Below are 68,756 nucleotides of genomic sequence, written 5' to 3'. Positions count from 1 at the left end.
AATGTCTGCGATGGCTGGGGCTGCGCCAGACCAAAGCCAGGAGCCAGGATTTCCATCCAGGTCTCCCCTGGGGCAGGGACCTAAGCGTTTGAGCCACTGTGTGCCGCCTCCCAGGCTTGCATTAGCAGGACACTGGCATCGGAAACAGAGCCGGGACTTAAACCCGAGCGCTCTGACATGATGTAGACGGCTCGAGCAGTGGCTCCACATCTGTCTCTGATTACCCCTGCTTTGTAAGTGTTTGAGCTAATGTAGTTAGTTACAGTGACAAAGCTGATCACTGTCAGTTAACTTCCAGAGTTTAATAAGTATCAAGTAGAGCAGTAACGGCATTTTTATCCAGGACTTGACTAACGATTTTTATTTTTATTTTTGACATGCAGAGTGGAGAGAGAGAGAGAGAGAGAGAGCGCTTCCTTTTGCTGTTGGTTCACCCTTCAATGCCGCGGCCTGTGGCTGATCCGATGGCAGGAGCCAGGTGCTTCTCCTGGTCTCCCATGGGGTGCAGGGCCCAAGCACTTGGGCCATCCTCCACTGCACTCCCAGGCCATAGAGACAGCTGGCCTGGAAGAGGGGCAACTGGGACAGAATCTGGTGCCCTGACCGGGACTAGAACCCGGTGTGCCGGCGCCGCTAGGTGGAGGATTAGCCTAGTGAGCCACGGTGCTGGCGACTAACGATTTTTAAAGACTTATTTGAAAGGCAGAGTTGGAGGGAAAGAGGGAGGGAGGGAGGGTGGAACTGAGATCAGCTTTCAACAACTGTTGTTCTCCCCAAATGCCCATAATAGTCGGGGCACAGGCAGATCAAAGGAGCCTGGAATTATTTTTTATTTATTTGACAGGTAGAGTTACAGTGAGAGAGAGACAGAAAGGTCTTCCTTCCTTTGGTTCATCCCTCAAATGGCCGCTATGGCCGGAGCTGTGCTGATCCGCAGCCAGGAGCTAGGTACTTATCCTGGTCTCCTATGCTGGTGCAGGGCCCAAGCACTTGGGCCATCCTCCGCTGCCTTACGGGCCAAAGCAGATAGCTGGCCTGGAAGAGGAGCAACTGGGACTAGAACCCGGGGCCCATATGGGATTCTGGCGCTGCAGGCAGAGAATTAGCCAAGTGAGCCACGGCGCTGGCCCAGGAGCCTGGAATTCTACTCAGATCTTTGATGGGGATGGCAGGGACCAGAGTACTTGGAGCATTGTTGGCTGTTTTCCCGGGTGCATTAGCTGGACTGGAAGTGGAGCGGCTGGAACTTGAACTGGCACTCAGTATGGGGAGTGGGCATTGCTGCTCTGCCTAGCGTTTGTTGTAGGTCACTTCTGCCAGTGACAGACGGTCTCCTGCTTATGTGGGAAAGTCTTACTTTACCCCCATTTTGAGGACAAGTCACTGTTCTTGGTCTTCTGTGGGACTGTAATGTGCTTCAGTGTAGGTCTCATTTACCCTTGGTGTGTGCCCACTTGGTTGGATGCATGCTTTGTCTTTCATCAAATTTCAGAAATGCCATTCATAATTTCTTCACAAAGTCTTTCTACAGGTTGCTCTTTTTAAAAATATTTTCACTTCAAATTTTATACTTTAAAAATTTTAAGTCAGGGTAGTACTAAATTTACAAAACAAAAAATCACGTAGTACAGAGCTCCCACATACCCCACACATAACTAACATCCTCTGCTGTTAATCTTATTTGTGTAATAATATACTTGTCACAATGAACCACACCCACTTCCCCTAATTTTTAAACCTCCTTTTCCCGCTCCTTCTGCCTCCAATTGTACGTAAGCTGGAAGGCTTGATGGTTTCCTACGGGTCACTTAACCTGTTTTCTTCTCTGCTTAGACAGGATAACTCCAGCTGCTCTGTCTTCAGGTTCACCTGTTTTCCGCCTTCATCCTGTTCAAATCTGTGGAAACGTCACAGTGTGCTTTTCAGTGTACTTGTCAGCCCCCATATTTCCTTTTGGTTCCTTGTTGAAGTTCTGCCTCTTAATTGATGCTACCGACTTCCTGAGACATCCTCCTCCTGGGTCCTGTTAATTCTTGGGGCATGTTGAGGTAGTTGATGTAAAGTCTTACCTAGTAAGTCCAATGTCTTCTTTCACTCATGGACTACTATTAATTATTTTCCTTTGAAGGAGTCCTACTCTCTGTTTTTGTACACCTGGTGATTTTTCTGCTGAATTCTAGACATCTCTCCCCCCTTCAGAGAAAAGTACCTCCCTCTTTGATGGCCCCTCTTTCCACTGGGGTCAGAGATCCTTCATGTAGGATATTTTTTGGCCACAGTGTCTTGGCTTTCCATGCCTGAAACGCTCTCACAGGCCTTTCAGCCAGACCAGGAAGCCTTAAGGGTTGATTCTGAGGTCAGAGGCATACATCTTTTCTTAAAAAAAATCATGCTAGGCCGGCGCCGCGGCTCACTAGGCTAATCCTCTGCCTAGCGGCGCCGGCACACCGGGTTCTAGTCCCGGTTGGGGCGCTGGATTCTGTCCCGGTTGCCCCTCTTCCAGGCCAGCTCTCTGCTGTGGCCAGGGAGTGCAGTGGAGGATGGCCCAGGTGCTTGGGCCCTGCACCCCATAGGAGACCAGGAAAAGCACCTGGCTCCTGGCTCCTGCCATCGGATCAGCGCGGTGCGCCGGCCGCGGCAGCCATTGGAGGGTGAACCAACGGCAAAGGAAGACCTTTCTCTCTGTCTCTCTCTCTCACTGTCCACTCTGCCTGTTAAAAAAAAATCATGCTAAGAGATTTATTAAAACTCTCTCAGAAATTAAAGAGATAAAAAAGCAGTAAATATATAAAATTTTGAACAAGAGTGACAAATACGACCAATTTGAACATACTGAACATGGCAACAAATACACAGGCAGTATTTACCAAATCTTAACATACACAAGGTCATAATTGCTTCCATGTATTTAAATCAGATAGATTACAGTGCATATATATCTTTAAATTTTGTTTCTTATGCCTCTCTTGGTTATTTTCGTGCTTTGATAGTTTTCTGCCATGATTACTCTCTCTCTCTATCCTCTCCTCCCCTCCCCTCCCCTCCCCTCCCCTCCCCTCCCCTCCCCTCCTCTCCCCTCCTCTCCCCTCCTCTCCCCTCCCCTGTGTGTGTGTACACACACATTTTCTTTTCCCAGTTATCAGCTGATGGATGCTTTACATGAGAAATGGAAGTCAGGGCTGGATTCGGGGAGATGCTCTTCTAGGTACGGTTGAAGAGACTTTATTTTGGGGCTGCTTTAACATAGTTACACTGCCCTCCTTCCTTCCAGATCCTTGAGAGGCTCTTCCACTTTCGAGAACCTGGTGGAATTTGTGAACCTAAAACCCAGAGACCCAGGTGAGAGGCCCCAGGAGCCTCCCATGTGGGAGTTCTCACTGATCCTGCAGCAGTTCCCTGTGGGCTGACGGCTCCGCCTGCTTCTGTTCCAGGCGTGCAGGTCTCTGCCGTGACCGTACAGACTTGGGCATGGCAATTTGCCACATGATCACAGTTCCTGTGGGTCCATCTTTTTTTCAACTTTTTCTGTTAAATGTCTAGTTCCATATCACGGCTTGAGAGGCAGTGATGGAGGGGGAGAGACCCTGCGTCTGCTGGTTCACGCCTCAAATGTTGGGGCTGGGACAGGCTGAAGACAGGCACTTAGAACTCCATCAGCATCTTAGGCGTGGGTGGCAGGGGCCCATGCACTTGCACCACCCTGTGCTTTCTTGCGGGAGGCGTCAGCAGGAAGCTAGATTGGGGAGTGCAGCCAGGACTTGAACCGGTGCTCCGATGTGCTGTGCGTTCACGGCTTGACCTGCTGCACCACAGTAACTCCCCCCAGCGCACTGCTTGTTATGAGGATATGGGTGATTTCTAAGATGCTATGTCAGATTCCACGGTCAAAATCCTTGAAACACGGGGCCGGCACTGTGGTGTAGTGGGCTAAGCCTCTCCCTGCAGTGCCGGCATCCATATAGGCACTGGTTGGAGTCCCAGCTGCTCCACTTCTGATCCAGCTCTCTGCTATGGCCTGTGAAAGCAGAAGATGGCCCAAGTCCTTGGGCCCCTGCACTCAGGTGGGAGACCCGGAAGAAGCTCCTGGCTTCGGATTGGCCCAGCTCCAGCCGTTGTGGCTGTTTGGGGAGTGAACCAGCTGATGGAAGACCTTTCTCTCTGCCTCTCCTCTTCTCTGTAACTCTACCTCTCAAATAAATGTTAAAAAAATTTTTTTGAAACACTAGATAAACAAATGAAAATAAAAACCATACAAGAGGTTTTCAGAAGAATCACAGAAGGGTGTTGGGGGTGGGTGGAGGAGGAGAAAGCTGGAGGTGGGGGGGAGAGAAAGACACAGATATCGAGGTATCTTATCCACTAGTTCATTTGTTCACTCTCCTACTGCCTGCAACAGCTGAGACTGCACTAAGAGTCAACCCAGTTGTCCCACACGGGTAGCAGAGACCCACTCACTTAAACCGCCAGCCCGCCCCCAGGGTGTGTAGTGACAGGGAGGAGGAGTTGGGGGCCAGAGCTGTGCATCTAACCACTCTGTTACGGGACATGAGCCTCTTACCCAGGGTCTTAAATTTTTATTGTCCAATGACGTTTGAATTACCCCATATCTTATCAAACAAGCATAAATACTGAGATATCTTAGTGAATGAAGGTACCTCTTTTATACCCATAAATAGTGATACTGAATAATCTCTTTGGGACTATCATGATAGCTTTGTTCCTGTAATGGATTTTGGGGAACCACCGCTTAGAACAGTGGGAGAAAACAAGCTGTTTCATCAGGTTATAACACACTGATTGGGTTTCATCAGCTTCCAGAATTCAGATCAGCAGGAAGCTGGGATCGGGAGCCAGGAGTCCCACCCAGGGTCTCTGACAGGGCCACGAGCAGCCCAACCACATCGTGACCGCTAGGCCTTGCAGTAACTTGGTGTCATCAAGAATTGGCGACATCAAGGCAGGACTGGGTCGGGGAGAAAGTCCAAGCTAAAAACCCCACTGTTCATTTCCTTTAGGAACCGCTGTTCCTAGGCCAGAAAATCACCCGTGGGGAAGAAAGGTGAGTTTAACATCCTGCAACTTATTTTGATTCTCCAGTTTCTAAAACTATAGCCCCAGGATAGAAAACTGGTGACGTGGTGCTCCCATCTGAGCATCACGCCCACCCTGTCACTGTCTCACGTTTTGTCCCCTTCGTCCCTGCACCCTGGGGTCAGCAGGCTTTAGCTGGAGTTCCCCCAAGTGGCAGCGATGTCTTCAGATGTTTGTAGAGAATGAGTGTTACGGGAACACACTGCATGGATTTAAAAATCTTTGCATCAAAAGAAACCTTTAATTCAATGTTTCCATGGAGTTTTTGAAGCACCTCATATTACAGCCTGGGTTTCTCTGGGAGATAGCAAATCGAGAGTCTCCTTGATTATTTCAATCGTTTGGTTCCTACTGTGGACCCACGCAAGAGCCAGGTTGGACCTGCTGGAATCTGGGAGGGTCCCTGTGAGTCTGGACTCTTTCCTAACTCAACCCAGAGGAAAGCCATGGGCATAGTTTCCTATAATTTTTTTTTGCTGTAACCTCTTAGCCACCACCAGGGTCTGGTAAGAAGCTGACAAAGTATATTCATATCTACTCAACTCGGGAAACTCCTGTGCCATGAGCTTTCTTTTTATCCCCCAGGCTACATGGCTGTGGCTGGAGTTCATTGAGAAGCAAGGTGTCCAACGCCTGGTCTATTTGGAGATGCCCACAGGCTTGGAACATGGACACACAGGGCGCCTCCTCATTCATGTACTGCAGCCCGACGTCTTTCTGGTGGCAGAGAGCAGTTGGCAGCAGTGGAAGACGGGCTCCGGGGTTAAGGAACCGTCTTCCCAGCTAAGAACTAATCTACACCTGGACCCAGGTTCCCAGTAAGAAACCTGTGTTAACAGCCCCTCTGCAGCTACCGTTCCTGCCTGGTCAACTCTTCCTCCCTTGACTCTCCTAAGCACACGATATGCTCACAACACCTCCCGTTTACCCCATCTCCTCATCTGCTCAGTTCCTGTCATGTGGTCCTTCATAGCGGCTCCTGCTGAGCCTCTGTATTTCAGTTGTAGTGTGGCCTTTTTCATCTCTAATTTTACTTGGTTTTTGTTTGGCTAGAAATTTATTGTTTGTCTTCTCAAAAACAGCTTTTTGTGTGGTTGAGCTTTTCTATTTTAAGTTGCAATTTCTCTGATCTTTTACTTCTCACCTCCTGCTGATTCTGGGTTTGGTCTGTTCTTGTTTCTCTTTTTTAATGTAAACAAATAATGCTATAAACTTTTTTTTTTTGGACAGGCAGAGTGGACAGTGAGAGAGAGACAGAGAGAAAGGTCTTCCTTTGGCGTTGGTTCACCCTCCAATGGCCACCCCGGCCGGCACATCGCGCTGATCCGAAGCCAGGAGCCAGGTGCTTCTGGTCTCCCGTGGGGTACAGGGCCCAAGCACTTGGGCCATCCTCCACTGCACTCCCGGGCCACAGCAGAGAGCTGGCCTGGAAGAGGGGCAACCGGGACAGAATCCGGCGCCCCAACCAGGACTAGAACCTGGTGTGCTGGTGCCACAGGCAGAGGATTAGCCTAGTGAGCCGCGGCACCAGCTCAAACTTTTTTTTTTTTTTTTTTGACAGGCAGAGTGGATAGTGAGAGAGAGAGAGAGACAGAGAGAAAGGTTTTCCTTTTGCCGTTGGTTCACCCTCCAATGGCCGCCGCGGCTGGCGCACCGCGCTGATCCGATGGCAGGAGCCAGGAGCCAGGTGCTTTTCCTGGTCTCCCCATGGGGTGCAGGGCCCAAGCACCTGGGCCATCCTCCACTGCACTCCCTGGCCACAGCAGAGGGCTGGCCTGGAAGAGGGGCAACCGGGACAGAATCCGGCGCCCCGACCGGGACTAGAACCCGGTGTGCCGGCGCCGCAAGGCGGAGGATTAGCCTAGTGAGCCACGGCGCCGGCCAAACTTCTCTTTTAATACTGCTTTTGCTGTACCCCACAGGTTTTGATGTTGTATTTTTTATTTCATGAAAGTTTGGCTTCCGTTTTAACTTCTCCAAAGACCCATTGATCATGCAGTAGTATGTTTAAGTTTCAAGTATTTAGGAGTACTGTATTGTTTTAGTTGATTTCTAATTTTTTCTCCTTGTGGTCTGAGAAGACACAGGGTATGATTTCAGTCTTTCTAAATTTGCTGAGACTTGATTTGTGGCCTGACATGTGGTCTGTCCTTGGAAATGTTGCATGTGCTGATGAGAAGGTTCATTCTGTAGCTGTTGTCCTATAAATAAATGTTAGGTCCATTTGCTCAATTTAGGATGCTTCAACTCTGAACTATATTTGGATGATCTGTCCATTGATGAATGGGGTGTTAATGTCACCCACTATTATTGTATTGGAATCTATATCTCCCTTTAGGTCTACATCTATATGGGAGGTCTTATGTTAGCTACATACATATTTATTTTATATTTTTTTGACAGGCAGAGTTAGTGTGAGGGAGACAGAGAGAAAGGTCTTCCTTTTTCTGTTGGCTCACCCCCCAAGTGGCCACTATGGCTGGCATGCTGTTCCGATCTGAAGCCAGGAGCCAGGTGTTCCCTCCTGGTCTCCCATGCGGGTGCAGGGCCCAAGCACTTGGTCCATCCTCCACTGCCTTCCCGGGCCACAGCACAAAGCTGGACTGGAAGTGGAGCAACCAGGACAGAATCCGGTGCCTCAACCGGGACTAGAACCTGGGGTGCCAGCACCACAGGTGGAGGATTAGCCTAGTGAGCCGCAGCGCTGGCCGGGTACATATACATTTATGATCATTGTCATCTTGCTGAATTGAACCTATTACAAAACGATGTCCTTTATCTCTTTAAGTCTAAAACTGTAAAAAGTATTTTATCTGCTATCAGGATAGCTACACCTGCTTGGTTTTGCTTTCCGTTTACCTGGTATATCTTTCTACAACCTTTCGCATTCAATTTGTATACCTTTGGGAAGTGAGTTTCTCATTGGCAGCATGTAGTAGGGCTTTTTTTTTTTTTAAATCCATTCAGTTAACCTAAGTCTTTCGGCTGGTGAATTTAATTCATTTACATCCAAGATTAGCATTGTTGATCAATTAACAAAATGACAGTCTTAATTCTTAATTATTCTTCCTGCTCTGCCAGTGAATTTGGTGGTGACATGTGTTTTGATGTTTACTTTTTAAAAATAGATTTACTTGAAACTCAGTTACAGAGAAGGAAAGGCAGAGAGAGGTCTTCTATCCACTGGTTCACTCCCCAGTTGGCCACAACGGCTGGAGCTGCACTGATCCAAATCAAGAAGCCAAGAGCTTTCCTGGGTCTCCCACACAAGCGCAGGGGCCCAAGCACTTGGGCTGTCTACTACTGCTTTCTCAGGCCATAGCAGAGAGCTGGACCAGAAGTGGAGCAGCCGGGACTCAAACTTGCACCTGTATGGTGGCTTTACCCACTATACCACAGTGCCGGCCGCTTTATGTTTACTTCTAAGGCAGGATGCCCTTCAGAATTTAAATCTGGTGGGTGGTGAATTCTCTACTTTTCTTATCTGATATGTAGTTCTCCTTTGCTTTTAAAGGAAATCCTCACTGGATTTATTCTTGGTAGAAAGTTCATTCCTTTTAAGACCTTGAATATATCATTCCACTCTTGGCCTGCAGGGTTTCCACTGAGACGTCTGATGTTAATCTACTTGGTTTTCCTTCATCTGTAACTTGGCGCTTTTCTCCTGTCTTTAGGAGTCTCTCCTTGTCTTTAACTTGCAGCAGCTGGATGACAACATGCCTTGGAGGAGACCTCTTGTGGTGGAGTCTGCCTGGGGTTCTTTGAGCTTCTTGCGTCTGGATGTCCATGTCTTTTTCCTTTTCTCCAGGAATACCTACAATACAAATACTTGGTTGCTTAACTGTTACATATTTTGTGTAGACGTTCTTCATTCTTTTACATTGTTTTTGTCTGATTGGACAACTTGATATTTAACATTTTATATGAAAACATCTAAATCCTATGTTAGATTTTGAATGTAGCTTATCTACAGTCAGCCTACTGTGCAGTAGGACTCAAACTCCTCGCTCCTATCCAGCTGTAACTCAATACCTGCTAACCTTTCCCGTCTCCCTCCCCTGGTGACCACGTGAGGTCACTGTTGGTAAAGCTCCACGTAGGAGTGAGCTCATGGATTCCTCTGTGCTGGGCTTGTTCCCCTCAGTGGCCTCCAGTGTCATGCATGTTGCTGTGAATGACAAGGCTGCATTCTTTGTTAATGTCTGGGTAGCAGTATATATTTTTTTTTTGGACAGGCAGAGTGGACAGTGAGAGAGACAGAGAAAGGTCTTCCTTTGCCATTGGTTCACCCTCCAATGGCTGCTGCGGCTGGCATGCTGCACTGATCTGAAGCCAGGAGCCAGGTGCTTCTCCTGGTCTCCCATGGGGTGCAGGGCCCAAGCACTTGGGCCATCCTCCACTGCACTCCCTGGCCACAGCAGAGAGCTGGCCTGGAAGAGGGGCAACTGGGACAGAATCCGGCACCCCAACCGGGACTAGAACCCAGTGTGCTGGTGCCACAAGGTGGAGGATTAGCCTAGTGAGCTGTGGCGCCGGCCAGCAGTATATACTTTTAAAAAAGATTTGAGAGGTGGAGCAAAGATGGTGGAATAGTGAGGGTGCGCACCGATAGTCCGGGAAAATTTAGTTTAATAAAAGTGGAGTTACGGTAGCCTTAGAAAAAGGATCAGGAAAAAATTGCAGAGGAAACTCTTCCGGATCTGGTGGCTGTGACTCAGAGGACCTACTGGGAGAACAAGGTCGCCCACCACGTGGAAGCCGAGCCACGGGAGCCGCAGGGTCTGCATGCCAGTGCAGGAAGGGGAGTGGATGTCACACAGACACCAGCAGGGAGAGCAGGGACGCCCAGGGCTCCGAGTCCACACATTGGCGCTGGAAGGGGAGGTGAGCTCAGTAACAGGAGACATTGGCGGGGAAACGGGGGTCAGAATCTAGAGGGGAGCAGGAAAGTTCACCAGACTGACTACAGGAGAGAAGGAAAAAAGGTGGGGGGGTACTGGTACAGAGGAGTTTCTCTCTCTCCGCCAGCCTTGAAAAGGTGAGCAAGAGACAAAGAGCAGGCTCCCACTCTGGATTTACATAACAACAGGGGAGAGCTAAGGAACTGAGTCACTACAATTCAGTAGCCTAGGCAACCCAGTGAGAGTCCAGAGGAGAAAGAGAGCCTGCACGACTCTTTGGGTAGAAGCCAGAGATTGGAAGCTAAATACCATCAATTCTGCTCAGCCGTGCGGTATTACTTACCTCCTGAATACTAAATAGATAGATAGATAGACAGATAGATAGATAGATAGATATTTACCACGCATAACCTGAGGGTGTCACCTTTGCACACCCGTAACCTGGAAGAACCAAACAGAGCTCCCAGGCCACACCCATCTCAAGCCTCCAAGGCGCCTCCAAGGCTCCTCCAACAGCAGGCAGTTCACTTAACACAGACATAGTATATTAAAAAAAAAATGCACAGTGACGAAAGAAGAATTAACTATGCCAAGCAACAAACATAAAAATCGAGGGAACAAGATCAACGATGACACTATGATGCCTCCAAATAAACAAAACACCCCAAGCCAAGATTATGAAGATGATGAGATAGAAGAAATGCAAGAAGCGGATCTCAAAAAATTTATGATAAGAACATTTAGAAGTTTTCAAAAGCAAATCCTTGAACTACAGAAATCCTTATTGGACAGGATTGAAAAAATTTCATTTTCACAAGAGAGATTAAGGAAGAATCAAAATGAAACGCAGAAACTAGAACAGGAAAGTGTGATAGTAAAGAGAAATCAAAATGAAATGAAGAGCTCAATAGATCAAATGACAAACACATTAGAGAGCCTTACAAACAGAATGGGTGAAGCAGAAGAGAGAATATTGGACTTAGAAGACAGAGAACGGGAAAGGATACAGTCAAACCAAAGAAAAGAAGAGGAAATTAGAAATCTAAAAAATATTGTTGGGAATCTTCAGGATACTATTAATAAAACCAACATTTGGGTTCTAGGAGTTCCTGAAGGCATGGAGAGACAGAAAAGATTAGAAGGCCTTTTTAGTGAGATACTAGCAGAGAACTTTCTGGGTTTGGAGAAGGACAGAGACATCCTAGTACAGGAAGCTCATAGAACCCCTAGTAAACATGACCAAAAGAATCCTCACCACGACACGTTGTAATTAAACTCACCACAGTGAAACATAAAGAAAAGATCCTAAAATGTGCAAGTGAAACATAAAGAAAAGATCCTAAAATGTGCAAGAGAGAAACGTCAGATTACTCTCAGAGGATGTCCAATCAGACTCACAGCAGACTTCTCATCAGAAACACTGCAGGCTAGGAGGGAATGGCGAGACATAGCACAGGTGCTAAGAGAGAAAAACTGCCAGCCCAGAATATTATATCCTGCTAAGCTCTCATTTGTGAATGAAGGTGAAATAAAGACCTTTCATAGCAAACAGAAATTGAAAGACTTTGTGGCCACTCGTCCGGCCCTGCAAAAGATACTTAAAGATGTGCTACACTCAGAAACACAGAAACACGGCCATCAATATGAAAGAAGGGAAAGGAAGAACACCTACCAGTAAAAGAGCATGGGAAGCTCAAAGCATATACTAGAAAATATCTCCGGGAAAATGGCAGGGCAAAGTCACTACGTATCAATAGTCATATTAAACGTTAATGGACTTAACTCTTCAGTTAAAAGACACCAATTGGCTGACGGGCTCAAAGAACACAACCCAACTATTTGTTGCCTACAAGAAACACATCTCTCTAACAAAGAGGCATGCAGACTGAAAGTGAAAGGTTGGAAAAAGATATTCCATGCCAACAAAAACAAAAAAAAAGCAGGTGTAGCCATATTAATATCAGACAAAATAAACTTTAATACAAAAACTGTTAAGAGAGACAAAGAGGGACACTATATAATGATTAAGGGTTCAATTCAACATGAAGATGTAACTATTATAAATGTATATGCACCTAATTACAGGGCACCGGTCTATTTAAAAGATATGTTAAGGGACTTAAAGGGAGACTTAGATTCCAATACAATAGTACTGGGGGACTTCAATACTCCACTCTCAGAAATAGATAGATCATCCGGACAGAAGATCAATAAGGAAACAGCAGATTTAATCGACACTATTGCCCAAATGGATCTAACAGATATCTACAGAACTTTCAACCCTACATCTACAGACTTCACATTCTTCTCAGCAGTGCATGGAACCTTCTCTAGGATTGATCACATACTAGGCCATAAAGCAAGTCTCAGCAAATTTAAAAGAATTAGAATCATACCATGCAGCTTCTCAGACCACAGCGGAATGAAGCTGGAAATTAGCAACTCAGGAAACCCCAGAAAGTATGCAAACCCATGGAGACTGAACAACATGCTCCTGAATGAACACTGGGTCATTAGAGAAATCAAAAACTTTCTGGAAGTAAATGAGGATAACAGCACAACATACCAAAACTTATGGGATACAGCAAAAGCAGTACTAAGAGGCAAGTTTATAGCAATAGGGGCCTATATCAAGAAATTGGAAAGACACCAAATAAATGAGCTTTCAGCGCACCTCAAGGACCTAGAAAAACTGCAGCAAACCAAACCCAAATCTAGTAGGAGAAGAGAAATAATTAAAATCAGAGAAGAAATTAACAGGATTAAATCCAAAAGAAATTACAAAAAAATCAGCCAAGCGAGGAGCTGGTTTTTTGAAAAAATAAACAAAATTGACACCCCATTGGCCCAACTAACTAAAAAAAGACCCAAATCAATAAAATCAGAGATGAAAAAGGAAACATAACAACAGACACCACAGAAATAAAAAGAATCATCAGAAATTACTACAAGGACTTGTATGCCAGCAAACAGGGAAACCTATCAGAAATGGATAGATTCCTGGACACATGCAATCTACCTAAATTGAACCATGAAGACATAGAAAACCTAAATAGACACATAACTGAAACAGAAATTGAAACAGTAATAAAGGCCCTCCCAACAAAGAAAAGCCCAGGACCAGATGGATTCACTGCTGAATTCTACCAGACATTTAAAGAAGAACTAATCCCATTTCTTCTCAAACTATTCAGAACAATTGAAAAAGAGGGAATCCTCCCAAATTCTTTCTATGAAGCCAGCATCACCTTAATTCCTAAGCCAGAAAAAGATGCAGCACTGAAAGAAAATTACAGACCAATATCCCTGATGAACATAGACGCAAAAACCCTCAAAATTCTTGCCAATAGAATACAACAACGCATCAGAAAAATCATCCACCCAGACCAAGTGGGATTTATCCCTGGTATGCAGGGATGGTTCAACATTCACCAATCAATCAACGTGATACACCACATTAACAGACTGCAGAAGAAAAACCATATGATTATCTCAATAGATGCAGAGAAAGCATTCAATAAAATTCGACACCCTTTCATGATGAAAACTCTAAGCAAATTGGGTATAGAAGCAACATTCCTCAATATAATCAAAGCAATTTATGAAAAACCCATGGCCAGCATCCTATTGAATGGGGAAAAGTTGGAAGCATTTCCACTGAGATCTGGCACCAGACAGGGATGCCCACTCTCACCACTGCTATTTAACATAGTTCTGGAAGTTTTAGCCAGAGCCATCAGACAAGAAAAAAAAATTAAAGGAATACAAATTGAGAAGGAAGAACTCACACTATCCCTCTTTGCAGACGATATGATTCTTTACTTAGAGGATCCAAAGAACTCTACTAAGAGACTATTGGAACTCATAGAGGAGTTTGGCAAAGTGGCAGGATATAAAATCAATGCACAAAAATCAACAGCCTTTGTTACACAGGCAATGCCATGGCAGAGAAAGAACTGCTAAGATCAATCCCATTCACAATAGCTACAAAAACAATCAAATACCTTGGAATAAACTTAACCAAGGATGTTAAAGATCTCTACAATGAGAATTACAAAATCTTAAAGAAATAGAAGAGGATGCCAAAAAATGGAAAAATCTTCCATGCTCATGGATTGGAAGAATCAACATCATCAAAATGTCCATTGTTCCAAAAGCAATTTATAGATTCAATGCAATTCCAATCAAGATACCAAAGACATTCTTCTCAGATCTAGAAAAAATGCTGAAATTCATATGGAGGCACAAGAGACCTCGAATAGCTAAAGCAATCTTGTACAACAAATACAAAGCCGGAGGCATCACAATACCAGATTTCAGGACATACTGCAGGGCAGTTGTAATCAAAACAGCATGGTACTGGTACAGAAACAGATGGATAGACCAATGGAACAGAATAGAAACACCAGAAATCAACCCAAACATCTACAGCCAACTTATATTTGATCAAGGATCTAAAACCAATTCCTGGAGCAAGGACAGTCTATTCAATAAATGGTGCTGGGAAAACTGGATTTCCACGTGTAGAATCATGAAGCAAGACCCCTACCTTACACCTTACACAAAAATCCACTCAACATGGATTAAAGACCTAAATCTACGACCTGACACCATCAATTATTAGAGAACATTGGAGAAACCCTTCAAGATATTGGCACAGGCAAGGAGTTTCTGGAAAAGACCCGGGAGGCACAGGCAGTCAAAGCCAAAATCCACTATTGGGATTGCATCAAATTGAGAAGTTTCTGTACTGCAAAAGAAACAGGAGAGTGAAGAGACAACCGACAGAATGGGAAAAAATATTTGCAAACTATGCAACAGATAAAGGGTTAATAACCAGAATCTACAAAGAGATAAAGAAACTCCACAAAAACGAAACCAACAACCCACTTAAGAGATGGGCCAAGGACTTCAATAGACATTTTTCAAAAGAGGAAATCCAAATGGCCAACACGCACACGAAAAAATGTTCAAGGTCATTAGCAATCAGGGAAATGCAAATCAAAACCACAATGAGGTTTCACCTCACCCCGGTTAGAATGGCTCACATGCAGAAATCCACCAACAACAGATGCTGGCGAGGATGTGGGGAAAAAGGGACACTAACCCACTGTTGGTGGGAATGCAAACTGGTCAAGCCACTATGGAAGTCAGTCTGGAGATTCCTCAGAAACCTGAAGATAACCCTACCGTTCGACCCAGCCATCCCACTCCTTGGAATTTACCCAAAGGAATTTAAATTGGCAAACAAAAAAGCGGTCTGCACCCTAATGTTTATCGCAGCACAATTCACAAATAGCCAAGACCTGGAACCAACCTAAATACCCATCAACGGTAGACTGGATAAAGAAATTATGGGATATGTACTCTTTAGAATACTATACCACAGTAAGAAACAATGAAATCTGGTTATTTGCAACAAAATGGAGGAATCTGGAACACATCATGCTGAGTGAAATAAGCCAGTTCCAAAGGGACAAGTATATGTCATTCTCCCTGATCGGTGACAACTGACTGAACACCAAAAAGGAAACCTGTTGAAGTGAAATGGACACTATGAGAAACGGTGACTTGATCAGCATAGCCCTGTTATGTTAATACGTTATCCCTCTTAGTATTTTTTTTGTCTGTTCTACTTAATATGACTGGTTTAATTCTGTAATTAATACAGTTATTCTTAAGTGTTGAAATTTAACTGAAATGTGATCCCTGTTAAACATGAGTGGGAATAAGAGAGGGAAGAGATGTACAATTTGGGACATGCTCAAGCTGATTTGCTCCAAATGGTAGAGTTAGAAACATACCAGGGGACTCCAATTCAATCCCACCAAGGTGGCATGTACCAATGCCATCTCACTAGTCCAAGTGATCAATTTCAGTTCACAATTGATCATAATGAAAGGACTAAGAGTCAAAGGGATCACATAAACAAGTCTAGTACCCGCTAATACTAACCGATAGAATAAATAAAGGGGAGAGCAATCCAACATGGGAAGCGAGATACACAGCAGACTCATAGAATGGCAGATGTCCTAAACAGCACTCTGGCCTCAGAATCAGCCCTAAAAGCATTCGGATCCGGCTGAAAAGCCCATGAGAGTATTTCAGGCATGGAAAGCCAAGACACTCTGGCAAAAAAAAAAAAAAAAAAAAAAAAAAAAAAAAAAAAAAAAAAAAACAAACCCTAAATGAAAGATCTCTGTGAGGTCCCAGTGGAAAGAACAGGTCTTCAAAGAAGGAGGTACCTTTCTCTGAAGGGAGGAGAGAACCTCCACTTTGACTATGACCTTGTCTAAACAAGATAAGAGTCGGAGAACTCAGAGGGCTTCCATAGCCTTGGAAACTCATGACTGGAGCATAGGGAGATTACTGATGCCATAAACAGGAGTGTCAATTTGTAAAGTCAACAGGAGTCACTGTTCACTTACTCCTCATGTAGGATCTCTGTCCTTAATGTGCTGGACATTGTGATTTAATGCTATAACGAGTACTCAGTTTTTTCACTTTGTGTTTCTATGGGGGTGCAAACTGTTGAAAGCTTTACTTAATGTATACTAAACTGATCTTCTGTAAAAAAAAATTATCAATTCCCAACTTGACTCTCACTGGGATTAAACATGACAATAGGTCTGATCTGATTTCATCATCATTTAAAAAATCATCTATTTTTCACTTTGTTTCTGTGTGGGAGCAAACTGTTGAAATCCTTACTTAATGTATGCTAAACTGATCTTCTGTATATAAAGAGAATCGAAAATGAATCCTCATGTGAATGGAAGGGGAGAGGGAGTGGGAAAGGGGAGGGTTGCGGGTGGGAGGGACGTTATGGGGGGGGAAGCCATTGTAATCCATGAGCTGTACTTTGGAAATTTATATTCATTAAATAAAGATTTGAGAGACAGAGAAAGAGGTCTTCCATCTGCTGGTTCACTTCCCAAATGGCTGCAGCTGGGCTGATCCGAAGCCAGGAGCTGCTTTTTCCAGGTCTCCCACGTGGGTGCAGGGGCCCAGGGACTTGGGTCATCTTCTACTACTTTCCCAGGCCACAGCAGAGAGCTGGGTTGGAAGTAGAGCAGCCCTGACTAACTGGTGCCCATGTGGGATGCTGGCACCACAGGTGGAGGCTTTACCTGCTATGCCACAGCACTGGCCCCGTCTGTCTTCTTTATTCATCAGTGGATAGACATTTAGGTTGTTTGCAGTGCTGCAGTGGACTTGGGAGCACAGATGTCCCCCAACAGGCTAGCTTCATCCCCTTTGTACGTATACCCAGTAGTGGAACTGCTGGATCACAGGGTAGTTCGATTAGTTTTGAGGAACCCCATGCTGTTTTTTTGTTCTAGTTGACATTTCTCCACACCATCACCGACACCTGTCATCTGTTGGAAGCAACCGAGGTAGATGTCCACTGAGGATCAGATGAAACCTAGTATAGAATGGAATACTGCTGAACCGTGAAAGAATGCAATCCCGTCATTCACAACAACATGACTGGAACTGGACTCCCTTACGTTAAGTGAAGTAAGACAAACCCAGATACACTCATCGCATGATCTCATGTGAGATAAAAATCATTTCACAGAAGTTAAAACTGTGATGGTGATGCCAGAGCCTGAGAAAGGGGGAAGGAGGGATGACTGACAGGTGTAAGTTACAGCCAGGTAGGAATAAGACGTGCTGGGGCCCTGTCTGTTGCACAGTAGGGTGACAATAGATGATGTATGTACTTTTTAAAGGTTTATTTGAAAGTCAGTTACACAGAGAGGAGAGTCAGAGCGAGAGAGAGGTCTTCCATCTGCTGGTTCACTCCCCCAATTGGCTGCAACAGCCGGAGCTGCGCCGATCCAAAGCCAGGAGCCTCCTCCGGGTCTCCCACACGGGTGCAGGGGCCCAAGGACTTGGGCCATCCTCCACTGCTTTCCCAGGCCACAGCAGAGAGCTGGATGGGAAGTGGAGCAGCCAGGACTAGAACTGGTGCCCATATGCGATGCCGGCACTGCAGGCCAGGGCATTAACCTGCTGTGCCACAGCACTGGCCCCTATAATGTATATTTCTAAATAGAAAACTGACAGGACTGTGGATGCTTTTACCATAAGTGTTAAATATTTGAATGTTTATGCTGATTGGCCTTTACACATGTAAACATCTAGACATTACATGATACCACATAAGTATATACAATTTCTGTATGTTGCACTTTTTAAAGCTACAGCATTTTAAAAATGTCAGTTATCTGGATGGCTATTGCATTGATCTGCAGGTCACTCTGGTGTGGTCACTTCAGTACTGTTTCTCCAATCCATAAACCTGGGAGGCACTGTCACTTTGTGTCTCTACTTCCTTTTGTTGATGTTTGTGTGTAGGGTTCTTACACCCTCGTTGCTATGGTTGGATAAAAGTCGGGTGTCTCTCAAAGCCTGTATTGAAAGCTTTGTCTCTGTAGTCTGATTCAAAATGGTGAAAGCTGATGTACAATGGATGCATACAATCACAGTGTGTAGGAGGGGACGGGAGGGCTTGGTCCTATGAGGGTGGTGCCTTGGAGACGGGTGGTTATGGAAGCCAAGCGCAGCCTCCCTCTTGCCTGGATCATCATGGGATCTTCCCTCAGGTGTTCTGCCATCATCACCTTTAGACCCCAGACCCGTTGGGCTCCCCAGTATTGGAGAGTGAACCTCCAAAAACTAAGCCACCATGCGTCCTCCTTTCCTGGGTAATCGGTCTCATTTATGCAGTCTTACAAAGCTGATTAAGACACTGAGTTAAATTCTCAGGAGCTTCTGTTTGTGTAGCTGTTGTGAATAGGATTGCTTTACTGATTCCCTCTTAGCAAGTTCTCTAGGGATGCATAAGAATGCCACTGACAAATTCAGTGATGTTGCAAGATACAAAACCAATTATCAGTTCTAACAGTACTTGGGTAGAGTCTTTTTTTTATTTTTTATTTTTTGACAGGCAGAGTGGACAGTGAGAGAGACAGAGAGAAAGGTCTTCCTTTGCCGTTGGTTCACTCTCCAATGGCCGCTGCGGCCGGCGCACCGCGCTGATCCGATGGCAGGAGCCAGGAGCCAGGTGCTTTTCCTGGTCTCCCATGGGGTGCAGGGCCCAAGCACCTGGGCTATCCTCCACTGCACTCCCTGGCCACAGCAGAGAGCTGGCCTGGAAGAGGGGCAACCGGGACAGAATCCGGCGCCCCGACCGGGACTAGAACCCGGTGTGCCGGCGCCGCTAGGCGGAGGATTAGCCTATTGAGCCGTGGCGCCGGCCCTGGGTAGAGTCTTTAGGTTTATAGTTTGTCATTCTAAACATAGAAAAACCTAAACAATCTGTACTCCTTTCTCTTGCCTAATTTCTCCATCCTTGTCTAGTATAAGATATAGAGGGAAATGCTTTGTTTTTCCCCAAAGAGATGTTGGTGGCCTGTTGGTCACATGTAGCCTTTCTTATGCTAAGGTATAAACTCTTATACATACCTTTTTTGACAGAGAAAGGTCTTCCTTTTTCCGTTGGTTCACCCCCCAGGTGGCCGCTAAGGCCAGCGCACTGTGCCTATCCAGAGCCAGGAACCAGGTGCTTCTCCTGGTCTCCCATGTGGGTGCAGGGCCCAAGGACCTGGGCCATCTTCCACTGCACTCCCGGGCCACAGCAGAGAGATGGACTAGAACCCGGGCTGCCGGCTCTGCAGGTGGAGGGTTAGCCTGTTGAGCTGTGGTGCCAGCCCTTATACATACCTTTTATATTAGAGATCTTTCCCTCAATGTTTTTCTGCATCTGTTGAGACTTTTGATGTCGAAATATCTGATAAACCTCACTTCTGATTTTTGTTCATGTGGTATGGGATTGACTTGGTGGTACTTTGACAGTTTTTGCTACTACGGACACCAGACACACTGGTCTCCACATGAGTTCTGATCTGGTAGTGTCAGGGCAGTGCTGCCCCTGGAGAATGGGGTGAAAGGAATTGGAGTTCTTCTGCATGGGTGTGGTGGACTTCAGCAGTGAAACCATCTGATCCTGGGCTTTTCACTATAGATTCAATATTGTCACTAGTTCTCAGTTCAGGTTTTCTATATGCTCATGGCTCAACTGTGGGAAGCTAGGTGAGCCCAGAAGTCTATTTGCAACACTGTCCATTGATCCTTGGAGTAATTCTGCTATCACAAAGCAAAGACTGATTAGCTTGGCTCAAGGTTTGTTTTTATGTATCCTTGAAATGCATGATGCTATTCCAGATGTGATTGTTAAGCATAGGATATTATTGCTACAAACTTACCTCTTTGTAATGCTGTGATGTACTCTGCAAGTTTTGGCATTTTATTTTTCCTGACTTAAGAATTTAAAAAAAATCATGGGCACCGGTTCTAGTCCTAGCTGCTCCTCTTCCCATCCAGCTCTCTGCTGTGGCCTGGGAAAGCAGAAGATGACCCAAGTGCTTGAGCCCCTGTACCTGCGTGGGAGACCTGGAAGAAGCTCCAGCCGTTGCGGTGAACTGGGGAGTGAACCATTGATAGAAGACCTCTCGCTGCCTTTCCTCTGTGTAACTGACTTTCAAATAAATAAATCTTAAAGCAGCCAGAAGGAAATTTATTATTTCCTTTATTTATTATTATTCAGAAGGGTTCTGCATGACGCCTAGTTTCATCCCATGCAGTCAGATAAAATGTCTCCTATTTTGAATTTAAGGCATGATCTATTGAGAATCCTTAACGACAAGAATGTATTCTGTAGGTATTATACAATTTTCTGTAAACGTCAGACCCATTGGGCTACAGAATGCTTCAACTCCAGCCTCTGGTGATTTTCTATCTGATCTCTGGGGGCAGCAGGCTTGCTGGGTGGTGAGGTTTGTGTGTCTACACGGATTCCTGCACCTCTGGTGTTGTAGCTACTGCCTCCCATTCCAGAGTAGCTCCTGTGGGAAGGACTTTGTAGATGGGGCTGGTGGTACACGGAGCCGAGTCGTCTCACATCTATACTCTCCAACCGTGGCAACACCAGGAGCAGCTGGATGGAGTACAGCGACTGGGAGAGGTGGTGCTGGGACTTCTCAGGGGCTGTGCAGCACGGGGAGCCCATTTCCACGCCCGCAGCTGCAGGCTTGGTACCGCACATCCTGATTAAAGGCCGTTCCTCTGCCCAGGAGGCAGGGCGAGGCCCCTCCCAGGCCTGGAAGGATAGACCTGACTATCAGTGGCTGTTCTGGGGTATGGTGGATTCTCATGAGGCCTGGGGAACTCTCCTGTGACTAGAGCTAGACACTTGCAGTTGGGGGAGTGGGAGTGAGTTATAGTGGGAGTGGCAGCTCAGCTCCTGCTCGGGTTTCTCCTCCCTGTGCCATCTCCTAGTGGCAGAGTGGAGCCCAGAGCACCTCCCTTCCGCCACCTTAGAACCTCCCATTTTTACTTTTGCAACTACAAATGCAAGGTTTCTCCACTGCTTGCAGTCTGGATACTAGGATTTTTTTCTTTTGGTAGTACCCTGTACTTGGAATGGATGTTAATAGCAACACATTTAAGATAGCCAAGGACAGGGTAACTATTGTGACAGTGAAGTGGTGAATTAAACGCATCTGGAAAAGGTAGTGATAGTGGCGTATTCTAAAGGGCAGGCAGAAGTGCAGGATATGTGTTTCTAGTATCTAGATACTGTGGATATCAGACGACCCTGTTCCCAAGATATCCACTAAGGGAATGAAGCCAGACCTTCCAACATGTTCAACATACATTCAGTGTATTTCCTAAATACTGCAAATAGTGTGGGAATGGAAGGCGGAGCCAAAGCCCACAGCGCATACCCACAATCCCGTGCTGTGGAGGAGCAGTCCCCCCTGCCAGGACGTGCACTTTGGATGAGGAAGAGCACTGGGCCCCCTCAGAGGGCCACCCCCTTCATCTTGTTCTCCTCCGCGGCCCACGGTTCGTGTTGTATCGTCAGGTCGGGCTTTCTCTCTTCCGCAGCTGAGAGCAGCCGCCAGCTTTCTTTACCGTATGCAGTTTTGTCCAGCCTGGGAACACAGTTTTGTTCCAACACAATTATCAGCCTTCCTAGAGCCCGTTGCCTGCCTTCATTCCCTAAATATAGACATGAGTCTCTCCTATAGGATAAGAACCCCCCAGTTCACACAAAGCATGGATCCGTAAGATTTGGGAACAGATAGAAGTCGTATAAAAGGGACAACTTTCAGGTGTCCAGTGCTTTTATGCCAAGCCTTATGTGTATTTATGAAGAATGATGTCTGGGTAAAGTCCATCTTATGTAAAAGGACTCGTTTAATAAACCAATACATTCGTCTGCTCTACCATACCTAGTTTTTTGTGAGATAAACACAAGTTTACCTGTGAGTACTTTGATCATTGTTGTCCTAATTGTCCGCTGAGCCCCCCTCAAGAACACGGGTTGTCTGTAAAGTCACTTATACGTCCTGCTCTACGTTACAGTGACGAGGCTGCATTTTCCCTTGGTTCTGGGCTCCGGGTTAGATCTCTATTAGGTTATGACTTCTAAAGACTGAGGTTCACGAGTGACAGGCCAGCTTGAGACAGTGGATTTGAGAGAAAAACTGCCACTCACCGTGTTGTCTTTGTCTCACATTCACACCCAGGTGAGTATTTCAAAAAGTATGTGAAAAATGGATTTAAAAGGCTAGCACCAAACATCTTTTCATTCCATTTTCCACAAACTCTTTGACTTCCTTGTAGGAGGTTCCTTCAAGGAGTTGGTAGATCACAACCCCGCATTGATGGGCATCTAGAAAGGTGCATTTTGTTATCCTTGGGTTTTTCCAGGTAGGGAAGATGCTTAAGTTACCTTTCATTTTCTGATGCACTATGGCCAACAGGTTCTCCCGTAACAGCTGGTGCGAGTGCATACCAGTGGGAGATGACACTGGGGGGTGGGGGCAGATGCCCCAGGGGTCTGGAGAGGCTAGGGTGTTGCACAGGACCATGTCTACACCAAAGCAACCTCCAGCTGAGGTCGAGCAAGATGGACAGGCAACTGCCCTCACCAAGGTCACGCACCCCCCAGCGACACAGCACCCACTCACCCAAGCAGCTCCAGGACACAGTCCACGTGGGTCAGGGCCTCGCACAGCTTCACCACCCCATCGTGGTCCAACATGATCCCGTCGAGGTTCAGGCCTTTCAGGGACTTGCAGGTGATGAGAGCCGAGGCGAGGTCTTCAACACAGGCCGTGGTGAGCTGACACATTTCCAGGCTGCAAGGCAGAGCGGCTGCACCTGCCCCTTCCCGTCTTAGCAGGAGGCTCTGCTCCATGCAGCCGTTCAACCGGGGAGAGGCGTGGCGCCATGGCTAGACACTTCACCTAACCAAAGGGTGCTACTGGCCACTCAGATAGGGGCCGGAGCTGCTGAACCGTCCTGCCCCACCAGGCCCACCCAGCACGATCCAGCCCCGGATGCCCACAGCACCGAGACCCTAGTCCCAGGGGATAGTGCGTTCATCTTCAGAGTGCCCCAGACACGTTCTCTCAAGCCCTGCTTCCCGTCAGCCCTATCAAGGCCCCCACTCCCCCTCCTCCAGAAACAGGTGCCCTTCCACACACAGACCAGCGGGGACGCACCCCAGACGCTGTAACCGGAAGTTGGGGTGCCTCAGGGCTTCACACAGCTGCCTCACGCCGGCATCCTGTATCTCGTTGGACCCCAGTTTCAGGGTCTTTAGACTTTCATTGCAAATGAGAGTTGCCACAATATCCTTACAGCAATCGGCAGTGAGGTAGCAGCCCACCAACCTGTGGGGGGGAGGGGGAGGGTCGGGGAGGGATGGGGTTAAAGACAAACAGACCCCCAGAGCCGTCTTCACGGCTTGCTTTCACTTGGTCCCCTGGGGCAGGAAAGCCCACGTGCTCCTGGCAGGGTGGGGGCGTTGAAGATGCAGGCTTTCCGCTGCTCGCCACCCTGCTCTGCGCTGGCACCCAGGCTCCCTGGGTCCTTCGGTGGCCTGCCCGCTCCCCTTGGGGGCTGCTGCTATCACTTTTCTCCACGGTCACTCCCTTCCAATCTCGCCTTTTGTTGGGGGCTCCCGTGACTGTCCTGTGACACCATTTCCCAGTCCCTGTGCAGAGCCTGCAGGCACGACTCTCCATCCTCCTCATCACCTGCCCGTGTGCAGATGGATACAGAGACACCAGGCCGAGAGGTGCAGCTGGCTTCTAACAGATGCAGCCCAGCACCGGGCAGCAGAGAAGGACCGGAGTCAAAACGGTAGTAGTTAGACACCACAATCTGCTTGCCCCAGTGTGCACGCTGTAAGCACACATGTCCGTGACCCTCTGCAGAACAGGTGTCTTGGGGGCAGGGCTGTGGGAATGTTTTCTGGATCCAGGGCAGCGCCCAGGTGGCAGTGTGAGGACTGGGCGTCCTCCATGCTGTGCCTGCTGGCGTTGACTGACCACACCAGGGGCCAGTCTCTGAGCACAGTTCTCCCCCTGTGTAACTCCAGCTGGCCAGCTCCATCCCCTGTGCACACTCACCCTCCTGAGCAAGCTCACCCAGCCAAGGGCGCTCAGGACGGGGGACCCTGCGGGGTCTACGAGGATTCCACATCACAGTCTGGAGTTGGGACCACAGCACTCGCCCGGTCTCCCTCCCAGTGCCAACACCAGAAACGCCGACGCGGAGGCGCCAGGGCCACACCTACCACAGCTCCTTGAGGGTGCAGTTCTGGTGCTTTAGCACCTCGCACAGAGTCGCCACCCCCGTGTCCTCCAGCATATTTGAGCCCAGGTCCAGCAGGGACAGGGCCCTGTTGCACAGGAGGGCCTTGGAGAAGTAGTCACAGGAGACACTGGTGAGGCAGCAGCAGTTCAGTCTGCAGAGACACACATGGGTTTGTCAGCCCACGAAGCTGTGCGCGGCCACACCCTCAGGGCGCCACAGCACGGCTCTCCCCTCGTCCCTTGCACGCTGTCGCTCAGGACAATGGAGGTGTTAGGATGATGGTTTCAATGGCTACACTATTCTGTAGCTCCGATTAGCCACACTTGTATCCTTTACATTCTTCCTTTTTAATGTATACCGAGTTACAGATCAATTCTTTCACGTGCTAAAGTCTAGTTGTGCATGAAATCCATGTACAGTCCTATTCTGTAAATTCTAATCTATTAACACAACTTATTCAAGCTTGCCACTGAGTTTGCTAAACACTCCAACTAATATATCCAATCTTTATATAAATTTGTCCATGTTCAGAGTCCTGGCTAAGTGTTTATCTGAGTTTTATGAGTTTGTTGAAAATGGTATTGTCTTGAACACTTTTGCATTTTAAGTTATGACATTGCTTTCACAGCCTTTTTGTTTGATAAAGATCCAAGTCTAAAAACAAAACCGGCTAGATGCGTTTTAAACAACCCTTTAGCTCAATGTAGATCATTTTAATTCTCATTTCTGGGTACACTTGAATTCTATTTGTGGTCTCAGCAGGTGTTTTAATAGCTCAATGTTTTTTCTCATGTCATTCTTTCACTAACCTTCCAACTCATGTGTTAAGGGTTTCTATTTATTTTTCTTTTCTTTTCTCCACAGGCAGAGTGGACAGTGAGGGAGACAGAGAGAAAGGTCTTCCTTTTGCCGTTGGTTCATCCTCCAATGGCCGCTGCGGCTGGCACACCACGCTGATCTGATGGCAGGAGCCAGGTTCTTCTCCTGGTCTCCCATGGGGTGCAGGGCCCAAGCACTTGGGCCATCCTCCACTGCACTCCCGGGCCACAGCAGAGAGCTGGCCTGGAAGAGAGGCAACCGGGACAGAATCCGGTGCCCCGACCAGGACTAGAACCTGGTGTGCCGGCGCCACAGGCGGAGGATTAGCCTAGTGAACCGTGGCGCCAGCCTCTTTCATTTCAACGTTTAGTCTTCAAGGAATTTTACTACAGGTTGCACATCCCCATTTTGAAAATCCAAAATCTGAAGTCCTCCCAACCTTGAAACTTCGAACACTGGCACAGCCACAGAACTGGAAAATTCCATTCCTGACCTCATGCAGCATGTCTGTCAGAATGCAGGTGCACTGAAAACCTGCCTAGTTATCTTCAGGCTATGTGTACAAGGCATGCAGGGAACACAAATCCGTGTTTGTAGCTCTGGATCCCCCACCATACTTAGTATGCCCATGCAAGTGTGCCAGGATCTGAACACATCCCAAAGTGAGGTACTTGTGGTCCCAGAATTCTGGATGAAGGTACTCACCCTGTACTGGTTGTCTGACAGTCTCAACAGTCAGTCACCCTTCATATCCCAGCCCGCCTCTGTTTGATGCACCTCAGCATACGATGCCCGTGATCACATGCATGCACAGCGTGTGCACAGCTCACGGGCTGGAGTTCTGCTTCCAGATGGCTCAGGACCAGGCTGCTTATGCAGGACCCCGTCTTAGGGCACTGCAGCCTTTTCTTGGACTTCAAGAAGGTTTCCAGTGTGGCCCGTTTGGACCAACAGAGGATCAGCTCTGCCGCTGTCCTGACCAGCTGCCCCCAGCACAGGCGGCAGCTCTCTCATTCTAGCATCAATTCGAGGGGAGGGAAGACACAGAGGAACCCAGGGACGGCCTTAGAATATCTCAAGTCTGTTCCAGCAAAGACTCCAATGAATTCTTTTCTTCTGTGCTCTGCCCTACTCCAGCACCCCTCCAGGGACAGCGCCCCCCTCCACAACAGCCGAGACGCATTCAGGTCCAGATTAGTCTAGTCCTGCACACCCTGAATGCCATCTCACAGGGCTTTCATATTTGCACGAACTCTGTCCCTGCCAAGCCAGGGGAGGCACAGAGATGTGGCGCAGCTCAACCACACACTCCCCGGTCTGCTGCAGCCTCCCGTGTGCAGGGCGGATCGAGGTGCAGGCGGTTGAGACCGGCCCCAGCACAGTCCCCAGAGCTACTCACATCAGCGACTCCAGGACGCACTCTGGCCGCTTCAGCCCCTTGCACAGTATCATCACACCCGTGTTGTTTAGGGGGTTTTCCACCAAGGACAGACACTTCAGCTTGCTGTTGCAGACGAGGACACTGGCGATGTCATCGCAGTGGTCCTCTTTGATGTCACATTTGCCCAACCTACACGTGACACACAGGTAAGGGGAGGTGACTGATGGGCTACGCAGCTTGGTCACGGAGCCAAGACGCGTGCTTCCACTCCTGCACCTGCTAACCCATGCAAGCACGCAACCCTCACCCCACGGCTCTCCTCGTTTAGCATTTACAGCTTTCCACTGAAGCAAGCCAAGTGTTTACGACAGTGATGCCCAACCAGGAGTCATTTTGCCCTGGGGGAGACCTTCTGAAGGGCCTGGAGACATTTTTTGGTCATCACAGTGGGAGGCTTGCTATTGGCATCTGGTAGGCAAGGGCCAGGATGCTGCTCCATATCCTACAACCAAGGCACATCTGGGACTCGTGACGTCAAATGACGTGTTGTCAGTAATGCTGTAACAGACAGGAAGTGCCATCTGAATCCTGCGCACACACTCAGTATGTAACTCTACACAGTCCTCACCCCGGCTCAGCCATGTCCGGGTGAGGATCTCCCCTGCAGACCTAGCGGTTTCCAGATCGCACTGGATGGCTGTCCTGCAGTGTACCTCGATCCTAGCACCGTCGTCCTTGATTGTAGACAGACTGCAATCCAGCATCTGTGCCACAAGACAACTCCCACTCGGATGCCACTTGCTTTTCCTAGGTTTTGCCTGTGCTCTCCCCGCCAAAGAAACCTTTTATTTAATGAGTACAAATTTTTTTTTGACAGGCAGAGTGGATACTGAGAGAGAAAGAGACAGAGAGAGAGGTCTTCCTTTGCCGTTGGTTCACCCTCCAATGGCCGCCATGCTGTGGCTGGCGCACCACGCTGATCCGACGGCAGGAGCCAGGTGCTTCTCCTGGTCTCCCACGGGGTGCAGGGCCCAAGCACTTGGGCCATCCTCCACTGCACTCCCTGGCCACAGCAAAGAGCTGGCCTGGAAGAGGGGCAACCGGGACAGAATCTGGCGCCCCGACCGGGACTAGAACCCGGTGTGCCAGCGCCGCTAGGTGGAGGATTAGCCTAGTGAGCCGCGGCGCCGGCCACAAATTTCTTAAGTACAACTTTAAGGATATAGTGGTTCTGCCCACCAAACCCACCCTCCAACCCCCATTCCCACCCCACCTCCCATTCCCATTGTCCATTAACATTCATTTCCAATTACCTTACACACAGAAGACCAACTCTATACTAAGAAAGATATCAAGAATTTGCACATACACAACTGTTTGAGACCCAGTTTTACTGTTAATTCTCATAGTACAAATTGTGAAAACAGAGGTCCTACATGGGGAGTTAGTGCACAGTGACTCCTGCTATTAATTTAATAACAACACTTATGTATGATGTTAGTGATCACCCGAGGCTCTTGTCGTGAGCTGCCAAGGCTACGGAAGCCTTTTGAATCCAGTCTCCATCGGTATTTAGACAGGGCCATAAGCCAAGTCGAAGTTCTCTCTTCCCTTTAGAGGAAAGTGCATCTTTGATGGCCCCTTCTTTCCACTGGGGTCTCACCCACTGAGGTCCTTCATGTAGGTCATTTTTTGGCCACAGTGTCTTGGCTTTCCATGCCCGACATGCTTTCATGGGCTTTTCAGCCAGACCAGAATGCCTTAAGGGCTGATTCTGATTGCCTGTGCTTCTGACCACCGGCTTGAGGTCTGTGGGTTCCCATGACCCCTTCCTCAGTGTGATGGATTTCCTTGAGTGGATCCTGGAGCTCGAGAAGCGCGTTTACGAGTTTGGCTCACTAGTAAGTGACGGGATGAGCACAGAGAAGCAGCCTGATGCAGGGAGGAACAGGGTGGGTCTGGGACACAGCCAAGCCCAGGAGCTGCCGTCTCAGAGGAGGACAGAGGATCTGGAGCTGCCCAGACTTTTCATTGGAGAATTCTATGGAAGATTGGTCAAACAGGCCTGGTTGAGTGTTCACCCCACTTCCCGCCCCTCTTCCTTCCATGAGGATCGGAGAGGACTTCATGGTTTGGTCCTTCTGGTAACCAGTTTCCATCTAAGAGCCCAGCAAGCGTTCTCCACTCAACACACGATCCTGCGCTCACTTTGGCAGCACACCCACTGAGACTGGGGTGATGCAGAGGTGACCACGCCCCCGGGCAAGGACGACACGCCAGGCTGCAGAGTGTGTCATGCGTTTAAACAAGAGCTGGGGGAAGGCACGCCCAGCAGTGGGCATTCGACAAAGTCACGCTGGAATAGGTGGTGTGTTTGCTCTGAGCATATCACAGGGGTCACAGCCAACAGTCAAGGCGGGTCAAAGAACCCACGGGACCAGCTACAAAGGAGTGTGCAGACCTGCAGCTCAGGACTGCGTCCCATGCAGGCGGCAGCGCAGGAATCGCCAGTGTATTTGTAAAAAACCACCACTAAGGTTGTTCTCCAGTAACAAAGCCAACAGAAACCTCCAAAGAGTCTCCTGTCAACCCACACAATGCCAAAGGATTTACCAGTTCCGTGTCAGTAACCAGGGTCAGAGACCAAATATTACAGCAAAATATTCTATCTCCAGTACTTGTGAAATCAAAAATTTTTAGGGGGGCTGGCACTGTGGCATACCAGATAAAGCTGCCACCTGTAGAGGCAGCGTCCCATATGGGCACTGGTTCAAGTCCCAGCTGTTCCATTTCCCATCCAGCTCTCTACTTTGGCCTGAGGAAGCCCAAGTAGGTGGCTGAAGTCCTTGGGTCCCTGCACCCACGTGAGAGACCCAGAAAAATCTCCTGGCTTCAGATGGGTGCAGCTCTGGCTGGTGTGGCCAACTGGGGAGTGAACCAGTGGACGGAAGATCGCTCCCTCTCCCTGTCCCTCTGTAACTCTTTCAAATAAATCTTAAAAAAAGTTCTTGGAGTTCTGGGCCAAGGACCAAATACGTGCATTTCTTATTCTGTCTCGGTGTCAGTAGCCCTGCCCTGTGCCTCCTGCAGCTCACAAGTGGCAGGTACCCAGGTCCCTCACAAGCCCCACTGGGTTTCAGGCCACATCTGTGTGTCCTCATTCCACAGCTGCCTCCCCATTCCTCTCCATCCTGCTCCAAGGTCAATGCCTGTGGATATTGTGATACCCGAGTGCTTCCCCTTCCTGACAAGGCTCACAGATCTCATCCTTCAAATTTACAAAGTAGGAGTGGACTTCAAAAAGGTCATGGAAAAACCGAATTAAAAGTTTATTTTTTGGAAAAAAATCTTGAGTTCTATCCATAGTTTTCTTCATAATACATTTTCTATTTCAAAGACTCACACCCCCACAATAGGGTTCAATTCTGTTCTGAGACTAAAAGACAATTAGAGGCCCGTGCTGCAGCTTACTAGGCTAATCTTCTGCCTTGTGGCACTGGCACACCAGGTTCTAGTCCCGGTCAGGGCGCCGGATTCTGTCCCGGTTGCCCCTCTTCCAGGCCAGCTCTCTGCTGTGGCCAGGGAGTACAGTGGAGGATGGCCCAAGTGCTTGGGCCCTGCACCCCATGGGAGACCAGGAGAAGCACCTGGCTCCTGCCATCGGATCAGCGCGGTGCGCCGGCTGCAGCGCGCCGGCCGCGGCGGCCATTGGAGAGTGAACCAACGGCAAAGGAAGACCTTTCTCTCTGTCTCTCTCACTGTCCACTCTGCCTGTCAAAAAAATTTAAAAAGCCAATTAGAAAATGTTTAAGAAATAATGTTTAGCATATAAGGAAAAACATACTCAGGATCTTACACAAACATGAATCCATAAATGTAGGAAGCTCAATTTTAAGTAAGATAAACATAGGCAGAAAACACAATGAAAATAAATGTATAAGTGGCCAAAGACACATTACCTTTCACGGAACAAAATACTGGTGCCTGAATTTGGAACAACGTATGTGAGCCAGAATCTGAGAATTCTGTCTTGACAGTTTAAAAGAGAATCCTGACAGCTTATAATTTTCTGATGTGTGTGGGGCATCTTCAAAACTGGAATCCAGACACTGGCATTTTCAAATCTATACCTGAGGTCGTCTTGTTGGCAGTGTCTTCGCCAGCATCCTGTGTTCCAATGGGGGAATGGCGGCTCCACATCACAGCACAAGGAAACATTCCACGTAGAGCAGAGCCCCAGTTCTGTGTGCTACAAGTTCTAGAAAAACACGGGCTATCCTTGTGACTTTGAGCTTGAAAATAATTTCTTAGGAAAGGCATGAAGCATAAAATTAAGAATTCAGTTTTTGAAAAAAGATTGAGAGGCAGAGAGATCTTCCATCCACTCGTTTGCACCCCAAATGGCTGCGACGGTCAGAGCTGGGCCAATCTGAAGCTGGGGGCTTCCTCTGGGTCTCCCACATGGGTCAGGGGTCCAAGGACTTGGGCCATCTTCTACCGCTTTCCCAGGCCATAGCAGAGAGCGAGATTTCAAGTGCAGCAGCCAGGACTTGAACTGGTGCCCACATGGGATGCCGGCAGTGCAGGCAGAGGCTTAGTCCACTGTGCCAAAACGCCGGCTCCGAGAAATCAGTTTTGGTCATGAGCCTTTTCCTATCCAAAGACATTAAGGATGTGGGGGAAAAACAAACAAAAAAAATCCCAAAACCAAACTAGCCACACAGAGACTATTTGCAGGATGTAAAAGAGCACCCATAAACCTATTAAAAGACAGCCCAATCCATCAATGGGTCCAAGAGGCACATCCAACTGGTGTTGGGAGTCCAACAGTCAAACACACAAAAAGGCACTTTAATCCACCCACCTCGCTGTCTCAGCCAGGATGGCCAGGATTTTGAAACTCAACCCCACAAGCTGGCAAGTTTGGGGTGCAAGTGAACAGTTGTGCACTTTGTGGGAGTATCAACTGGTAAAGTCGCAGCAAAGCCTTTTACTACCTATGAAAATGGCACACACATTCCACGTACATCAAAAACCCCACTTGTGGGTCTACACTCAGGAGAAGTGGGCGACTGGTTATCCAGGACCCAAGCACGATCAGAATGTCGACGGAGGTCAGACTCACCTCACGAGGACAGCGGAGTCGTGTTTCTCTGGGGCTTTTGGGATGGTTATCTGGAAGCCTCCAAGCTCAAGCAGCCTGTAAAGTGTGTGTCAAGGCTTTGGGAGACGGGGCTGTTTTTATAGACTTAGGTTCAAGAGGGTTGCGAATTCCACCTCTTGTTCCTCAGGAGGTGTGTTGGGAGTTCCAGGACAGGGATTACCCACGTTCTCAGCAAACAGTGGGAACGAGCCCCCTGACAATCGCCAGAGCTACCGAGTTACATTTCCGAATCCGCGGTCTGGCTCAGTTCACAAGTCCGGTTCAGTAGCTCCACCGTGGATGTGGCTTAGCTCAAATATTTTTGCCGTGATGGTTCCCGAGACCTCCAAGCTCCATTCTAAGAGCCCTGGATCAATGCTACTCGGATTGTCTTTCTTGACAAAAGCAATTATATTAACAAGAGAACCCGCTGCCTGTCAGAGCTGCGAAGAATTCCAGAGAGCCATCCACCACGGTCTGTCTGGGGAGCATCGCAGAGGCGTTCATCTTGTCGATGAGGTCGGGTTAACTCGGGACATGTGCACATCATTGCGTATTAGCAGACTTGCAGGATCCTTTGGGCTTCGTTCCTCTATGCACCTATTTCCAGATGCGTCCTTCTTGAAACTGACCACCTTTCTTTTCTTTTTCAGCATATTCTATCTCTGAGGACAGCTGTAACCAACCATGCTCTAAAAACGAGAATCTCCAACCTGTGATGAACTCACCCCTGTTTATCCAATGCCTGCCTTTTTGGGCCCAGCCAAATGTAATTTCACTGAATAATGTTAAAGGAAGATTTACTGTCATGGAATACATCCACTCTGGAATCTGACCACTTTGGAACACTTCCCACACTGTATACAAGTCATCGGGCTTTTGTCTACGGGGCTGAGGTTACCTACATATTGCCCCGAATGAGCTGTGTATTAACCGGCTTACAGACCTTGACTATTTCTCTTAGTGATGACAGCTGGCTACTAGGAATGGTCCAATATTCAATAGAACCGTTACGTCAATCATGGTATAATGACGTATCGCAATGCCATGCAGCAAAAGCAAGACGACACAATGAACGCCTAATAGATTTCTCTCAAACTCATGCTCCACTTATGTTATAAGATTTTGGTTTTGTATAAAAAATCTCTAAATATCACAAAGGAGAAATACAGCAGGCAGTCCAACAGAACAGATACTGTAAATGTAAAGTACAAAATGATACCCACGATCAGGTTTTAGTCATCTAAACCAAAATAAAGTACTTTAAAATTAATGCCGAGTTAGCTTTTAGAAATGGCAACTGGGCTATATATACCTAACAACTGTGAGATAAGACCTACAGGGAAAGAAACAAAACGAAACAAGCAACAGTTATGTCTGGGGAAGGCTAGGGTGGTCGGAAGTGAGGGTCCAGGGAATTTTGTAAATTTTTTCCACTGGGATACTTCATAGCATTTTTAAAAAATCATATTAAGAAAAACGAAATTCTTGACTATCAAATCAACCCGAGAACATGCAGCATGTGGAGGCCACAATCCTGCTCCTGAGGTTGGAACCCACCACTTGCTTCCTTGCTTGCTTTGGGGTTGTTGAACTCCTGACAGAGATCTGAGTCTGTAATCCAGGCTCTGCAAGTGTCTGCATTCATTTCCTGCTTGCTCACTTCTTGTCTGCCAGCGTTCTCTAACATTCTGGTATATTCCCTCCATGACAGCTTCCCTCAACCTTCAACAGTAATTGACAGCTTTTGGCCTGCAGACTCAAGAAGTAGCAGAGACAAGTACAGGGCCAGGCCCCCCAGGGAATGCAGGAAGTTATGCTGTACTTGGGTCTTGGTAGTATGCGACACCGTGTTCCATTCCCACTGAGGAGTCAGGGCCTGGAGTAGCTCCACCAACTTCCCTTGTGGGTGACCAAGATGGCAGGATCCCCCTTGGTCTGGTCTGTGTGATGAGCCCAATGGTCCCAGTTCATTTTCCTTGAACGTTCTATACTACTTCTCTACCTGGTATTTCTTCAAGACATTTTGGCTCAAATTCACAAGCATTCCCCCTGAACTAAATTTCTGCTATTAGTTTTGGGTTTAGAAAACACACTGAGGAGTTTCAAGATGGTGGAGTAGGGAGGGAGCTTACCGCTCTAGTCTAGGGGAAGACAGTTTAACGAAGGGGGATAGAGTGCAGTCTCAGGGAAGAGTTAGGAGAAAATGGCAGAGGAAACTGTGCAAATTAGAGAGACACAACGGATCTACATGGAGGGCATGGGCACCCACGGCTCGGGACTCCAGCAGCCAAGAGCCGATGCACCAGTGTTGGAAACAGCTTAGCTTAGACCACAGCAGGCCAAGCCACCAGCACTACAGCTGCAGGAAGAGCCTAGAGGAAACCCAGCTTGGAGCCCAGTGTACCTGGCAAAGCAGAGGAAAAGAAAGACATCACCCTCTCCCCTATCACTTTACAACAGCATCCTGTAAGGAGCCGACAGAGCGGGCGCCATTTTAGATATACTTAACAGCTGCACCAGCTCATGTCTGTGCCCAGCCATCAGCCTAGTGGAGACTCCTAATTCTGGTGGGGAGAACTCAAGGGGGCTGGGGACTGTGGGAGGCTTCTGTGCTGGGACCGTGAATGTGACTGAGGCTGTGTGGGAGGACTCATGATGTGGCCAGGATTTCGGGCAGTCACAGTGGGAGACTCCACACGCACAGGGCTTCCTGGCTACCTGGTGGGGGACATTGCTGCGGAATCTGAACTTATATTGAGGACTGCACATAGCCTTTGTGTGGGTCCTTGGGAAGAGCTGATGAATATTATACCCACTGGGGCCAGCGCTCAGGTACTCATCTCCTTTGATGAGAGGAGCTCAGCTGAACAGAATATACCTCCCTTCTAATTAAAAAGATTTACCATGCCAAACCTGGGTTGTCACCTTAGACACACCCTTCACACTAGAGAACTGAACAGAGATCCCTGGCCACACCTACAAGCCTCTAGATATTCACTGAGAGCAGACAGTCCACACATCTACAGAGGCATAGTACAAAGATAAAGGTTACCACAGCAAAAAACAAATAAACCAATGGGTATCTCCACAAATGTTGAACAACAAATGCACCAATCCAAGAAACAAGAAGACAACATGACATCCTCAAAAGAACACAATACTTCAATACTAGATTGTGAAGATGAGATGGAAGAAATGCAAGAAATGGAACTCAAAAATTGATCATAAGATTACATGGAAGTAATCAGAAGCAAATGCATGAACTATTGAAATCCATACAGGACATGAAAGAATTTCTCCCATGAAATTGAGATCTTAAAGAGAAATCAAAATGAAGAATTCAATAGAACAAACGAAAAATGCAGCGGAAAGCCTTAACAGAATCAGTAAAACAGGAGAAATAATATCCAACTTAGAAGACAAAGATCAGGAAATTGCACAAACCAGAAGAGGAAATTAGAAAGCTGGAACACTGTTGGGAGGAGTCTACAGGATACTATCAAACGACCCAGAATATAGGTTCTAGGGGTTCTTGAAGGCATGCAAAGAGAATTAGAAGGACTTTTTAGTGAAACAATAGCAGAAAACTTCCCTAATTTGGAGAAAGAAAGGGACATCCAAGTACAGGAAGCACAAAGAACTCCTAATAGACACGACCAGAAAAGATCTTCACCACAACACATTGTAATAAAACTCACAGTAAAACAAAAGATTCCAAAATGTGCATTAGAGAAGTGCCAGATTACTCTCAGAGGATCTCCAATTAGACTCAGTACTTCTCATCAGAAACCCTACAGGCTAGGAGAGAATATTCCAAGTATTAAGAGAAAAAAAAAACTGTCAGCCCAGAATACTATACCCTGAAAAGCTCTAATTTATGAATGAAGGGGAAATAAAGACCTTTGGTGACAAACACAAATTAAAAGAATTTGTCACCACCCATCCAGCCCTGCAGAAGATGCTTAAGGATGTGCTGCACACAGAAACACAGAAACATTGTCATCACTATGAAAGAAGGCAAAGGAAGAAAATCTCAAAGTTCAAAGGAAAAACAAAGTAAAAAATAGGAATATTTTTGGAAAAGTTGCAGGGCAAAATCATTACTTATCAATTGTCACCTTGAATGTTAATGGTCTCAACTCTCCAGATGAAATTCAGACTGGCTGAATGGATTAAAAAATAAAACCCATGTATTTGCTGCCTACAAGAAACACATCTCACCAAAGATGCACCCAGACTGAAAATGAAAGTATGGAAAAAGATATTCCATGCCAACAGAAACCAAGAAAAGAGCTGGTATGGCCATCGTAATATCAGACAAAAATAGACTTTAACACAAAACCTGTTAAGAGAGACAAAGAGCGGCACTGTATAATGATTAAGGGATGAATTCAACAGGAAGATGTAACTATCATAAATGTATATGCGCAAATCACGGGGCACCTGGCTATTTAAAAGAAATGTTAAGGGATCTAAAGGGAGACACAGGCTCAAATACATTAGTAATGGGGGACTTCAATACCCCACTTTCAGCAATGGACAGATCAGACAGAAAAATCAGCAAGCAAACAGCAGAGTTCATCGACACTATACACCAAATGGACCTAACAGATAGCTACAGAACTTTACATCCTACAGTTGCAGAATACACATCCTTCTCACCAGTGCCTGGAACATTCTCTAGGACTGACCACATACTAGGCCATAAAACACGTCTCAACAAATTAAAAAAAAATCAAAATCACACCATGCGTCTTCTCAGACCACAATGGAATGAAGCTGGAATCCAGCAACCCAGGAATCCCTAGAGCATATGCAAACACATGGAGACTGAATAACGTGCTTCCAAATGGACAGGGGTCATAGAAGAAATCAAAAGAGAAATAAAAAACTTTCTGCAAATGAAGAAGATGACAACATAATAGATCAAAGTTTATGGGACACAGTAAAAGCAGGGTTAAAAGGAAAGTCTATAGCAATTGATACCTGCATCAAGAAATTGGAAAGGCACTAAATGAGCTATCAATGCATCTCAGGGATCAAGAAAAACAAAAGCAAACCAAAACTAGGAGAAAAGTAGTGATTAAAATCGAAAACAAAATTGAATAAAAAGAAAGATCAGCAAAACAGCTGTTTTTTGAAAAAAAAAAAATTGACACCATTAGTCCAACTAACCAAAGTGATAGAGAATACCCAAATCAATAAAATTAGAGATGATGAAGGAAATAGAAACAGACACCACAGAAATAAAAATCATCAGAAATTGCTACGAAGAGCTGAAGGAGACAAAACTGGAAAACCTAGAAAAAAATGGACAGATTCCTGGACACATACAACCTACCTAAATTGAGCCATGAAGACACAGAAAACCTAAACAGATCCATAACAGACAAAAACTGAATAATAAAAGCCCTCCAAAGAAAAGCTCAGGACCGGATGGTTTCACTGAATTCTACCAGACATTTAAAGAACTATTCCAATTCTTATCAAGTTACTCAAAACAATTCAAAAGGAGAGAATCCTCCCAAATTCTATGAAGCCAGCATCACCTTAATTCCTAAACCTGAAAAAGATGCAACAGAAAGAATTACAGACCAATTTCCCTGATGAACATAGATGCAGAAGTCCAACAAAATTCTAACCAGTAGAATCCAACACCACATCAGAAGATCATCCACCCAGACCAAGTGGGATTTATCTCTGGTATGCAGGGATGGTTCAACATTTGCAAATCAATGTAATACACCACATTAACAAACTGCTGAACAAAAACCATATGATTATCTCAATAGATGCAGAGAAAGCATTTGATAAAATACAATACCCTTTCATGATGAAAACTCTAAGCAAATTGGGTATAGAAGGAACATTCCTCAATACAATCAAGGCAATTTAGGACAAACCCATGGCCCGCATCATATTGAATGGTGAAAAGTTGGAAGCATTCCCGCTGAGCTCTGGTACCAAATAGATGCCCACTCTCACCACTGCTATTCAATATAGTTCTGGAAGTTCTAGCTAGAGCTATTAGGCAAGAAAAAGAAATTAAAGGGATACAAATTGGGAAGGAAGAACTTAAACTATCTCTCTTTGCAGACGATATGATTCTTTATTTAAGGGATCCAAAGAACTCTACTAAGAGATAATTGGAACTCATAGAAGAGTTTGGCAAAGTAGCAGGGTATAAAATCAATGCACAAAAATCAACAGCCTTTGTATACACAAGCAATGCCATGGCTGAGGAAGAACTTCTAAGATCAATCCCATTCACAATAGCTACAAAAACAATCAAATACCTTGGAATAAACTTAACCAATGATGTCAAAGATCTCTACGATGAGAATTACAAAATATTAAATAGAAGATACAGAAATGGAAAAATCTTCCATGTTCATGGATTGAAAGATCAATATCAAAATGTCCATTCTTCCAAAAGCTACTTACAGATTCAATGAGATACCAGTCAAAATACCAAAGATATTCTTGTAAGATCTAGAAAAATTGATGCTGAAATTCATATGGAGGCATAGGAGACCTCAAATAGCTAAAGCAATACTACACAACAAAAACAAAGCCAGAGGCATCACAATACCAGATTTCAAGACATACTACAAGGCAGTTATAATCCAAACGGCCTGGTACTGGTACAAAAAGAGGTAGATAGACCAATGGAACAACAGAAACACCAGAAATCAATTCAAACATCCAAATCCAAAACCAAATTGTATTTGGCCAACAAGCCAAAACCAATCCCTGGAGCAAGGTCAGTCTATTCAACAGACAGTGAAGGGAAAACTGGGTTTCCACATGCAGAAGCATCAAACAAGACCTCTACCTCACACCCTGCACAAAAATCCACTCAACATGGATTAAAGATCTGAATCTATGACCTGACACCATCAAATTATTAGAGAACATTGGGGAAACCCTGCAAGATATAGGCACAGGCAAAATCTTGGAAAAGACCACAGAAGCACAGCCAATCAAAACCAAAATTAACAAATGGAATTACAAATTGAGAAGTTTCTGTACAGCAAAAGAAACTCAAAGTGAAGAGGCAACCGACAGAGAAATTATTTGCAATCCATGCAACTGATAAAGCACTAATAACCAAAATGTTGTTGAATTTCTTGCTCTTTGTACAACAACCCAGTTGAGATGGTCAAAGGACTTAGATATTTTTCAAAAGAGGAAATCCAAATGGCCAACAGACATATGAAAAAATGTTCAGGATCACTAGCAATCAGGGAAATGCAAATCAAAACCACAATGAGGTTTCACCTCACCCCGGTAAGAGTAGCTTTCATACAGAAATCAGCTCACAGATGCTGGAGAGGATGTGGGGAAAAAGGGACACTAACCCACTGCTGGTGGGAATGCAAACTGGTCAAGCCACTATGGAAGACAGTTTGGAGATTCCTCAGAAATCTGAATCTAGTCCTACCACATGACCCAGCCATCCCACTCCTCAGAATTTACCCAAGGGAAATGACATCAGCAAATAAAAGTTATCTGTACCTTCATGTTTACTGCAGCTCAATTCACAATAGCTAAGACATGGAATAAACCTAAATGCCCATCAATGGAAGACTGTGTAAAGAAATTATGGGCTATGTACTCTATGGAATACTACACAGCAGTTAAAAGAAATCTGGTTATTTGCAACAAAATGGATGAATCTGGAAAACATCATACTTAGTGAAATAAGGCAGTCCCAAAGAGACAAATACCGTATGTTCTCCTTGATCTGTGTTAACTAGTGGAGCACCTAAAAGGAAATCTTTAGAAGTGAAACTGACACTTTGAGAAGGTATGACTTGAGCTGCTCTTGCATTGATTGTCAAGGAATAGTTTTGTTTTTTCGTTTTTTTTCCTTCATACTATTTGTTGAACTCCACTTAACATAGAGTTAATCCTATGTATATAAAAGCAACTGAATTGAAAATAGATCTCAGTAAAAAATAAGAGTGGGAATAAGAGGGAGGAGGAAGTTTGTAACTGTAAAGCTGTATAGCCTGGCATACATTCCTATGGACTTACTTCTAAGGGTCCAGTTTAAAAATTTGTCATGGGACCCCAAATTCCATTAAACTTGGTTGTAAAATTCCATCTTAATTGTTAAAGTGATCATATTAAGTGTTAAAGTGAACATATAGATAGGATTAAGTGTTACAGTGATCATATAAATAGGATCAAGTACCTGGTACTAAGAGATAGAATTATAAAGGAGCAAATGTTCCAACATGGGAAGCAGTCCACACAGCAGACTCATAGAATGATAATCACTGTAACACTCTGACCTCAGAATCAGCCCTTAAGTCTTCCTGGTCTGGCTGAAAAGTCCGTGAGAGCATCTCAGGCATGGAAAGCTAGGACACTGTGGCAAAAAAAAAGAATGTTCTACATGAAGATCTCTATGGGTGAGATCCAGTGGAAAGAAGTGGTCAAAGAAGGATGTACTTTTCTCTGAAGGGAGGAGAGAAGTTCCACTTTGCTTATGACCTTGCCTAAACACTGGTGGAGATTGTGGATTCAAAGTCTTCCATAGCCTAGGCAGCTCATGTCAGGAGCCTTGGGTGGTCACTGACAGCATACATAAGACTGTTAACTGTTAAATTAACAGGAGTCACTGTGCACTAACTCTCTATGCAGTACCTCTGTCCTCAATGAGTTGTATTATGAGACTTAACTGTAAAACTAGTTCTCAAACCATTGTGTTTGTGTGTATGTGTGCGAATTGTTGAAATATTAGTGTGCAGTTGGTCTTCAGTGTACAAAGTTAATTGGAAATGAATCTTAATGGTGAATGGGACTGGGAATGGGAGAGGGAGGAGTCGTCTGAGTGTGGGTGGGAGGGTGGGTATGGTGGGAAGAATAACTACATTCTTACAGTTGTACTTATGAAATTTGTATCTCTTAAGACTTATTAAAAAAGAAAACATACTACAAATAATTCGGATTTTAAAGTCATTTATAGGGAGTAGAGACCAGGACAGCAGCTGAGTAAGACGTGCCATAACCCCCTCCCCACAGAGACACCAATGAGCATCCATTGACGCACCAGCTCACCTCACCAGTCACAGATGCCAGGTCAGAGACCACACGGCCTCCTCTGGCAGCATAGTAAGGAAAGCTACACTGGGGAAGACAGGAAGGAAGGCATTGCCAGGTCACCCCTCCCCCAGCTCCAGGGAGCACAATGTGGACAAAGACAACTCCCATTTGGGGTGGGGGGACAGGCCCACAGCATCAAGACTGAGTTGGACTCAGGTTTCCAGCCCCAGGCTCCAAGTTGCAGACAGATAATCTGGTGACACAGCCAGGCAGCTCTCCCAACTACTGGCAAAAACGGGAGCAAGACCCCGACATGCAGAGTAGGGCAGGGGGAGGGGCTCAGGCCCATGCCTTGGAGCTCGGCCACTCACCCACTGGAGACCCAGAACCTGATGGAGCCCAAGGCTTCTGACCACAAGTTGGTTCTCAGAGCCTCTAGACTTGCCCATCACCCGGGGATCTGCGGTCCACTGGGACAAATTTTGGCATGAGTCACCGTCGATCTCAGGTGGTCCTGCTGTGCACCCCATGGGACTTCATGGGGCCTGGTGACTCTAGGACCCCAGTGTCACCAAGCCTGGTGCCAGTCTGGGTAGTAAGAAGCTGTCCTTATCACTGTCCCCCAAACTTGGGCAGACAGTCAGGAGCCACAGGGCTGTGTCTTGGGACTCAGCCCAACATGGGGCAGACCTCACTGGTTCCTGTCCCTAGGCAAATGCCTGTTGTCAGTCTCTGGACTTGCCCAGTACTAGGGGAAAACACGGAGCTGGTAGAATGGATGTGGAATGGCATGTGTCACCACCATCCTCACATGGCAACTGTGTGCACCCCAAGAGTGCACGGGGCCTAATGACCATGAGGGCCAGGCATGACCCACCTGGTGCCTGCCCAGGTAGCTGAGGGGCTGCTTCAATTACTCCTCCTGCAAGCTTTGGCAGGCAGGAAGAAGTCACAGGGCCATTTTAGGACTCAGTGCCAGTAACCTCCACTGTCGAGCAGATCCCAGGCTAGCCTCCAGATCCGCTTCAGAACCAAGTGGACCTCTGTGTCAATCAGTCCAGCGCACTAGCTACCACCAGCAGTGGCTGGCCTCAGTGCCACCTCAGCAGGGTGAGCTAAGCTGTTCCCAGTGGGCTGTGGGCTCCAGGTGTCGTCCAGCATCGGAGCCCTGTACCAGGAGTCGGAAACTATCACAGGCCCAGGCTGTGTAGGCACCGTGCAGAACACTGTGTAGAACGCCCCTGGGTAGGCACCGGCTCAGTTTCTTCTGAGAAACACTCCAACTGGCAGATTGAAGTGAAATTCGAGCTTGAGGAGTGCTGTAGGACTAAATCCATCAAAACCAGAGGAGGACCAGCGCCAAGCCCACTACCAGAAGGCTTCAATTGCCGAATTCTACTTAACATCTTACGAATGAACACAAATGCTTCTTAAACTATTTCAACATGATAGAAGAGGAAAGAATTCTTCCAAATTCTACGCAGTCAGCAGCACCCAGATACCAAAACTAGACAAAGTCCTCATCAAAAGCAAGCTGCTAACCAGTATCCTTGATGAGCAAGGATGCAGAGGTTTGCAAGACAATGCAGCAAATGAAACCCAACAGTGCATGAGAGACATTCAACTATTCACCATCACGCTCACCTCAGTGGCACGCAGACCACCAGCATTCACCATGATCGAGTCACCCCAGTGATGAGGATGGCTCATAGCACACTCAACTCGGCCCTCAGAGCACTTCATGGGCTGGCACAGCTGTTGCCATCTTGGCACTGGTGACATTGGGGCTGGCTCACTCTTTGTTGTGGGGGCTTCCCTGTGCATTGTGGGATGTTCTTCAGATGCTGGGGCTCCACCTACTGGATTCCAGGAGAACCTTCACCAGGCATCTGTGACCATCAATGCATCTCCACGGGCCGGCACTGTGTCTTAGCAGGCGAAGCTGCCGCCAGCAGTGCTGGTATCCCCTATGAGCACTGGTTCAAGTCCCAGCTGGTCCACTTCCAATCCAGCTCCCTGTTAGTGCACCTGGGAAAGCAGCAGAAGATGGCCCAAGTCCCTGGGTCCTTGCACCCACATGGGAGACTCAGAAGAAGCTCCTGGCTCCTGACTTTGGATTGGCCCAGCTCTGGCCATTGTGTCCATTTGAGGAGTGAACCCAAATGGAAGCAGATCAAAGATCTGCCTCTCCCGTCTTTCAAATAAGTAAATCTTTCTATAAAAAAATCTCCAGATATCAGCATCCCCTTAGGGACACACCTGCCCGCTGTTGAGAGAACTGCTGAGCTACAGAAAAACCTGTCATTCTACCCAACAGCAAACTGAAATCCATCAAGAATGCAACGGTTTGCCCCAAAGCTGCAAAATTTCGAGCTACCAAGTATCCACGATTGAGTCCTACCCTTGTCACTTTCAACCTATACCCACCTCACCTGGGGTCTGGGGATTCCGAGACTGCCAAGATGCAAAACATACGAAGTGAAGGCAGGTAGAACGACTCCCAGGAGAGGAGAGAGGCACATTTTTTTTTGACAGGCAGAGTGGACAGTGAGAGAGAGAGACAGAGAGAGAAAGGTCTTCCTTTGCCATTGGTTCACCCTCCAATGGCCGCCGCGGCCGGCGCACCGCGCTGATCCGATGGCAGGAGCCAGGTGCTTCTCCTGGTCTCCCACGGGGTGCAGGGCCCAAGGACTTGGGCCATCCTGCACTGCACTCCCTGGCCACAGCAGAGAGCTGGCCTGGAAGAGGGGCAACCGGGACAGAATCCGGTGCCCCGACCGGGACTAGAACCCGGTGTGCCGGCGCCGCTAGGCGGAGGATTAGCCTAGTGAGCCACAGGGCCGGCCTAGGGGGCACATTCTAACGGCAGTGTCCATGCCCAGACCAACCTGACGCTCAGCATGCGCGGCCCAGGCACTTTTATCACTTACTTCAGCACTTCCAAGTTGCACTTGGGCTTCTTCAGCATCTCGCACAGGTACCTGACCCCAATGGAGGAGACATTCGTACGGTACAGATTCAGGTACTTCAGGTGAGGGTGAAGAAGCATTTTGGTACTGAAGTCTACGCCGTTTCCAAAGTTGGACATAAAATTAAACCTGTAAAAGCCAACGGAGTGCAGTCAAGCAAGGAGGTCCGAACAAAGCCACACCCACTCTGTTCTTCCCTCCTCCTGCTTATGGGTTGTGGAATCCTGCTGACTCCTGGCCAATTATTGTCCATTGAGCTCTTCAGACACCAGACAGGATCCAGGTGCTTACAGCTGCTTGTTGGCGCATCTGCATACCCACAGGCAGCGTGAAGGGAGCGGGTCAGGCAGGTCTTGTATTACACCGAGATCCCTCGGGTTCAGGGTAAACCATGCCTGTACCTCTCCATGTTCTTCGATCTGGCACAGGGCCTCACTTACACCAGACACGCACATAGTTCAGTTAATACCGCACGAAAGGCACACGGGGAAAAACAAACCCAGAGCAAACCAGGTACAAGCTTCCAAGGGCCTCTCTCCGTAGAGTGACCAGGACTCGACTGATTCCTCCAGCACCAACTGCAACTCGTGTGAGATAGCATCTGCTGGGAGAACTCAGAGGCTTAGAGGCCAAGCGCTTTGTTAAACCTGGGAGTAGTCACAGAGGTACCTCTGCCTGGTATGTGCCCACATTCCAAACTTGCCCACCCTAGTGCAGCTAGGGAGGCAGGAATTCTCCCCAAAGTCAAGTTCTTTTTTATTTTTTTGACAGGCAGAGTGGACAGTGAGAGAGAGAGACAGAGAGAAAGGTCTTCCTTTGCCGTTGGTTCACCCTCCAATGGCCTCCGTGGCCGGCGCACCGCACTGATCCGATGGCAGGAGCCAGGAGCCGGGTGCTTTTCCTGGTCTCCCATGGGGTGCAGGGCCCAAGCACCTGGGCCATCCTCCACTGCACTCCCTGACCACAGCAGAGAGCTGGCCTGGAAGAGGGGCAACCGGGACAGAATCCGGCGCCCCAACCGGAACTAGAACCCGGTGTGCTGGCGCCGCTAGGCGGAGGATTAGCCTAGTGAGCCGCGGCGCCGGCCCAAAGTCAAGTTCTCTACCATTCAAGGGCTGGCCTGGCAAGCATCCCTTCCTGGGGACAGCAGTCTCAGGCTTGCTATGTGAACTATTTTTCTGCACAAATACACTGGCCAGCCATTATACACGTGATATCTGTAACCAAATAATACTACTACTAATAGGATCTGGGAGCAGGCCGAGATCAAACTTACGCCAAGGCTTGGATCTTGCATGTGGGATGGGCCAGAGCTTTCCAAAGAATTGTCAAGGAAGCATCATCAAGCTTACAGTTGTCCATATCTAACAACTCAAATTTCTTGCTGGTGCTGAACACGGAGCAAAGGTCCCTCCAGTAGGCGAGCTTCTTACTGTGACTTTGGGAAAAGAAAACCCGTGACTCCCCAGCGGCTGAGTTCCATGCGCGACATCCTCAGGACAGGCAGACAATGCCCCAGACCTCTCAGAGGTGACCAATGCCCACATGCAGGGGGAGGAGTTCAGCCAGGTGAAGTCAGTGAGTGTGGCGTAGTGTTAAGGAAGATGGACCCCCAGGCAAGAGGAGCTGCACTGAAATCGTGGCTGAACTGCTTGTTGGCTATGTGGCCCTGAAGAAGCTGTTCCACCTCATTCATCCCCCTTAGTCAAAGTGGAAGTTCTCTCCTCCCTTCAGAGAAAGGTACCTCCTTCTTTGATGGCCCCTTCTTTCCACTGGGATCTCACTCACAGAGATCTTTTGCCAGAGTGTCTTGGCTTTCCATGCCTGAAATACTCTCATGGGCTTTTCAGCCAGATCCGTATGCCTTAAGGGCTGACTCTGAGGCCAGAGTGCTATTTGGGACATTTGCCATTCTGTGAGTCTGCTGTGTATCTCACTTCCCATGTTGGATTGTTCTCTCACTTTTTTATTCTTTCAGTTAGTATTCACAAACACTGGTCTGGTTTATGTGACCCCTTTGACTCAATCCTATTAGTATGATCAATTGTGAACAGAAATTGATCACTTGGACTAGTGAGATGGCATTGGTACGTGCCACCTTGATGGGATTGTATTGGAATCCCCTGGTATGCTTCTAACTCTACCATTTGGAGCAAGTCCGATTGAGCACGTCCCAAACTGTGCATCTCCTCCCTCTCTTATTCCCCTGGTACGTGAGACTTGTTTTCATGTGATCAAGGAGAGGTATCTGGCGATGCCTCCGTGAACGGGAAGCTGCACCCCAGCATTAGGACAGGTGCCGTACAGCTGAGAGCTGAAGTATCAGCTGGTAAGCTGAACCCAGCGTAGGCAGCAGGGACACAGGTACAATCCACAGTCACAGGTTTCCCAGGCACCCAGAGGCGAAGCAGAGGAGGGGAAGAAGCAGTCATAATAAAAGCTACGTGACTTTAAACCTGACATTGATCTCATCAAGTAAAAGCCTTTTCTTTATACTGATGGGGAAAGGCACCCAGAACCTGCTGCTCACAGCCACATAGCCATCAACGGGAAGCCCCGGGGAAGCCCGGACTACAGCATCCGTGCTCTTGAGCAGGAAAGTGAAGGACGGGCACGAACGCGAACCCCAAGTGGCAGAGGCCTGTGCGCGCGGGGGTGGGGGATTCGCGTGTGGACTCACTCTGGGATAGCGCCCAAGTCCCCTGGGAAGTCGTCGTCCACACACAGGTGCAGTTTCTTCACGTTCCGGCTGTTTTTCAGGCAGAAGGAAGACATCGCCAGATTTTCAAGGCTGTCGATGTAAATGAAGATTTCTTCAAAGAAATCCATCACTTGTGCGACGAATTCCCTCTCCTGGATCTCAAACAGAGCGGAGCTCAAGTTCTGGAAATTCACCACTTCACCAGGCTCGCCCTTGCTTAGGCGTTGAAGGCACTGGGATATTTTGGGCTTTATGTCTTCAGACAGCAGCATGCCGAACCATTTGCCCAGCATGCCGGTGATTCTGCCGCTGCAGATGCCAAAGAGGAATATCCCCATCCGGTACAAGCGGCTTTGGAGCTGCCCCATAGTTGCCGCGACCAGCTGCGCTATGCTTCCAATGACTGGGTTCAGCTGGTCTCCGGGCTGTCCGAGGAAGTAGAACAAGGCAGCACAGAACTCTTGCAAGGGCGTGTGGTTGAAGACGAAGCCGTCGCCTCGTGGCCGGAGAAATCTCACGTCCAGCCACATCACCACGTCAGATTCAGACACCCCGTGCCTCCTGAGATCCGCTTGGGAGAACACGTAGGTCTGAGTCCATATCCCCTCCGCGGCCAAGGTACACAAGCTTTTCATCTGCGCCCTGTTCTGCAGGGGGGGACAGTTCTCCCTCCCTACTCTGAATGCACCTGTTAAGAAGAACGCATGCAGAGAAGTGGTGTTCTCGAAGACGACGTGAAGTTGCTCCCCCCTCTCTTGCTGCCACTTCATACAAGTACAGAGCAGCCAGGATATCAGAGGGTTCTCGCACAAGGCGAACAGTGAGGGGATGGCTCTCACAAAACTGAGGGCTCTCAAGGCGTCTTTCTTCTCACCGAAGAAGTAGGAGAAATACAGTTTCCTTTGCTGTTCCGAGAATCCTTTGAGTCTTAGGTATGTTGGATTTTCCAAGAAGGAACAGTATTTTCCGATACTCGTCTTGCCATATCCAAGCAGCAGAGAACATTCTGGAAGCATTGCTTTCTGCAGCAAGCTGCTCAGGATAACCTGTGTTGGCTTCCGTTGCCTCCAGTCACTGCACAAGTCAGTCTGCTGTTCCAAGTCGAATTTCAGCTCCTCAAAGCCGTCCATGATGAACAGGATCTTCACTGGCTGGGCAAAGACATCTTCGAGCACCTCCTCTGACGCGGGCCAGTCTCTGGAGACGAGCTCCGCTAGGCTCGTCTCTGCGACACCATTCAGCTCATAGACGCTGAAGAAGAACACAAAGGCGAACCTGTCCCTCCATAAGTTCCCGTTCGCCCACTCCAACATCAGCTTTCTCAGCAGCGTGGTCTTGCCACTGCCTTTGGGGCCACTCAGTACCACAGTGAGTGGTCCGACCTTGTACGCAACATACAATGATATGTACTCGTTAAACACCGTTTCTCTGTAGAAGTGCTCAGGGACTTGGAGACAGGTCTCTTCCTCCCAGATGAGATGAAATTTTGTCTTCATGTGGTTTCTGTATGGGCTTACTTTACCCAAGTTAACTAGAAGAAGGTAGAAATGCACTCACTGTTGTGTCCTCCTCAGAACAGCTCTTACACCCGTCTTACAACTTCTGTGACGTGGCCCATCTGCATCTCTAGGTAAGTTTGGAGCAGAATCTGGTGAAACCCTGTCCCTGGGAGTACAGGCACAAACCTGCAAACCTAACTCAGAGCTAGAGACGAAGGCAAGGGTGAATAACCGGGCATTGCATTTCAAGTACAAGAGGTGGGGGATGGTATCTCCCCAGCGGAGAACCCATGAACACCACCATCTGCCGAGGCAGGGGGGACAGTGTCACTGTTGACCTCACAGTATCTTTTCTACAAGCCACAGAGTCAACTCCAGTCCCACCTCACACAAAAAGCATCGGACAGTCTATGGGACTCCAGGTTCAGACCGATTAAGAAATGGTAGGGTCAAGCAAGTGTTTATCCCGTATCTGACTGGAATCCTTGGGGTCTAGTTTATTACCAACACTCTGACTGTACTGAACTCTGGAGCTGTAGCCCTGAACTATCATCCCTTTGATTGATTGATTACATCTGCTGGTTTGCTCCCCAAATGGCTGTAATGACTGGGCTGGGGACAAGCCAAAGCCAGGAGCTTCTTCTGGGTCTTCCATGTAGGTCCAGGAGCCCAAGGACTTGGGCTGTCCTCTTCTGCTTTCCCAGGAGCATTAGCAGGGAGCTGAACGGGCACCCACATAGGATGCCAGTGCTGCAGGTTGTGGCTTTGACTTGCTGCACCACAGTGCCAGTTCCCTTTACAGCTTTTTCTAAAAGGTCAGATTTGGCTATGCCGAGACTCACCAAGCTGCCCTAAGTGACTCCCCGGTGCCAACATCCCATATGGGCGCCAGTTCTAGTCCCAGCTGCTCCACTTCAAGCTCCGCTTGGGAAAGCAGTGGAAGGTGGCCCAAGTCCTTGGGCCCCTGCACCCACGTGGGAGACCTGGAGGAAGCTCCTGGCTTTGGATCGGCACAGCTCCGGCCGTTGCGGCCATCTGGAGAGTGACCCAGCAGATGGAAGACATCTCTCTGCCTCTCCCCCCTCTCTCTCTCTGCCTCTCCCCCCTCTCTCTCTCTGCCTCTCCCCCCTCTCTCTCTCTGCCTCTCCCCCCTCTCTCTCTCTGCCTCTCCCCCCTCTCTCTCTCTGCCTCTCCCCCCTCTCTCTCTCTGCCTCTCCCCCCTCTCTCTCTCTGCCTCTCCCCCCTCTCTCTCTCTGCCTCTCCCCCCTCTCTCTCTCTGCCTCTCCCCCCTCTCTCTCTCTGCCTCTCCCCTCTCTCTCTGCCTCTCCCCCCCCTCTCTCTGCCTCTCCCCCCCCTCTCTCTGCCTCTCCCCTCTCTCTCTCTCTGCCTCTCCCCTCTCTCTCTCTCTGCCTCTCCCCTCTCTCTCTCTCTCTGCCTCTCCCCTCTCTCTCTCTCTCTGCCTCTCCCCTCTCTCTCTCTCTCTGCCTCTCCCCTCTCTCTCTCTCTCTGCCTCTCCCCTCTCTCTCTCTCTCTGCCTCTCCCCTCTCTCTCTCCCTCTGCCTCTCCCCTCCCTCTCCCTCTGCCTCTCCCCTCCCTCTCTCTCTGCCTCTCCCCCCTCTCTCTCTGCCTCTCCCCCCCCCTCTCTCTGCCTCTCCCCCCCCCTCTCTCTGCCTCTCCCCCCCCTCTCTCTGCCTCTCCCCTCTCTCTCTCTCTGCCTCTCCCCTCTCTCTCTCTCTGCCTCTCCCCTCTCTCTCTCTCTGCCTCTCCCCTCTCTCTCTCTCTGCCTCTCCCCTCTCTCTCTCTCTGCCTCTCCCCTCTCTCTCTCTCTGCCTCTCCCCTCTCTCTCTCTCTGCCTCTCCCCTCTCTCTCTCTCTGCCTCTCCCCTCCCTCTCTCTCTGCCTCTCCCCTCCCTCTCTCTCTGCCTCTCCCCTCCCTCTCTCTCTGCCTCTCCCCTCCCTCTCTCTCTGCCTCTCCCCTCCCTCTCTCTCTGCCTCTCCCCTCCCTCTCTCTCTGCCTCTCCCCTCCCTCTCTCTCTGCCTCTCCCCTCTCTCTCTCTCTGCCTCTCCCCTCTCTCTCTCTCTGCCTCTCCCCTCTCTCTCTCTCTGCCTCTCCCCTCTCTCTCTCTCTGCCTCTCCCCTCTCTCTCTCTCTGCCTCTCCCCTCTCTCTCTCTCTGCCTCTCCCCTCTCTCTCTCTCTGCCTCTCCCCTCTCTCTCTCTCTGCCTCTCCCCTCTCTCTCTCTCTGCCTCTCCCCTCTCTCTCTGCCTCTCCCCTCTCTCTCTGCCTCTCCCCTCTCTCTCTCTCTCTGCCTCTCCTCTCTCTCTCTCTGCCTCTCCTCTCTCTCTCTCTGCCTCTCCTCTCTCTCTCTCTCTCTCTCTCTCTCTGCCTCTCCTCTCTGTAACTCTTTCAAATAAATAAACCTTAAAGAAAAAAAGGGAAATCCAAGAACAAATGCTCCCAGGGAGCCCGAGTTTCTGGGTCCCCTCGTCGAGCCGAGGTTCATGTGCCCCGACATCCCTGCTCAACAGTGTGGGAGAACCGAGATGTGAGCACTGCTGTTCAAACATCGTTACCCCACTGAATTAAAAATAAAATCGTTACTTCAATGCTGGAGACAAAATCCTGTCCTACCCCTCCTTCTCAGGCAGCTTTGCTTTCCTTGCAGGATGGGACAGGAATGACGAAGTCACTCCTGTCTGATTCTTCCATAGTACACTCTCCACAGTGACTCAGGAAGCAGAACTGCAGTTTTATGTTCTGTGCAGTAACAGCTGTGTCAGGCCAAAAATCAGGTTCTTAGAAAGCGACTGTGCCAGTTGCTTCTAAGATTGTCTGCCTCCTTCCTCTTAAAGCATTTCTTTTATTCAACTGATAGTAAACCAACTATCAGTAAAACACACATCTCATGCAAAATGCATGCATTCAGTAAAGAGAAACTGGGAAGGGAGAAAACCTAAAGCCTTATTATTTGAATTTTAAGATTTCATACAAGACTCAAACCCACAGAAGGGAACAAATGGGATTAGACCCCAAAGAGGCCTGACAAGGACACACCTGAGCCAAGTGTAGTGTCTGGGGGCCTTGCTCTCCCCGTGTTAAACGGTGAATGCAGCAGCGGGACCATACCCATCTGCTCCCCGCTCCTTCCCTCCAGTCTAGCAAGTGGGGGTCCTTCAGGGAGCTGCACTGGCATTCTGACGTCATCAGGCCACTACTGTAAAAATGGTTTCAAACTTAGGACATACAGAGGAAACAGTCATTCCAAAATTCTACCTCATATGAACGTCCGTGATCGGTTGGGATCTTCATCATTAAGTCTCCCTCCCGTCTTCTCTCTACGGTGAAATTACACTGTCTGTGCTGTTTTGCAGCATGGTTTGATTGAACAGTCCATTACAGGTGCCTCTCTAAGTTCATGCTTACCTGTTGAGTGCACCTGCCATTATTTTATTAATGTTCTTCATTTCTCTATAAACCTGCTGACAACATTTGAGACATTCACGAATTTTAGTTTTTGGATTGAAGGCAGGAAAAACGGAGCCTCATTCCTCTGCCAGGTTGCAGCTCAACCGGCATTGCTGTGACAAGGAGAGTAGTTTTTCCTCCTCCATTCACCAACAGTTGATGAGGTCACCTTCTGAACACTGGCTGGTCTGGCACTGCACGCCTTCCACCTGCTGCCCTCACCCAAAGCCAGACCAATGGGACCGCCTTGTCTGGGGCCGTCAGCCTCTCAGACTAAAGCGAGAGGTGTCTGCAGGACCCTGTGGAAGCTGCTTTTCTTCTCAGAGAACCAACGGCCTGGAAATGCGGACTGGCCCCCAGACGGTCCTGGGGAAGGCGGTCCTCAGTGTGACCCAAGAGCTAATTACAGGCAGTGAGGGTGAAGATGGCTCCAGCTTTCCAGCCCAGGCGGAAAACAGAGTCCTGAATTCACGGAGAGACTCTGGTTGGCTTTATTTTTGGTCAGAGTTTGAACTCGAGTTTGATTTCACTAGATGTTGGTGGTGACATTTCAGTGTGGTGGTAGCAGCACATATGTGGGTACAAAGACGTGTCCAGTTTACACAACTCTGTCCTGTACTTGTCTTTAGCTACCAATCCCCTAACATGGTACTCAACGTGAATTTCAATGTTTTAAAGAAAAAAGTAATGCCTTAGAGACGAACTATAGCAATTAAGGTATTTATGTCTCAAGAGATCAGCTCAGTTCAGACATTCACTTTTTTTTTTTTAAATCATCTAACACTGGCTTTTCTGGTAATGGGGATTCCCCACAGCTACAGGAAGCCGGCTCACAACACTCCAAATGGAAGAAAAGATCCACAACCGTGCATTTGGCACACGAAACAATTTCAGTTGGAAACATCACCCACAGGAAGAGAAGGGGACAAGAAGCAGGCAGAAATGAAATGGGAGTTGAACAAACTTAGAAAAGCAGAAGACAAACAAAATATTCACATCAGCAACGAAATGCCTAAATTACTAGAAGCCTAAAAGGGGGTAGACTTGGAGGAAAACAATTCAGAAACTTAAAGAAAAGCAGGTGTGACCTTATCAGCAAAGATGCACGCAGACTGAAAGTGAAAGGATGGAAAAAGATACTCCAAGCTAACAGAAATCAAAAAAGAGCTGGTGTGGCCATCCTGATATCAGAAAAAATAGACTTTAACATACAAACTACTAAAAGAGACAGAGAAGGGCACTATATAATGATTAAAGGATCTATCCAACAGGAAGACATTACTATTATAAATGTATACACACCTAATTACAGGGCGCCTGGCTATCTGAAAGAATTACTAAAGGATTTAAAGGGAGATATAGACTCAAATACAATAGTAACAGAGGACTTCAACACCCCACTCTCACCAATGGACAGATCAATCAGACAGAAATTCAACAAAGAAACTACAGAGCTAATTGACGCTATAGACCAAATAGACCTAATAGATATCTTCAGAACCTTCCACCCCACAGCCACAGAGTTCACGTATTTCTCCCCAGTACATGGAATGTTCTCTATGATTGACCATATGCTAGGCCATAAAGGGAGCCTCAACAAATTCAAAAAAATTGAAACTATACCATGCAGCTTCTCAGACCATAGAGCAGTGAAACTTGAAATCAACAACCCAAGAATCTCTACACCATATGCAAATATATGGAGAATGGACAACATGATCCTAAATGAACAGTGGGTCATCGAAGAAATAAAAAGAAATCAAAAGCTTTCTAGAAACAAATGAAAATGATAACACAACCTATCAAAATCTGTGGAAAATAGCAAAAGCAGTGCTAAGAGGAAAGTTTATAGCAATTAGTGCCTACATCAAGAAGCTGGAAAGGAACCAAACAAATGAACTCTCCATGCACCTCAAGGATTTAGAGAAACAGCAGCAAATCAAGCCCAAATCCAGAAGGAGGAAAGAAATACTAAAGATCAGGGAAGAAATAGAATTGAAACAAAAAAAAAATACAAAAGATCAACAAAACCAGGAGCTGGTTCTTTGAAAAAATAAACAAAATTGACACACCATTGGCCCAACTAACCAAAAAAAGGAGAGAGAAGACCCAAATCTGTAAAATCAAAGATAGTAATGGAAATGTAACAGACACAACAGAAACAAAAAGAATCATCAGAAACTACTACAAAGAGATGTATGCTAACAAATTGGGGAACCCGGAAGAAATGGATAGATTCCTGGACACATACAACCTTCCTAAACTGAGCCAGGAAGATATAGAAAATCTAAACAGACCCATAACCATGGAAGAAATTGAATCAGTAATAAATGCACTACTGAAAAAGAGCCCAGGGCCGGATGGCTTCACCGCCGAATTTTACCAGACATTTAGAGAACAACTAACCCCCATTCTTCTCAAGTTATTCAAAACAATTGGAAGGGAGGGAATCCTCCCAAATTCTTTCTACGAAGCCAATATCACCTTAATTCCTAAGCCCAGAAAAGACACAACAGAGAAAGAAAACTACAGACCTATCTCCCTGATGAACATAGATGCAAAAATACTCAACAAAATTCTGGCAAACCAAATCCAACTGCACATCAGAAAGATCATTTCACCCAGACCAAGTGGGATTTATCCCTGGTATGCAGGGATGGTTCAATATTCGAAAGTCAATCAATGTGATACATCACATTAACAAATTGAGAAACAAAAATCATATGGTTATCTCAATAGATGCAGAGAAAGCATTTGACAAAATACAACACCCCTTCATGATGAAAACCCTAAGCAAATTGGGGTTAGAAGGAACATTCCTCAACACAATTAAGGCAGTCTATGATAAACCAAAGGCCAGCATCATATTGAATGGGGAAAAGTTGGAGGCATTTCCATTGAAAACTGGCACCAGACAGGGATGCCCACTCTCACCATTGCTATTCAATATAGTCCTACAAGTGTTAGCCAGAGCCATAAGGCAAGAAAAAGAAATTAAAGGGATACAAATGGGAAAGGAGGAAGTCAAACTATCCCTGTTTGCAGATGACATGATACTATATATAGGGGACCCAATAAACTCCTATAAGAGACTACTGGAACTCATAGAAGAGTTTGGTAAAGTAGCAGGATACAAAGTCAACGCTCAGAAATCAACAGCCTTTGTATACACAGACAATGCCAGGGCCAAGGAAGAACTACTAAGATCAATCCCATTCATGATAGCCACAAAAACAATAAAGTACCTTGGAATAAATTTAACCAAGGAGGTCAAAGACCTCTATGATGAAAATTACAAGACACTAAAGAAAGAAATAGAAGACGACACAAAAAAATGGAAAAACCTGCCATGCTCATGGATTGGAAGAATCAATATTATCAAAATGTCCATTCTCCCAAAAGCAATTTACAAGTTCAATGCAATACCAATCAAAATACCAAAGTCATTCTTCAAAGACCTAGAAAAAATGATGCTGAAATTCATATGGAGAAACAGGAGACTGAGAATAGCTAAAGCAATCCTTTACAATAAAAACAAGGCCGGAGGCATCACAATTCCAGACTTCAAGACATACTACAGGGCAGTTACAATCAAAACAGCCTGGTACTGGTACAAAAACAGATGGATAGACCAATGGAACAGAATAGAAACACCGGAGATCAATCCAAACATCTATAACCAACTCATATTCGACAAAGGACCTAAAACCAACCCCTGGAACAAGGACAGCCTCTTCAACAAATGGTGCTGGGAAAACTGGATGTCCACATGTCGCAGTATGAAGCAAGACCCCTACCTTACACCTTATACAAAAATCCACTCAACATGGATCAAAGAACTAGAGATGCGCCACGACACCATGAAAGTAATTGAGAGCATAGGGGAAACCCTCCAAGATACTGGAACAGGCAAAGAATTCCTGGAGAAGACCCCAGAGGCATGGGTAATCAAAGATAAATTAAACAAATGGGATTACCTCAAATTGAAGAGTTTCTTTACAGCAAAGGAAACAGTCAGGAAAGTGAAGAGGCAACCAACAGAATGGGAGACGTTATTCACAAACTACACAGATAAAGGATTAACAACTAGAATCTATAAAATGATCAAAAAACACCACAGAATTAAAACAAAAAACCCAATAAAAAAAAAATGGGCCAAGGACCTTAACAGATATTTTTCAAAAGAGGAAATCCAAATGTTCAACAGACACATGAAAAAATGCTCAGGATCCCTAGCCATCAGGGAAATGCAGATCAAAACCACAATGAGATACCACCTCACTCCGGTTAGATTGGCTTACATACAGAAATCAACCAACAACAGATGCTGGCGAGGATGTGGAGAAAAGGGGACACTAATCCACTGTTGGTGGGAATGCAAACTGGTAAAGCCACTATGGAAGACAGTTTGGAGAGTCCTCAGAAACCTGAATATAGCACTACCACAGGACCCAGCCATCCCACTCCTTGGAATTTACCCAAATGGAATTAAAAGGGAGAAAAAAAAGAGCCATTTGTACCTCAATATTTGTTGCAGCTCAATTCACAATAGCTAAGACATGGAATCAACCTAAATGTCCATCAACGGATGACTGGATAAAGAAACTATGGGATATGTACTCTATGGAACACTATACAGTAGTAAAAAACAATGAAATCCAGGCATTTACAACAAAATGGAGGAAGCTGGAAAGCATCATGCTGAGTGAAATAAGCCAGTCCAAAAGGGATAAATATCACATGTTCTCCCTGATCGATGGCAACTAAACGAGCATCTAAAATGATACCCACTGAAGTAAAATGGACACTATGAGAGACAATGACATGATCAGCCCTTGTCTAGACTGTTGAGGAACAACTTACTATTTTATTCCTTTTAGTATTTTTGTTGTTGTTGCTCTGTTTGTTCTACATAAGACCACCAGTTGAACTCTGTAATCAATGCACAATCATTCTTAGGCGTTTAAAATTAACAGAAAAGTGATCTCTGTTAAACATAGGAGTGGGAATAAGAGAGGGAGGAGATATATAGGTTGGCACATGCTCACTTGGACTTACCTCCAATGGTGGAACTAGAAATGTGCCAGGGGATTTCAACTCAATCTTACCAAGGAGGCAGGTACCAATGCCAACACACTTGGTAAAGTGATAAGTATAAATACACAACTGATCAAAAATATAGGGTAAGTGTTGATGAGATTTCACAAATAAGACCAGTGTAAGCAACTAATGAAGGATAGAATTAAAAGGGAGAGAATGATCCTGCGGGGGGAAACAGGACACACAGCAGACTCAGAATGGCAGCACTCCTGCCTCAGAATCAACCCTTGGGACATTTGGATCAGGCTGAAAGGTCCATGAGAGTCTCACAGGCATGGAAAGCCATAACACAGTGTCAAAAAACAACCTAAATGAAAGATCCTGGTGAACAAGACCCCAGAAGAAGGAACAGGCCTTCAAGGAGAGAGGCCCCTTTCTCTGAAGGGAGGAAGGAACCTCCACTGTGATATGGCCTTGACTAAACAAGTTCAGAGTCGGTGAACTCAAGGGGCTTCCATAGCTTAGACAGCTCATAGCAAGAGTCTCAGGTGATTGCTGATGTCATAAATAAGAGTGCCAATTGTTAAATCAACATGGGAGTCACTGGGTACATGCTCCCCACGTAGGATCTCTGTCCTTAATGTGTTCTACTATGAAACTTAAAAACAACACTAGTCGAACAATACCCTATACCTTGTGCAGTTGTGTGAGTGCAGCCTGTTGAAATCCTTGCTTAGTATATACTAAGTTGATCTTCAGTATATGAAGATAACTGAAAATGAAACTCGATGAAGGGCGGGATGGGAGAGGGAGAGGGGAGGGCCACAGGAGGGAGGGAGGTTGGAGTGGGGGAAGCCCAACAATACAAAAGTTGCACTTTGTAAATTCACATTTATTAGATTAAAAAATAACTATGTAACAAACAAAAAAAGAAAAAAAAGAAGTTAATACTTTACCCTTTTAGTATTTCTTATGTTCTACTTAAAACTATTGGTTGAACTCTGTAATTAATACACAATTACTCTTAGGTGTTTAATTAATGCTATAACTAGTACTCAAATAGTATTTTACACTTTGTGTTTCTGTGTGGGTGCAAACTGTTGAAATCTTTACTTAACATACGCTAAATTGATCTGTATATAAAGATAGTTGAAAATTTATCTTGATGTGAATGGAAGGGGAGAGGAGTGGGAGGGGGAGTGTTGTGGGTGGGAGAGAAGTTATGGGGGGGGAGCTATTGTAATCCATAAGCTGTACTTTCGAAATTTATGTTCATTAAACAAAACAAAATATAAATATAAAAAAAAGAAAAGCAGGCGTGAGACGACAGAGGAAAGTAGATTTCATGGGAGAGAGAGAAGGTCCACACAGCTCTTTGTCTTTCAGGGGAAGAAAACCAAAGAGCAGATCAAACCATTAGAGAATGTTCTAGAAGACCCATCTATATTATTGAAGTGGCCCAGAGTGAGAACAGGACTCTAAAAATTGACTTTTTTATTTTTATTTTTTTGACAGGCAGAGTGGACAGTGAGACAGAGACAGAGAGAAAGGTCTTCCTTTTGCCGTTGGTTCACCCTCCAATGGCTGCCGAGCCGGCGCACCGCGCTGATCTGAAGGCAGGAGCCAGGTGCTTATCCTGGTCTCCCACGGGGTGCAGGGCCCAAGGACTTGGGCCATCCTCCACTGCACTCCCGGGCCACAGCAGAGAGCTGGCCTGGAAGAGGGGCAACCGGGACAGAATCCGGTGCCCCGACTGGGACTAGAACCCGGTGTGCTGGTGCAACAAGGCAGAGGATTAGCCTAGTGAGCCGTGGCGCCGGCCAACAATTGACTTTTAAATGTCAACTCAGAGCTCATAGTGAACAAGGCGGGGTGGGAGAACAAGGGGGAGAGGGAGAATGCTTTCCCCAGGCCACTAGCAGGAAGTTGGATTGCAAGTGGAACAGCTGGGACAGGGGCTGGCGCCCATGTGGGATGCCATCAGTACAGGCTGCAGCTTTACCCGCTGTGCCACCTTGCTGACCTCTCCCCCTGCCCCTCCCCCCTCCTCCTCTCTGCCTCACCCTCTGCCTCCCCTCCCCCCTCCCTCCCCCTCTCCCCCTCCCTCCCCCTCCGCCTCCCCCTCTCCCCCTCCGCCTCCCCCTCTCCCCCTCTCCCCCTCCGCCTCCCCCTCTCCCCCTCCGCCTCCCCCTCTCCCCCTCTCCCCTCCGCCTCCCCCTCTCCCCTCTCCCCCTCCGCCTCCCCCTCTCCCCCTCTCCCCCTCCGCCTCCCCTCTCCCCCTCTCCCCCTCCGCCTCCCCCTCTCCTTCTCCCCCTCCGCCTCCCCCTCTCCCTCTCCCCCTCTCCCCCTCTCCCCCTCTCCCCCTCTCCCCCCTCTCCCCCTCTCCCCTCTCCCCCTCTCCCCCTCCGCCTCTCCTCCTCTCTCTCTGCCTCTCCTCCTCTCTCTCTGCCTCTCCTCCTCTCTCTCTCTGCCTCTCCTCCTCTCTCCCTCTGCCTGTCCTCCTCTCTGCCTCCCTCTGCCTCTCCCCTCTCCCTCTGCCTCCTCTCCCCTCTCTCCCTCCTTCTGCCTCTCCCCTCTCTCCCTCCTTCTGCCTCTCCCCTCTCTCCCTCCCTTCTGCCTCTCCCCTCTCCCTCCTTCTGCCTCTCCCTCTCTCCTTCTGCCTCTCCCTCTCCCTCTCTCCTCTCCCTCTCCCTCTCTCCTCTCCCTCTCCCTCTCTCCTCTCCCTCTCTCCTCTCCCTCTCTCCTCTCCCTCTCTCCTCTCCCTCTCCTCCTCCCTCTCTCCTCTCCCTCTCTCCTCTCCCTCTCTCCTCTCCCTCTCTCCTCTCCCTCTCTCCTCTCCTCTGCCTCTCTCCTCTCCCTCTCCCTCTCCCTCTCCTCTCCCTCTCCCCTCTCCTCTCCCTCTCCCCTCTCCCTCCTTCTGCCTCTCCCCTCTCCCTCCTTCTGCCTCTCCCCTCTCCCTCCCTCTCCCTCTGCCTCTCTCCCTCTCCCTCTGCCTCCCTCCCTCTCCCTCTGCCTCCCTCCCTCTCCCTCTGCCTCCCTCCCTCTCCCTCTGCCTCCCTCCCTCTCCCTCTGCCTCTCTCCCTCTCCCTCTGCCTCTCTCCCTCTCCCTCTGCCTCTCTCCCTCTCCCTCTCTCCCTCTCCCTCTGCCTCTCTCCCTCTCCCTCTGCCTCTCTCCCTCTCCCTCTGCCTCTCTCCCTCTCCCTCCTTCTCCCTCCTTCTGCCTCTCTGCCTCCCTCCCTCTCCCTCTGCCTCCCTCCCTCTCCCTCTGCCTCCCTCCCTCTCCCTCTGCCTCCCTCCCTCTCCCTCTGCCTCCCTCCCTCTCCCTCTGCCTCCCTCCCTCTCCCTCTGCCTCCCTCCCTCTCCCTCTCCCCCTCTCCCTCTCTCCCTCTGCCTCTCCTCCTCTCTCCCTCTCTCCCTCTGCCTCTCCTCCTCTCTCCCTCTCCCTCTGCCTCTCCTCCTCTCTCCCTCTGCCTCTCCCCCTCTCTCCCTCTGCCTCCCCTCCTCTCCCCTTCTCCCTCTCCTCCTCTCTCCCTCTGCCTCTCCCTCTCCTCCTCTCTCCTCTCTCCCTCTCCTCCTCTCTCCCTCTGCCTCTCCTCCTCTCTCCCTCTGCCTCTGCCTCTCCTCCTCTCTGCCTCTCCCCTCTAATTATTTCAAATAAATAAAACTTTCAATAATAAATAAAAAGGAAAAAAAGAATGAAGGCAGGACAAAGACTGGCTCAGCGAACACAAAGAATAATGAGACTGGTGTTACCTATTTCAGAAGACACAAATGAACACAAGCAAGCCCACAGCACACAGCATTTCTAGCTTGGCCCAGGGCAGCACATGTTAACTAAGCACGTTTTATTCAGCTACCCTCTGTGAGGCTTCAGGGTCACAGCAAACACCTCGGGAAGTGCTGGGACTCGGGCAATGCTGCCTCGGAGCACCAGGCAAGTCCTGTCTACTCTGCTTCCAGCCCAGACTCCTACCAAGGCTCCTGGCAACAGTGGATGATGGCTCAGCTACTTGAATTTCTGGCACTCGTTTGAGAGACCCAGGTGAAGCCCTCTCCTCCCCTCTGCCCCTCGCGGCCTCTCCTCCCCTCTGCCCCTCGCGGCCTCTCCTGCCCCTCTGCCCCTCGCCGCCTCTCCTGCCCCTGTGCCCCTCGCGGCCTCTCCTGCCCCTCTGCCCCTCGCCGCCTCTCCTGCCCCTCTGCCCCTCGCCGCCTCTCCTGCCCCTCTGCCCCTCGCGGCCTCTCCTGCCCCTCTGCCCCTCGCGGCCTCTCCTGCCCCTGTGCCCCTCGCGGCCTCTCCTGCCCCTCTGCCCCTCGCGGCCTCTCCTGCTCCTCTGCCCCTCGCGGCCTCTCCTGCCCCTGTGCCCCTCGCGGCCTCTCCTGCCCCTGTGCCCCTCGCGGCCTCTCCTGCCCCTCTGCCCCTCGCGGCCTCTCCTGCCCCTGTGCCCCTCGCGGCCTCTCCTGCCCCTGTGCCCCTCGCGGCCTCTCCTGCCCCTCTGCCCCTCGCGGCCTCTCCTGCCCCTCTGCCCCTCGCGGCCTCTCCTGCCCCTCTGCCCCTCGCGGCCTCTCCTGCCCCTCTGCCCCTCGCGGCCTCTCCTGCCCCTCTGCCCCTCGCGGCCTCTCCTGCCCCTCTGCCCCTCGCGGCCTCTCCTGCCCCTCTGCCCCTCGCGGCCTCTCCTGCCCCTGTGCCCCTCGCGGCCTCTCCTGCCCCTCTGCCCCTCGCGGCCTCTCCTGCCCCTGTGCCCCTCGCGGCCTCTCCTGCCCCTCTGCCCCTCGCGGCCTCTCCTGCCCCTCTGCCCCTCGCGGCCTCTCCTGCCCCTCTGCCCCTCGCGGCCTCTCCTGCCCCTCTGCCCCTCGCGGCCTCTCCTGCCCCTGTGCCCCTCGCGGCCTCTCCTGCCCCTGTGCCCCTCGCGGCCTCTCCTGCCCCTCTGCCCCTCGCGGCCTCTCCTGCCCCTCTGCCCCTCGCGGCCTCTCCTGCCCCTCTGCCCCTCGCGGCCTCTCCTGCCCCTCTGCCCCTCGCGGCCTCTCCTGCCCCTGTGCCCCTCGCGGCCTCTCCTGCCCCTCTGCCCCTCGCGGCCTCTCCTGCCCCTCTGCCCCTCGCGGCCTCTCCTGCCCCGGCTGTTGTGGACATGTGGGAAGTGACCCAGCAGATGGAAGACACAACACTGTCTTTTAAAAAAGTAAACACATGTTTAATAAAATAAAATGCTTAGAACTGGTAAAGAGACTTAGAGAACCATTAGAATTATTTACACAAACGTAACTAAAAATATAGACTTTGAAAAACAAAAGATTTTGAGGACACACCAAGAAATGCATTGTAAATGCTTATATAACCCAGATGATAATTTTAATAGAAAACACAATTAAAACTAAAATAAATATTAGTATAGAAAATGTAGATGATTGACCAACAAAATAAATTTTCAGGTTTGCCTATACTGCAAAATTTAATCTTATACTGCACTAAAAGCACTTTTTAAATATGGTATTTCAAAGACAGCTGAATAAAGACAGATGGGCCAAGGTTTTACCAGACAAACAGAACCTAAGGAGGCAGGGTCAAGCAAAAAGCACCAAGACAGGAAAAAAAAATCACTTTAGAACTATGAAGAGCCACTTTCCCAATGACATAGGAACTCTGAATATTAATGCACAAGTCACACGGAAACCAGAGGTGGAAGGTGACTAGAAAGACGCACCAATACCAGATCTCGACATTTTCAGGATGACAAAAATAAAGACTATGGAAGATCTAAACCACAAAGCCTATGGGGTAGGTCTTCTGGACACAGATGGACAACAGGCTGACAACAGGCTGACAACAAATACGCCTTCCTCACAAGCACACACCACGTTTAAAGCTGCTCACGTGTCGGGGCACCAAGAAACACGAGTGAGTTCTGAAAGTGAAACTATCAGAGTTCTGATCACCAGGGAACAAACCCTGACTCTGTGCTTTGCCACTGTTCAATGCTCGGGTATCAACAGCACATTCCTCTCACCTACCCCAGGCAATGTCAACCTGCTGCCCAGGACCCCCATTCTACCTCACTGTTTTCTAGAATTTTCCCACCTGACAGGACCCTGATCCCACTTCCTCTCCTTTCCCAGCCCGGGGAACACCAAGGCAAGAGATGTTGAGCAAGTAATCTTTTATCCATCACAGGTGTGCGGGTGTGCATAGCCGACAGAAGGTTGCCTGGACTTCAGCCAGCAGCCTGTCACATCATGTCAAGCAGGGGCCAGCAACACACACAGAAAAACACAAGGCCAGTGCCCCGGCCTGTGGGGCCTGGCTGCTGTGGGCTGCTCTCCGCTGAGCCCACTGTCCAGCAAGCCTACCTGGAGCTTGGCTGTCAGGTTCTTTGCCTCACTAAGCTGGTTCAAACCAGACTTCTGGTCCCCTTGTTACCCAGAGAGCTGTACCTGCACTCTGAGAACCGTAACTGTGTCTGATTTATGTTTGTCATTCCCACGTCTGTGAGCTATACTCAATTATAAGCCTCTTGCCAATGTCAACCGCGGCCATCGCAAGATTCTCCTGGTGTGACCGCGTGTGTGGGTCTGTGCGTCTTAGGGGACGAAGCAGTGTGACCGAGTGAGGGCACAACTGACACGTGGGGCTGGACAATTCTTTGTTGTGGGGCTTGTCCTGGATGTAGAGAGGCACCCCTGGCCTCTACCCCCAGAAAGCAGTGGCACCGCTCTTTATCATGACAACCAAAACTATCCTCTGATACTGTGCAGTCCCGTGGGAGAGAAGGTTGACCCTGCCTGCAAGCCAGTGGCAGCCCAGGACAAAGAACCACATCAAGCAGATTCTGTGGCTGTCACAGCCAAGGAGACACTTGTGGGTGACGGATGCTCCAGAGACTGACTGACTTCACGACCAACTCTGATTATCTCCTAACCTCAGGATCCTGCATAGGCCCTTGTGCGTGGCTGGTCAAAGGGATGGCATGACACCATGCTAAAACTCCATCTTGGCAGACCTGGAAATCAGACACCAACTTCCAGAAACTCAGCATGGGGCAGCATAGGGGAGGGGGAGCCTTAGATGTCCCCTCTCACCGCAGTCCGTGACCAGCACCGACTTCCCACTCTTCTCCCATTTCTCGGATGCCGCTCATTCAACAAGCATGCCACCTTCATGAGCAGGTGGCAACAGCAAACCAACCGTACGCGCAGTCCCAGCCCTTCCCCCTGCACTCACTTCTCATCTCCTCCTTGGCCTTCAACCAGAGATCTTTCCGGTTGATCTGCAGGAAGAGGCTCAGGGTCACCTCCCAGGCCTGCTTCCCGGGGTAGTGCTTCTCCAACAGCTTCGCCAGCTCTTCCTTGGTGGCCTTCTTGATCTCAGCCCAGGGGATTGGCTTGAGCATGAACTTCAGAGGTTCTTGCTTGAGGAGCTCCTTAAACTTCCAGAACTCTTCCCTTTTGAGTTCTTCCAGGTACCACAACAAGCCGAAGTCAGAAAAGTAAGAATCAGCCATCTTGTCCCAGAACTGTGAGCTCTGCACTCTCCAGAGGAAAGAAAATCTGCAACGACAAGGAGTGAGTGACAGCTGGGGGAGGACGAGACCCCAGAGTCGAGTCTCGCTTGCATCACTCACAGATGCACAGTAGTTTCCACTTCCGGCATTTCCGTCCAGCTTCGTCCAGAGAAGCAGCTTCACCCAACTTTTTTTTTTTTTTTTTGGACAGGCAGAGTTAGACAGTGAGGGGGAGAGAGAGAGAGACAGAAAGGTCTTCCTTCCACTGGTTCACCCCCCCCCCCCAAATGGCTGCCATAGCTGGCGCTGCACTGATCTGAAGCCAGGAGCCAGATGCTTCCTCCTGGTCTCCCATGCGGGTGCAGGGCCCAAGCACTTGAGCCATCCTCCACTGCCCTCCCGGGCCACAGCAGAGAGCTGGCCTGGAAGAGGAGCAAGCGGGACTAGAACCTGGTGTGCCGGCGCCACAGGCGGTGGATTAGCCTAGTGAGCCACAGCGCTCACTAGCTTCACGCAACTTTAAACAGCATCACATGTGAACTCAGGGTTAGCAACAAACTGCAGGCGATGCTACGTCAGACAGCAAGGTCGATCAAACTTGGCTAAAAGCGCAGTCAAGCTGAGACCTATCAGGGGAGCCAAGGAAGCAGAAGTCAACGTCTTTCTGTGCTTTGCCCCTGCTCTCCATCTCTGAGAGACTTCTCAGAAGGCTGAGTACTAACTTTGTGCGTTATGAGAGCTTCTAAAATTCAGTATTATGCTATAACCAAACATCTCTTGAACAGTTTCTGGTATGGCTTCACTAAATAATGGAATAAATTAAGGTGAAATAAGGACTGTCTAAAGCAAACAAACTGAAAGCATTGGTCACCACCTGGCCAGCCTTACAAGTGATACTTAAGGATGTGCTACACAGAAACGGAGGAAGATGATCAGCATCATGAAAGAAAGTGAAGACAGAAACCCTCCTGGTAAACGCACAGAGGAAATCCAAAACAATAGGAACAGTTATGGAAAAATGACAGCACCAAGTCATTCCTTATCAATAATAACCTTGAATGTAAATGGCCTCAACTCTCCAGTTAAAAGGTAGACTGGCCGAGTGGATTAAAAAGTAAGACTCATCTATTTGTTGCCTTCAAGAATCACACTTCACCAACAAAGATACATGTAGACCGAAAGTGAAAAGATGGACAAAGATATTTCATGCTAAGGGAAAGAATAAAAAAGCAGGAGTAAGCATCCTAATATCAGACAAAATCTACTAACACAAAAATCGTTGAGAGATAAAGAAGGGTATTTTATATAATGATTATATGATTGATTCAACAGGAAGATAGTCAATGTATGTGCTCCTAACGCTAGGGTACCTGGCTATTTAAAACAAATGTTAATGGATTTTTTGACAGGCAGAGTTAGACAGTGACAGACAGAGAAAGGTCTTCCTTTTTCCGTTGGTTCACCCCCCAAGTGGCCGCTACGGCCAGCATGCTGCACTGATCCGAAGCCAGGAGCCAGGTGCTTCCTCCTGGTCTCCCATGTGGGTGCAGGGCCCAAGCACTTGGGCCATCCTCCACTGCCCTCCTGGGCCACAGCAGAGAGCTGGACTGAAGAGGAGCAACTGGGACAGAATCCGGTGCCCCAACCGGGACTAGAACCCAGGGTGCTGGCGCCGCAAGTGGAAGATTAGCCTAGTGAGCCGTGGTGCCAGCCCATGTTAATGGATCTTAAGGGAGAGTCTAATGCCCCACTGTCATCAATGGACAGACCAACTAGACAAAAGGTCTAGAAATGGAGCTGATTTACACTATTGACTAAATGGATCTAATTGCTGTCTACAGATATTTCATCTCACAGTGGCAGAATATACTTTTCATTAGTACATGGCACTGTCTCTAGGCTATGAAGCTAGTCTCAAAAATCAAACACTGGAATTGTACCAGGTATCTTTTCCAGCCACAATGGAATGATGATGGGAAGCAGCAATATCAACTCCAGCAGCATGACACGTGAGCACAGAAGGACTGAACATGCTCCTGAATGCACAGTGGGCCACAGAAATTAGACAAAAATTCCTGGAAATGAATGAAGATAAATACAGCTTAGCAAAACCTACGGTATACAGCAAAAGCAGTGTTAGGAGCAAAGTTGATAGCAGTTAGTGTGTAAATCAAGAAACTGGAAAGACATCAAAATAAATGATCCAACAATGTATTTCAAGAACATAGGAAAACAAGAACAATCCAAAATCAAAATTAGGAGGAAAGAAAAATGAGAACAAAAATGAAATGAAGTATCAGTAAAATGAAGAGCTCGTTTTCGTTTTTTTTTTTTTTAACTTTTATTTAATGAATATACGTTTCCAAAGTACGAATAATGGATTACTATGGCTTCCCCCCCATACCGTCCCTCCCACCCACAACCCTCCCCTTTCCCACTCCCTCTCCCCTTCCATTCACATCAAGATTCATTTTCGATTATCTTAATATACAGAAGATCAGCTTAGTATACCTTAAGTAAGGATTTCAACAGTTTGCTCCCACACAGAAACAAAGTGAAAAATAATAGATGATTTTTTTTTAAATGATGATGAAATCAGATCAGACCTATTGTCATGTTTAATCCCAGTGAGAGTCAAGTTGGGAGTTGATAATTTCTTTTCTTTTCTTTTTTTTTTTTTTTTTTACAGAGGATCAGTTTAGTATGCATTAAGTAAAGATTTCAACAGTTTGCACCCCCATAGAAACACAAAGTGAAATATATTATTTGAGTACTCGTTATAGCATTAAATCTCAATGCACAGCACATTAAGGACAGAGATCCTACATGAGGAGTAAGTGCACAGTAACTCCTGTTGTTGACTTTACCAATTGACACTCCTGTCTATGGCATCAGTAATCTCCCTATGCTCCAGTCATGAGTTTCCAAGGCTATGGAAGCCCCTTGAGTTCTCCGACTCTTATCTTGTTTAGACACGGTCATAGTCAAAGTGGAGGTTCTCTCCTCCCTTCAGAGAAAGGTACCTCCTTCTTTGAAGACCTGTTCTTTCCACTGAGATCTCACTCACAGAGATCTTTTGCCAGAGTGTCTTGGCTTTCCATGCCTGAAATACTCTCATGGGCTTTTCAGCCAGATCCGAGTGCCTTTAGGGCTGATTCTGAGGCCAGAGTGCTATTTAGGACATCTGCCATTCTATGAGTCTGCTAAGTATCTCACTTCCCATGTTGGATCACTCTCCCCTTTATTTATTCTATTGGTTAGTGTTAGCAGGTACTAGACTTGCTTATGTGCTCCCTTTGACTCTTAGTCCTTTCATTATGATCAATTGTGAACTGAAATTGATCACTTGGACTAGTGAGATGGCATTGGTACATGCCACCTTGATGGGATTAAATTGGAGTCCCCTGGTATGTTTCTAACTCTACCATTTGGGGCAAGTCAGCTTGAGCATGTCCCAAATTATATATCTCTTCCCTCTCTTCTTCCTACTCTTATGTTTAACAGGGATCACATTTCAGTTAAATTTCAACACTTAAGGATAACTGTGTATTAATTACAGAATTAAACCAGTCATATTAAGTAGAACAGACAAAAAAACTACTAAGAGGGATAATGTATTAAGTTGTTCATTAACAGTCAGGGCTATGCTGATCAAGTCACCGTTTCCCATAGTGTCCCTTTCACTTCAACAAGTTTCCTTTTTGGTGTTCAGTCAGTTGTCACCAATCAGGGAGAACATATGGTATTTGTCCCTTTGGGACTGGCTTATTTCACTCAGCATGATGTGTTCCAGATTCCTCCATTTTGTTGCAAATGACTGGATTTCGTTGTTTCTTACTGCAGTATAGTATTCTAAAGAGTACATATCCCATAATTTCTTTATCCAGTCTACCGTTGATGGGCATTTAGGTTGGTTCCAGGTCTTAGCTATTGTGAATTGTGCTGCAATAAACATTAGGCTGCAGACCGCTTTTTTGTTTGCCAATTTAAATTCCTTTGGGTAAATTCCAAGGAGTGGGATGGCTGGGTCGAACGGTAGGGTTATCTTCAGGTTTCTGAGGAATCTCCAGACTGATTTCCATAGTGGCTTGACCAGTTTGCATTCCCACCAACAGTGGGTTAGTGTCCCTTTTTCCCCACATCCTCGCCAGCATCTGTTGTTGGTAGATTTCTGAATGTGAGCCATTCTAACCGGGGTGAGGTGGAACCTCATTGTGGTTTTGATTTGCATTTCTCTGATTGCTAATGACCTTGAACATTTTTTCATGTGCCTGTTGGCCATTTGGATTTCCTCTTTTGAAAAATGTCTATTGAGGTCCTTGGCCCATCTCTTAATTGGGTTGTTGGTTTTGTTTTTGTGGAGTTTCTTGATCTCTTTGTAGATTCTGGTTATTAACCCTTTATCTGTTGCATAGTTTGCAAATATTTTTTCCCATTCTGACGGTTGTCTCTTCACTCTCCTGACTGTTTCTTTTGCAGTACAGAAACTTCTCAATTTGATGCAATCCCAATAGTTA

At 47.7% G+C, this 68,756-nt stretch overlaps 1 protein-coding gene across 1 annotated transcript; it reads right to left on the bottom strand.

The window, feature by feature from the left end:
- Positions 1–21,745: 21,745 nt before the first annotated feature.
- LOC100349208 (NACHT, LRR and PYD domains-containing protein 9) lies at positions 21,746–64,243 on the bottom strand. The gene is made up of 9 exons (XM_070062676.1): positions 63,954–64,243; positions 46,724–48,260; positions 45,320–45,481; positions 44,005–44,172; positions 26,893–27,063; positions 24,655–24,825; positions 23,576–23,746; positions 23,039–23,209; positions 21,746–21,997 (listed from the first exon to the last, which is right to left on the bottom strand). Exons 1-9 carry the CDS (start codon positions 64,237–64,239, stop codon positions 21,865–21,867), a joined length of 2,970 nt encoding a protein of 989 aa, XP_069918777.1. The 5' UTR covers positions 64,240–64,243; the 3' UTR covers positions 21,746–21,864.
- Positions 64,244–68,756: the final 4,513 nt, after the last annotated feature.

Source organism: Oryctolagus cuniculus, chromosome 18 (assembly GCF_964237555.1).
Source record: "Oryctolagus cuniculus chromosome 18, mOryCun1.1, whole genome shotgun sequence".
Lineage (NCBI taxonomy): Eukaryota > Metazoa > Chordata > Mammalia > Lagomorpha > Leporidae > Oryctolagus > Oryctolagus cuniculus.
Note: the sequence above shows the minus strand (reverse complement) of the source record. Positions and strands in the feature narration are given on the sequence as shown.

Coding starts and splice junctions, on each gene's coding strand:
- LOC100349208 (XM_070062676.1), bottom strand. CDS start 64,239: ATGGCTGATTCTTACTTTTCTGACTTCGGCTTGTTGTGGTACCTGGAA. Junction 48,261..63,953: donor GGAGGAGATGAGAAGTGAGT/GCAGGGGGAAGG, acceptor ACTTGGGTAAAG/TAAGCCCATACAGAAACCAC. Junction 24,826..26,892: donor TGCGTCCTGGAGTCGCTGAT/GTGAGTAGCTCT, acceptor GTGTCTCTGCAG/ACTGAACTGCTGCTGCCTCA.